At 33.9% G+C, this 72,089-nt stretch overlaps 3 protein-coding genes, 1 non-coding gene and 1 pseudogene across 4 annotated transcripts; 3 read left to right on the top strand and 2 right to left on the bottom strand.

Moving 5' to 3' along the window:
• Window positions 1-18,193: 18,193 nt before the first annotated feature.
• LOC123886046 (polypyrimidine tract-binding protein homolog 1-like) lies at window positions 18,194-23,857 on the bottom strand. Its single transcript, XM_045935382.1, has 8 exons — window positions 23,838-23,857; window positions 23,518-23,575; window positions 23,337-23,441; window positions 23,180-23,261; window positions 22,664-22,776; window positions 22,037-22,475; window positions 21,683-21,792; window positions 18,194-21,361 (listed from the first exon to the last, which is right to left on the bottom strand). The coding sequence occupies exons 1-6, from the start codon at window positions 23,855-23,857 to the stop codon at window positions 22,302-22,304; spliced, it is 552 nt and encodes a 183-aa protein (XP_045791338.1). The 3' UTR covers window positions 18,194-21,361; window positions 21,683-21,792; window positions 22,037-22,301.
• A 5,020-nt stretch (window positions 23,858-28,877) lies between these two features.
• Window positions 28,878-28,951, bottom strand: TRNAI-AAU. Its single transcript has one exon. It is a non-coding gene; the product is annotated as a tRNA-Ile (tRNA).
• A 2,639-nt stretch (window positions 28,952-31,590) lies between these two features.
• Window positions 31,591-32,195, top strand: LOC123884018. The gene is made up of 2 exons (XM_045933005.1): window positions 31,591-31,672; window positions 31,782-32,195. Exons 1-2 carry the CDS (start codon window positions 31,601-31,603, stop codon window positions 32,043-32,045), a joined length of 336 nt encoding a protein of 111 aa, XP_045788961.1. The 5' UTR covers window positions 31,591-31,600; the 3' UTR covers window positions 32,046-32,195.
• Window positions 32,196-34,529: 2,334 nt separating this feature from the next.
• LOC123886044 lies at window positions 34,530-39,410 on the top strand (annotated as a pseudogene).
• Window positions 39,411-66,548: 27,138 nt separating this feature from the next.
• On the top strand, window positions 66,549-67,400 carry LOC123886043. Its single transcript, XM_045935381.1, has one exon. The coding sequence runs from the start codon at window positions 66,549-66,551 to the stop codon at window positions 67,398-67,400; it is 852 nt and encodes a 283-aa protein (XP_045791337.1).
• Window positions 67,401-72,089: the final 4,689 nt, after the last annotated feature.

The raw sequence follows: 72,089 nt of genomic DNA, 5'->3' as shown, positions 1-72,089 counted from the left end.
CCCCTCCCCTTCCCTCCCCTCCCCTCTATAAAAATACCTCACCTCCCCTCCCCCTATTTTGAACCAAACAGACCCTAAAATAAACCTAGTATTACTATTCTTATTTTTATTGCAACATGACTTAGGACTAATCAATGCTTCGATAGGTTTAACCTTCGTTATCTCATATCATTACCTTTAACGGGTTCAGCCTCGTAGAGTACGTCATAACCTTTCGAAGTTCAGTATTTAACAAATTCTCTATGTCCGCTTGATTAACCTAATCATTGCAGAATTTAACTATGTGTGATTCTTAATCTCAAACTTACCTCAGATACTGAATTTAATGGTCTCATTTTTGGTAGGTTATAGTATCTTTTTGATTCAGTGGTCTTAGATGTGTCACGATATCCACTTCGACCCTAAAATAAACCTAGTATTACTATTCTTATTTTTATTGCAACATGACTTAGGACTAATCAATGCTTCGATAGGTTTAACCTTCGTTATCTCATATCATTACCTTTAACGGGTTCAGCCTCGTAGAGTACGTCATAACCTTTCGAAGTTCAGTATTTAACAAATTCTCTATGTCCGCTTGATTAACCTAATCATTGCAGAATTTAACTATGTGTGATTCTTAATCTCAAACTTACCTCAGATACTGAATTTAATGGTCTCATTTTTGGTAGGTTATAGTATCTTTTTGATTCAGTGGTCTTAGATGTGTCACGATATCCACTTCGACCCTAAGTACTAACAGAATATGCGCACGTTAATATATGCTAGTGTATAAATAAATAAATAAATAAATAGAGATAGTAACATGTAATAAATTAATAGCAATTGTAAATAGTTTTTCTCGAACCAAATTACATATCTCAAGCAGTCCTAAGGGAGTTTATCTACTTGACATAACCCTGATGTGTTTAGCTACTAAATACCATAACAAAACAATAAGGAAAAGAAAGCATAAAGATTACCCTTATGCCTCCGGAGCACATTGGCCCTCCTTGCCTCCTTCTTAGAGTTCTCCTAACTCTTGAGTGAATATTGAATAGCTCTCAATATTTTTGAATGAATAATTGTGAAGGATGAGAGCTCTATTTATAGTTTTTCAGCCAGATTTAGGCTTTTTCTACGCACCCATCGTAATTTTCTTCACTGCCTCCATCGTACCACGCTGGATCTCATCTTGGCTACGATGGTGCGTGCTGTTTTTGACGTTTTTGCCCTTTTTATGCTTTTTCCACTTTTATTGCTTCTGGGCCAAGTAACTTCATTTTTCCAAGTATTTGCTTGCATTTAATCTTCAATTGCTATTAAAACACTACCCTAAATTACTACTAAAAACATCATATAATTGACTGTCATCAGAATGCGTGAACATAGTTAGTCAACATCAATACTAAAACAAAACAACAACAACAATCAATATCAATGAACAACGGCTTAAGCAACATCATTGAACAATTAAATCAACAACTTAAACAACCTCGATCAAAAGCTTACATCAACATCAATATCAATGGCTTATATCAACACCATTACACAACAACTATTAGCAACTTCGATTATGACGACAATTAACTTTTTATAACTCAATTAGTCACACACACCTTTCAAAACAACAACTTATTGTTCATCTTTAACATTATCCCTAACTCAAATTAAATCGATTTAGTTTACTTGGGATTAAATTTAATTTTGGTCCCTATAAATATCTTAAATTTCGTTTTTAGTCTCTATAAAATTTTCAGCAATTTTTGCTCCATAAAGTATTTTCTTTCATGATTTTTGGTCCCTACTTTTAATTCAAATTGTGAATATCATTCGAAAATTTAAATTTTTCCTCGCCTTCATGTTTAGTACCTTATTATGTGAATCTCTCTTGCAAAAGTTTAAATTTTTTTAACAATAGATGAATTAAATATGACCTTTTAAATTTTTTTGCACATAAAAATTCATAAATAATAATTCATCTTATGTTTAAAAATTGAATAATTTTTATGGGAGATGTTTTTATAATATTATAAAAATGAATACAAAAAACTCATTCAAAATGTGAGAGTACACAAGAGTACTTTGATTAAAAGTAGGGACCAAAAGTTGTGATAGAAAATATTTGAGGATCAAAAGTTGTTAAAACAATTTATGGGGACTAAAAACAAAATTCGAGATATTTATAGGAACTAAAAACTATTTTTTTTTAAGCAAACAAACTTAATTCATATCACTAACTAATAAATGTTCAATACATAAAGGAATAATCTCAAATCTATGTAAATTAGCCCAAACTTTGGCCGCCCTAGCAAGAGTATGAGCAATCAAATTCGTTTGTCTTCTAACAAACATAACCTCAAAGTTTACATTAGAAGATGACATAAGAAAAATAATGTGTTGGAACAAAATTGATTTAAAAATGTTTGCCCCTAAATCTTTTAAGGTTTTGATGATAACAAAGTATTAATAAACAATTGAAAGGACTAAAAATTTAATTTAAGTGTGCAGGACTTAGATTCAATTAAACTCTGATTAAAGATCAGAAGATAAGGAGTTCAGAAGTTTGCAAGCGTTCAGAAGATCTTGTAACTCAGAAGTTGTAATCTTCAGACGATGAAGTCTTCAGAAATTCTTAAGGTCTTAGCTTCATCAAACTCTGATGATCTTCTTGAAGTTTGTAAAGATTCTCTTTTGCAAGTCAACTCTTCTACCAATGAAGAAAAGGACCTTTCAAGCCTGATCAGAACAGCTACTCTCTTTCTGTCTGTCCTCTTTTGAGAACGTGGATCATCAGTTGTGTTAGCTGAATAAGGAAAGTCTTCTCTGCAGTAGTCAAAGTACCTGAAACTCTTACTTAGTTTTAGATACAACCAAACTGCATCAAGACAGACTGCTTGAAGACAAAAGGTTATCTACTTCAACGGTCATCTTCACAACGACTCTTTTCTAGTTATTTATATACTAAAGGAATCAGTTGAAAATATAATCAAGGATTATTTACACGCTCGAACAAACTCTGAATTCCACATCCAAGCTCTGAACCTCTGAACTGTGTTGTTGCACTTTTAGTTCAAATATTTAGTATTTGTTCTTCTAGGTTCTGATTAAAGAGCTGTTGTATTCATTCTATTTTTCATTACATTTGTACTTGAGAAGTCTCTTGCTTATGTGCTTGAGCATTGTGGTGAAGTCTCTTGCTTGTGTGCTTGAGCAGTTGTAATCTTGTGTGATTATAGTGAAATCCCTTGGAAGTGCAAGGGGACTGGACTACTCTCGTTTTGTGAGAGGAACCAGTATAAAGTGCTTGTGTGATCTCTCTCTATCTCTTAACTTGTTTTATTGTGTTATTTATCCGCTGCTGTTGAAGTTAAGTTAAGAACTTGAAAAAGTTTTAAACCTGACTAAAACACAATTCAACCCCCCTTCTTGTGTTTTCACACCTTCAATTGGTATCTAGAGCTCTGGTCTGTTACTTTCACCTAACAGTGAGACAGTAAAGATCTTGTGAGAACACTATGTCTGGAGGAGACGATAGTAGCACTAGAACAACCGGTGAAGTCGGTGATGCCAGTGGTGCTGGTGGTGGTCCTAGAAATGCTTTTGGTTTTGACTACTTGAGTAATGAATCACATGAACATAGTGGCAATAGGAAAACCCCTATATTCAATGGTGATGCATCATTATTTGAGTGGTGGAAGGAAAGACTGTATAGCAATATTACTGCTATTGATCATGAGTTGTGGGATTTGGTTGAGCTGGGAGTAACTTTTGAAAACTTAAATGAACATGGAAGATTGTCCATTGAGCATAGAAAGTTACTCACACCAGCTAACTTAAAAACCTACACTAAGCATCATAGAGTAAAGGACATTGTTGTTGGTGCTATTAGACATGAAGATTATGTCAGAATAGAAAACAAGTCTACTGCTAAATCTATCTTTGATTCTATGTGTGCTACCTATGATGGTAATGAAAAGGTTCAAGAGGCTAAGGCTAGTCTCTTGATAAGGCAATATGAACTATTCACTATGCAACAAGATGAAAACATTGAGACTATGTTTACAAGGTTTCAAATCCTTGTATCTGGTCTTAAAGCTCTTAAGAGGAGTTATTCCACCTATGACCATGTTCAGAAGATTCTGAGAAGTCTTCCTATTGCTTGGAGACCTAAGGTCACTGCAATAGAAGAAGCTCAAAATCTCAAGACTCTGAGTCTTGAGGCTCTGATAAGCAATCTCAGAAGCCAAGAGATGGTTCTGAATTCTGATTCAGAAGCTAAGAAGAAGTCCAAGTCTGTGGCTTTACAGTCAACTAGGACTCCTTCTAAAGCTCTTAAGACTCAGCTTCTTGACTTTGAAGAGGAATCTTCTGCAGATGGCCAAGAGGAGGAAATGGGTGAAGATGAGTTTGCTTTATTCACCAAGTTTCAGCAATGGAACAGATTTAACAAAAGAAATTTCAGAGGTAACAGCACCAGAAATTTTGTCAGCAAAAAGGATGATCAGAAGAACTGCTTCAACTGTAAGAAGCCAGGACACTTTATTGCTGACTGTCCAGAAATGTCTGCTAAAGACAAAAGCAAAAGATACAGCTCAAAGAAGCAACAATTTAAGAGCAAATTGAAAAAGAGTCTGATGGCTACTTTTGAAGAGCTATCATCTGAGGAAGAAGTTGAGGAAGAGGAAGAGGCAAATCTAGCCCTGATGGCTTCAACTGACTCAGATGCAGACTCAGAGGATGAATCAGAATCAGATTCAGAAGTGACAGATGAGGTATTTTCTGACTGTTCTAAATCTCAACTTATAACTGCACTTAACAATGTCATTGAGAAACATCTCAGAGTGTTAAGTAAACAAAAAGTTTTTCAAGAAAAGCTTAACACTCTGACTGAACAGGCAGAACATTTTCAAGGTCTATATCAAGAAACTCTGAACAGAGTGAATGACTTTGAAAAGGGTTGTGCTGTTTGTCACAAACCTATTGATGAGCAGGAAATAGCTCTTCAACAGTTTGTGCATCTCAACCTTGGGAAGAGCAAAGCTGCTAATAGAATTTATAATGTTTTGAGACATAGAGGAGAAGGACTTGGCTATGAATATGGTAGAACATATTCAAAGCTGAAAACCTTTGCCAAAAAGGTTGGAAAATCTTGGGTTTATTATGTTGTTCCACCAAGTGAAGAAGGAAAGAATCCTGGTACTTTTGAAAATGAGGATGATGATCTGAGTGATTTAGAAGCTGACAGCTCAGAGGAACCAAGTTCCTCAGGATCTGGAAAGAAAAGTTCAGAAGATAGAAGTTGTTCAGAACCTGAGAACAATAGTTCAGAAGTTCTGAAAACTTCAAATTCTGGAACCAAAGGAACTTCAGTACCTGAGGCTAGTCAATCTAAAAGCTCAGAAGTTTTGAAAAGAAAAAATTCTAACTCCAAACCTCAGATGCAGTACAGGACTCAGATTATTTATGATTCTAAAGTCAGTAGATATAATCAATCAGAACATAGGATTGGTGATAAATACAAACCCTGGAATCATAAACAATCCAAATCCTGGAATAATAACAGATCTCAAACAAAGAAAAAATTTCAAAAAGGTTATTATTCCAAACCAAGATCTTTCTCTAACACTAAACAACATAGTAAGCATTTGTGGACTAACAAGCGTGGACCCAGAAGATGGGTACCAAAAGCTGAAATAATGTACCATTCAGATTTACCAACTAGGAAAGGATATGTCCTACCTAGAGCATGGAAACAAGTCATATGCAAAGGAAGAAGGGCTTATGTCCTAGACAAATGGCTGACAAGTTCTCAAGTTAACAATCAGAACTTGAGAAATGAAGAGGAAGAATATTGGGATGACTTTATCATTAACTGTGATAAAGAGTTCTACCGCAATGATTAAAGTTGTTTCTCATACAGCCTGCCACTCAAAGAAGTATCATGAATCACTCATGGTATCTGGATAGTGGATGTTCAAGGCATATGACTGGTGACAAACAACTATTTTCTAAGCTGACTATGAAAGAAGGAGGATCTGTTGGCTTTGGAGGTAATCAAAAAGGAAAGATAATAGGTACAAGTACAGTAGGTAATTCTTCCCTATCTATTAATGATGTTTGGTTAGTAGATGGACTCAAACATAACTTATTGAGCATAAGTCAATTTTGCGACAATGATTATGTAGTTGTCTTTAATAAGGAATCATGTACTGTGTCTAAACAATCTGATAACTCCATGGTATTCAAAGGTCTGAGAAAGAACAATGTTTATAAAATTAATCTTTCTGATTTGAATGAACAAAAAGTGATGTGTCTTTTGACCTTGAGTGAAGAAAAATGGATCTGGCATAAGAGGTTAGGCCATGCTAACTGGAGGTTAATCTCTAAGCTCAGCAAGCTTGACCTTGTCAGAGGTTTACCAAAAATCAAATATCACTCAAACACACTGTGTGGTTCTTGTCAAAAAGGAAAAATTACAAAATCTTCTTTTAAACCTAAGAGCATTGTTTCTACCTCAAGACCATTGGAACTTCTTCACATTGATCTGTTTGGGCCAGTTAACACTGCCTCAATCAATGGAAAGAAGTATGGATTAGTGATTGTTGATGACTACAGTAGATGGACTTGGGTAAAATTCCTAAGAACAAAAGATGAAGCATATGATGAGTTTAGTGTTTTCTGCAAACAAATTCAAAATGAAAAAGGCTACACTATTTTAAAAGTTAGAAGTGATCATGGTGGAGAATTTGAAAATGAACCTTTTGAAAACTTTTGTGAAAAATATGGCATCTTGCATGAATTCTCTGAAGAACCTCTGAACATGACAGTTCCTACAGACTCTGAACAACAAAGAACTGAAGCAACTGCTGAACCTGCTGATGATGAGTCTGAAGATGATGAGCCCCCAAGAAATACCTTCAAATACAAATCATCTCACCTAGAGGAACTGATTCTAGGCAACAAGGATAGTCCAAGAAAGACAAGATCTCAACTAAGAAATGAGGAATCCTTAGTTGGTCTTATCTCTATGATGGAACCTTCAAAGATTGATGAAGCTCTGAAAGATGATGCTTGGATAGTGGCAATGCAAGAAGAGCTGAATCAATTTCAAAGAAATGATGTATGGACTCTAGTGCCCAAACCTTCACACAAGAACATTATTGGAACAAAATGGGTATTCAGAAACAAGCTGAATGAACAAGGTGAAGTGGTAAGAAACAAGGCTAGATTGGTTGCACAAGGTTATAGTCAGCAAGAGGGGATTGACTATACTGAAACCTTTGCACCAGTTGCTAGACTTGAAGCAATCAGGTTACTTCTATCTTATGCTGTTAATCATGGAATAACCTTGTATCAGATGGATGTTAAAAGTGCTTTCTTAAATGGTTTTATTTCTGAAGAAGTGTATGTTAAGCAACCTCCTGGTTTTGAAGATGTCTCAAACCCAGAACATGTTTTCAAACTGAAGAAATCACTGTATGGTCTGAAACAAGCTCCAAGAGCTTGGTATGATAGACTCAGTAATTTCCTTCTTGAAAAGGGTTTTGAGAAAGGGAAGGTTGACTGCACACTCTTTAGAAAAACAACCAAAGAAGACATTTTAATCATTCAAATTTATGTTGATGATATTATTTTTGGTTCAACTAATGCTTCCTTGTGCAAGAATTTTTCTAAGATAATGCAGGATGAATTTGAAATGAGCATGATGGGAGAATTGAAGTTCTTTCTTGGAATCCAAATTAATCAGAAGAAGGAAGGAACTTATGTTCATCAATCAAAATATACCAAAGAACTTCTGAAGAAATTCAACCTAGATGATTGCAAGATAATGAACACTCCTATGCATTCAACTACCAACATGAGCAAGTCAGAAGATGAAGGAAAAGTAGACCAAAAGGTCTACAGAGGTATGATTGGTTCCTTACTCTATCTGACAGCCTCTAGGCCAGATATTTTATTCAGTGTTTGCTTATGTGCAAGATTCCAGTCAGATCCTAGAGAATCTCATCTTACTGCTGTAAAGAGAATCTTTAGGTATCTGAAAGGAACAACTAATCTTGGACTTCTCTATAAGAAATCCAATGATTATGTGCTAAATGGATTCTGTGATGCTGACTATGCTGAAGATAAAATTGAAAGAAAATCCACAAGTGGCAATTGTCAATTTGTTGGTGAAAACCTTATCTCCTGGGCTAGTAAGAGACAAACTACTATAGCTTTGTCTACAGCAGAAGCAGAATACATTTCAGCAGCTAAGTGTTGCACACAACTACTCTGGTTAAAATATCAGTTAGAAGATTATCAGGTAAGCAGTCACAATATCCCTTTATATTGCGATAACACTGCAGCCATTCATTTATCTAAAAATCCTATCCTACACTCTAGAGCCAAACATATTGAAATTAAACACCATTTTATCAGAGATTATGTTCAGAGAGGCATTATAGATATTAAGTTTGTTGATACTGAAAATCAATGGGCTGACATATTTACTAAAGCCTTACCTGTTGAAAGATTTGATTTTATAAAGAAACATCTGAACATGTTTTCAATCTCTGAATGAAAAATTTTATTTGGCAATTAAAGTGTAAGAGGTTATGTATATCAGAACTTATGATTCAGAACATCTGAAACACAAGCTCTGAAATACTTAACTCTGATAGATTTTTTTAAATACTCAGAGGCTCTGAACTATTTAAGTGGAAAACGTTTAGCATTCGCTGCTGAACAGTTGTCCATTAAAATAGCAGTTACCGAGTAAACTTCTGCACATGGTCTACGTGTGTCTGGTAGTGGGTGGTTAATGATGACTTTTAGTATTCATATATTTGTCAATAAGCATAACTTCCCAAATTTGCCATTTTTGTGTTAACTGTACGCTTTTAAATAAACTTACACATTACACTTGCACACTTTTCACCTTCACAACCTACACTTTCTTTTCTCTCTAAACCTTCAACAAAATTTTCTTTCTCTCTCATTAGTTCCTACCCTTACCTAAACTCCATCATGGCTGGTTCTTCGTCTTCTTCAACAACAAAGATTCCTCCGTTTATGTTTAGACATCTTCAGATTGTTGGGAACGAGATGGAATTCCCAGAATCTCAACTGACGTTACTACCTGAGAAGATGGTCGATTTTGAAAGTCTAAAGGAAAATGGGTATGATGTGAAGCCGTACTTCTCTGCTCAAGGATGGAATAAGTATTTCGATATGTTGAATGGTCCTATTTATCCAGATCTTTTGAAGAAATTCTGGATGAAAGCAAGAGTCTTTACAAAGTTTGAAGCTAAGCAAGAAGAACTTGCAGCAATCGAAAGAGATCCTAGTCTGAAAGGAAAAACTAGGAAGGAGATGGGTCTATTGGAGTTCACTGGTACACAGATTAGGTCTAACATCTGTGGTATCAATCTTACCTTCTCTCCAATTCACTTCAATGCTTTGTTGGGTTTGGACAACTCTGGTTTGGTGCTGGATGATTTTGAGAAGGATACAAGATTCAGAGATGAACTTCTGCACAGGATGTGCATTGATATGAAGTTGAAGGGAAAGGTTAAAGGATTGACAGATGAGTGCAGGGTTCTATTCAAGATTATTTTGTCAACTATCAGTCCAAGAGTTGGTGGTATTGATACTATTTCATGGCCTCATCGTCATCTGATTTACTTTCTTCTGACTGAAAGGAAAGTAAATCTGGGTAAATACTTCTTTGAGAGGATCTGTGAAGCCATCTTCTTAAGCAAGTCTCAGAGGAAAACAACCATTGTTTATCCTAGACTGCTTTCAGATCTTCTCTTCCAAGGTCACATTGTTCAGAATCTGAAGAAGTTCTATCCAGAACTTATGGCTCAGAAGCTTTCGCCAGAAGTTCTGAATGCAAGCTTCTTAACAAAGATGCACTTAATCGATACCAAGCTGGTTCAACCTAAACAAGAGTTTAGAGTTAGTCTAGAAGATCGCCTGTATGTGGATGGATATCCAGTAATCTCTGAAATGGATGATGAGCACATCATTCAAGATTATCTGAAAGTTCTTAAGGATGAAGGTTATACTGTTGATAGGAGTATGGTTCCAAAGGCTCCAATAAACATGTATAAGCCTAAGAGGAAACCTAAGAGGAAAGCTGATTCTCAGGATGAACAAGTTAAGCCAGATCTTCTCGCTCAGAAGAAGGTTAAGGTTGAGCAATCTATGGCTGAACAGAGAACCAAGAAGAAACATGAGGATGTTGCTAACAAGGCTGCTGAAGCATCATCTAAAAAGCCAATCATTATTGAGGAGGATAGCTCATCAGATGAGACTAATTCTGATGATGAAACTGAATCTGATGAAGAGACTCTTGGTGCCAAGCTTCGTAAAAGACAAGTTCCTGATCCTAAAGGTAAGTCTCCTAAGTACATTTTTAATGAAGCTGAGATTGGAATAGGGTTTACCAAACCGCTTAGAACCATTCTTCCCAAATCTACTAACATTTCAACTTCTGATAACTCCCTATCTGAACTTGAAAAACATCTTAGCCCTGACCCCCTAAATAATCAACCTTTTTCTCATGAATCCAACAAATCTTCATCACCTCCTAAATCCAAATCACCTCAACCTCAACCACACAAATCACCTGACATTCCATCATCTGAACCACAACCAGATAATCCTACCTCTGAACAAGCCTCTCCCACAAAACAACCCTCACCTGAAAAATCTCCTGAACCAACCTCTGAACAAAAATCTCCTGAACCATCATCTGAACACATATATCCTGAATCAACATCTGACCACACATCTTCTGAATCAACTCCTGAACCCAATCCTAATCCAAGTGCTGAGCATGCTTCTCCTGCACGTATTCACACTTGTGCCCCTAAACCTTCAGAGGCAGATGTTGTCATCATTGACAACCCTGCTAATGAATCAACAAAACTCTCTACCATTCCCAATATCTCACCCTCATCCTCTGACCCTTTTGGTAACCTCTCCAATCAGCTTTATGATGATTTACTTAGGTTATCACACATTCAGGACAGGTTCTTGGTGTGTCCCTCTGATGTGGATATGGAGGTGTCACTAATTAAGGCTAAAATCTGCAATGCTCTGGATGCAATGGGTGATGAGATCAAGACTGTTATTGGACAACAGGATTTGGAAGTGGTGCATCTGATGAAGGAAGGCTTAGCAAGGGCTAGCTTGAAAAGATTGACTATGTATAGCCATGAAGAGAATGAGCGTGCTAAGCTAGCTGCTATTTCTGCTACTGCAAGGCGTATGACTGCCTTTAAGGAGTGCTGGGTGGATTCCAAGCTTTTCAAGAGTCTTGAGGATCAAAGAATTGAGAATGAACGTCTGGCTGAAGCTGCTGCAAGACTTGCTGAAGAAATTCCTGAACTGAACCAAGAGGATGCTCCAGATGCTGATATTCTGATGATTGATTATCCAGAGGATGGTGAACCCTCCTCTGATAAAGGCAAGGCACCTTTGGTTGAAGATCAGCTGCAGATTCTTCAAGAAGCTCTGAGGGAACAACAAGAAGGTTTGGAAAGGCAAAGGACAGCTCAACTCAATTTGGAATCTAAGGTGGATGGTCTAGTTTCCAACGTGGGTTCTCTGAACGATAAATTTGACCAGCTCTTAGCCTTTCTCCAAAAACCTTAGGATTCTATGCACCTTATGTTATTAATGTTTTCTTTACTTTATTTTTTTGGTATTGTCTGAACAATTTTATTTTGGATTTTAACTTAGTTATGTGGTTTGTTATTTTTATGTGTTGATTTTTTTTTATAAACAAGACAATAAGAACACAAGCTGAATTTAAAAGAAAATTTTTATTGATGATCTAACTATGTTGAGTACATTGGTAAAAAGAAAAAGACGACCTAATCCTAGTCAGATGGATAATACTCAGAAGAAATCTCAGATTTCTCCTCAGCATCCTCTGATGAAATTTCTATGGGATTTGGGTTCTGCTCTTCTTCTTCTTCTTGTTCTTCTTCTGGAACATAGCCAGCCAAGAACTCAACATAGTCAGCGTCATCTTCATTTTCCTCAGCTTCAGAGTCTGATGAGATGATTATAATTTCAGTATCTTGTGGTTTCTTGTCGTCTTCTTTATTTTTCTCTTCTCTTTCGCGTTCTTCTTTTCTCTTGCGAAACTCTGCTATGCGTGTGCTGAATCTTTTCATTCTTCCCAACCTTCTCTTGATATAATGTTTTATATTCTTTTGGTGTGAAGAATGTTTGTCAATCAAGCTCTCTTTTATAGCGTTTTTGGCGCTTTGATTTTCGCTTTTTGAAATAAATTCACCTTTGTAACAACCAATTTCCTTCTTTGACTGTCTTGGTTATATAAATTTTTTTTACTTTTTGATAATGACAAAAGGGGGAGTAGGTTACGCATTAATTGATAAGTGATAAGTTTCAAAGCTGAAACCACGCTCACGCTTTTATCTGTTAAGTTAAAAGTTGTTTCTTTTAAGTTGTTTTACGTATTTCAATGTGGAGACTAAGTAAGTTGAAACTGAAATAAATTTCATAAGTAAGGATAAGTTAAGAGTGCAATTTTAACTTAGCCTTATGAGACTTAGGGGGAGAGCTTGCAAACCTCTCACTCTGAAGAAAGATATGAAATTTGTTTTATTCCAAATTATCTTAATCTTATACTAAATTAAAATATCATGGATAAAACTTAAAGCTTAGGCTTTATGGAGTATCAATCTTAGGGGGAGCTTGCAAACCTCATAAACCTAAGAGAAACATGATAAGTTAATTTAACAACAATTGTCAATTAATACTTATGTTTGTCATCATCAAAAAGGGGGAGATTGTTGGAACAAAATTGATTTAAAAATGTTTGCCCCTAAATCTTTTAAGGTTTTGATGATAACAAAGTATTAATAAACAATTGGAAGGACTAAAAATTTAATTTAAGTGTGCAGGACTTAGATTCAATTAAACTCTGATTAAAGATCAGAAGATAAGGAGTTCAGAAGTTTGCAAGCGTTCAGAAGATCTTGTAACTCAGAAGTTGTAATCTTCAGACGATGAAGTCTTCAGAACTTCTTAAGGTCTTAGCTTCATCAAACTCTGATGATCTTCTTGAAGTTTGTAAAGATTCTCTTTTGCAAGTCAACTCTTCTACCAATGAAGAAAAGGACCTTTCAAGCCTGATCAGAACAGCTACTCTCTTTCTGTCTGTCCTCTTTTGAGAACGTGGGTCATCAGTTGTGTTAGCTGAATAAGGAAAGTCTTCTCTGCAGTAGTCAAAGTACCTGAAACTCTTACTCAGTTTTAGATACAACCAAACTGCATCAAGACAGGCTGCTTGAAGACAAAAGGTTATCTACTTCAACGGTCATCTTCACAACGACTCTTTTCTAGTTATTTATATACTAAAGGAATCAGTTGAAAATATAATCAAGGATTATTTACACGCTCGAACAAACTCTGAATTCCACATCCAAGCTCTGAACCTCTGAACTGTGTTGTTGCACTTTTAGTTCAAATATTTAGTATTTGTTCTTCTAGGTTCTGATTAAAGAGCTGTTGTATTCATTCTATTTTTCATTACATTTGTACTTGAGAAGTCTCTTGCTTGTGTGCTTGAGCATTGTGGTGAAGTCTCTTGCTTGTGTGCTTGAGCAGTTGTAATCTTGTGTGATTATAGTGAAATCCCTTGGAAGTGCAAGGGGACTGGACTACTCTCGTTTTGTGAGAGGAACCAGTATAAAGTGCTTGTGTGATCTCTCTCTATCTCTTAACTTGTTTTATTGTGTTATTTATCCGCTACTGTTGAAGTTAAGTTAAGAACTTGAAAAAGTTTTAAACTTGACTAAAACACAATTCAACCCCCCCCTTCTTGTGTTTTCACACCTTCATAATGTCATTAATAATTGAATTAAACTCGGAATTGCCTAGTCTTCTCGAATGGATAGTGTCAACCAACAACATTGAATCGCTTTCAAAATGAACTTTCTCAAATTCACGATGAATAGCCTCTTTCATTGCATGTAATAGAGCCCATGCTTCACCTTCCACTACTGAGTAAACAGACTGCTGCCATTGAGTCAAACCAGCCACAAATTGTCCATTGGTATTGCGAAAACAAAGCCCCATAGAAGTCACACCGGATCCACCTACAAATGCTGCATCAACATTACATTTGATTCATCCCACTCTTGGTTTCTCCCATCGAACGGGCATAGGATCCCCGACAGGAACACTATGACACTGCAACTGGTGGACAGTAAACCACTCGTTCCAAAAGGCGAACGCCATTCTTCCAACTTGGCTCGGTGTCTGAATCTTGTCATTTCATTTCTTGTTGTTTTGATTATGTCAAATGCACCAAAATAACGATGCTACGCTCCCTACCGTCACACTGTCCTCGTTTATGCACATTTTAAATACCCTGTCTGCTACTGTCCCGTGCTGATACGCTGCATTCTGAAGAACCTGTGAAAGGCCTGTTGTCGACCAACATTCGCAGGTCTGTGACACTAAAAACTTATTTAACCCTAAAAAATAATCAAAAAGAAATAAAAATCAAGCTTGTCACATCAGCGTATTTTTACAGTAAGATGGCATGGCACGGTGTATCAGTATCACAAATGTTTAAATTACAAGTGTGGAACCACAGAAAAGAAATCTTTACATGAGTAAATTGGATTTCGCTAATATTATAGAGGAAAAAAGTGCTATCAACCCAAAAACATATTAAACTTTTGTAGTCTAAATTTGGAGTTCATAATTAATAGAAGGTCTCAACCAATTTGGAGCAGGCAATGCACAAACTGGAGAAGATGAAGGGACAAAGAAAACTGGAGACAATTCGCAAGTTGGACGAGAAGATGAAGAGGCAAAGAAGGTGCATGACTGTGTCCTGGCAACAGGCAGTGAGGATGCTAGGAACTTTTAAAGTATACCTATTCTTTAAAGTTTGGTACCCTATAAAGTGACTAAGTGTGAAACTTTTTTTTTTTTTTATATTTTTTTAACTGATAATGAGTGTGAGTGATATAATCGGACTATGAACAATATTATCAAATTAATAAATAAAAAATAACACTTCTATCCTCTAAATAATATGGCATTGGACGCATAAACCAAAGGTTAACCTGGGAAGAGATCCTCCTTATACCTTGTTTCCTTGGGTTTTTTATTTAGTTAAGGTCAAATTAGTGCTTTGTTTTTTGTTTTTACGCAAGTCAAATTAGTCCTTTTAAACATGTCAATATACAACTTTAACCACTAAGGGCTCTTTTGATGCACAAAATAAGATACAGGATAGGATAACTGTATCATATCATGTCTCAATCGAGTGTTTGACGAGACAACATGATATGATAAGTTAATCCTGAAGTTTAGTCTATCATGTCTCTCTATTTAAAATTTTTATCCTGTATTTTAGCTGGGTTACTAGCAAGATAGGATAAGAAAATAATTTACTGACTTATTCTATAAAATATATTTTAAAATAAAAAAAAAATAATTAATAAAATATAAATAATAAAATAATTAATTATATATAAAATAATGTGTGTGTGTGATTTTCTCACAAGGGTAATTTTGTAATTTACATAATCTAAAACATCAAAATTATACTATAATTACTAAAAAAATTATTAAAAATTTGCAAAATAGGGATATTAATTTAAATTTATAACAAATTAAATAGAATTTTTTTGCCATGTTAGTTTTATTATTAACGTATGATGTATATCGTATATTTATTTAGATCATCTAGCATGTATAATTGAGTTATTTATTTGATTATGATTCATATAAAAAATTAAACTTGATTATTTTCTCATGATTTTTATTTAAAATTATATAAAGTTATTTGATTACTTATTTATATTTTTTATTTATAAAATTCAAAGAATAATAAAATAATTTTTAAAAAATAACAATTGTTTTACAAGCATAATTTTGTCATTTAAATATGTTATATATCTTATCATATTATTATGAGCAAGTATTTGTTAAAAAAAAACATGATATAATAGTTATCATGTTTGTTATCTTGTGTGCCCCAAACACTTAATAGGATGATTGTTATCATGTTGATATTCTATCATATCCTTATCCTGTTCTATATCTATCATGTCACTATCTTATCTTGCGCACCAAACATATTCTAATATATTTAATTATCTATTATAAAAATTATAAAAAATATATATTTTGAAAATATTCATTAACATAAATTGAACGATATCTTATATATTAAAAAATTTACAGACAAAGTATGAATAATGCACATACATTATTACCAAAAAAAAATAATGCACATACATGGTCAAAATGCAACGCTTAAAAAGGAATGTAGAGCGTATGAGTTAAGAGTTAATGCTGTATGAGAGTTTTTATTTTTAACTTAAATGCTCTATGAGAGTTGACCACAAAATTAAGTTTAAAAGTCAAATATTGCTAAGCTATAAGTATCACATCAAAAGCATCCCAAGAATCATAGCTTAAAAAATAGAACAAAAAGAAAACTTTAGAAAAAATACAATTCTTCTATATACATGGCGAATCAAATCTCAATTTATTTTCTCTATATCATTCTCGTTTTAGTTGTTATAGGTAACTCTCTTACTCAACATTATGATATTTTATAAATGAAACATCAATGTTTGGCATATTTTATAAATGAAAAAGTAAATTTTAAAAATGTTTTTTCCTTATTCTCATAAAATTAAATGCAAATTAATTTTTTCTTTCTTCCAATTTCTCAATAAACAACAACCAATAAAAATTGTTTTTACATCTTCTTATACAACTTATTCCAAGAAAAATACACAAAAACATATTTCAAATTATCATATTTTACTTTTTCTTAATAAGTGTGATTTTTTTTATTTTCCCTTATAATTTGCGACGGAGGGAGTATTTTTTTTTTTAGTAAAGATCATAACATATACCCTTGTAGGCAAATATTTTCTTCAAAATAACATTAAATGATATTATTCCATCCTTTATTGAAATGGTGATTTATAATAGGCTTAATTAATAAAATGGTCCCTTAAAGACATTTTTGGTTTCATATTGGTCCCTTAAAGAAAAAAAGGTCTAAATAGGTCCCTTAAAGAAAAAAAAGTCCGAATAGGTCCCTTAAAGACATATCCGTTAATCAGTTTGGTCCTATTTAGACCTCTTTTTAGGGACCAAACTGATTAACGGAGATGTCTTTAAGGGACCTATTCGGACTTTTTTTTCTTTAAGGGACCTATTTGGACCTTTTTTTTTTTAAGGGACTAATCTGAAACCAAAAATGTCTTTAAGGGACCATTTTATTAATTAAGCCTTTATAATATATGGATGTGGATTATGGATTACAGGGCAAATGAAAGTGGAGGGAGATGTATGCTCAGAACCAATGGGAGCATGTGGTCCAATTGGAAGTTGTAACCAAAGATGTAAAGCCAAGTGGAGTGGTGGACAAGGGACTTGCAACTTGGGCCTTTGCACTTGTAATTACAGTTGTGCTCCAATTCCAGGCCCACCTGAAAGGAAATGCACGAGTAATCTTGGACCTTGTAATACTCAATGTGGCAATGCATGTTGCAATAGTAATTGTGCTTCAAGATTTGTTCAGGGCATAGGTGAATGTAGTAATATTATTGGTTCACCTTTAAGGTTGTGCACTTGTCATTATGCAGGAGTATGTCATTGATTAATTTCTCATAAGGTGAGGTGTATGTATCACGGTGACAAAATGGAAAATATTCAACTATTAGAAATAAAGATGACAAATATGCGTCATGAATTAATCTATTATTATAATTTCTTAAGAGCATAGGCGCAACCGGGGTGACCGGGGAGGGCTGTGGCCACCGCCGAAAAAAATGAGAAATTACATTCATGACCTTGAAATTTTATAAAATTAAAAATATATACTTTATATATATTAGTTCACGCGATATTTGTTCATGTTGGAACAATAGGCCGGATGGTATTGTTTGTCATGTAAATGGATGGTCCGGGTTCAACTCTTTGTAACTCGTTCCGCCACAAATTGTGATTGTGACCTTGATAGACTTTAGTAAACATAAGATAGATTCGATTAGTACGTATTTAACTATATTGGCACTCGACTATCCTTCTATCAATGGAGGGAAATTCGTCATTCTGTCGATTTTGGTTAATATACAATTTATTTTTAGGTGTAAATAAGAAGGAAAAATTAGAGAGGAAAAAAAGAGAAAAAAAAAAGACAATATGAAGATCAATTTGGAGATATATTCAATCCACTTAACATAAAGCTGGAAGAGATTAACTAACTACCTACTAATACTAGCAAAATATGTCAATTGCATAATGTCTCAAAACAACTAATTCTCCAACCTACAAAACCTGTCACAATTTATAACTCTTTGTCAACGCAAGTATTGCCTTGATTTGTTACAAGATATTGGTTTGCTTGGAGCTAAGCCTGCAAAGACACCTCTTGACCCTTCTGTCAAGTTACATCAAGATACATCTCCACTATTTGAAGATATTGCTAGCTATAGAAGATTGGTTGGAAAACTGTTGTATCTCACTACCACTAGGCCAGACATTGCCTTTGTCACTCAACAACTTAGTCAATTTCTGACCTCACCTACACAAGTTCACTATGATACTGCTTGTAGAGTCGTCAAATATCTCAAAGGTTCACCTGGTCGTGGATTGTTCTTTAGCAGGACTTCAAAATTGCAATTGCTTGGTTTTACTGATGCTAATTGGGCTGGTTGCCTTGATACACGACGCTCCACTTCAGGGTATTGCTTCTTCCTTGGCTCCTCTTTGATTTCATGGCGTGCCAAGAAACAACACACTATAGCTCGTAGTTCTTCAGAAGCAGAGTATCGTGTCTTATCTTTTGCTGCTTGTGAACTTCAATGGCTTGCTTATTTGCTCAAAGATTTAAGAGTGTCATGTGTCAAGCCTCATGTCTTATATTGTGACAACCAAAGCGCACTTCATATTGCTGCTAACCCTGTTTTCCATGAACGCACCAAGCATCTTAAGATTGATTGCCACTTTGTTAGAGAAAAATTGCAACATGATGTTTTCAAATTGCTTCTCATTCACACCAAATCTCAACTAGCGGATTTCTTCACCAAGCCTCTTCCTCCAAAATCCTTTCATTCCTTCATTTCCAAGCTCAACATGATTGACATTTACCATGTTTAGCTTGAGGGAGGGTATTACACTCTACAGTTGCTTGATATATAAGCTACCTCTCTTAGTGCTTGTGTATCTTTGCTTAGTGTACAGCTTATGTAGAGTAGCCTAGCTAGTACTTTGTTAGAAGTTTGTTATAACTTCCTTCACCTATATAAAGGTGCTTGTAACCGTTTTGTGAATCAATCAATGAAAATTAGTTTTTGAAGTTTTCAATATGCTTCTTCTTCTTCTTCTTCAATCTTTCACCGCATTTTTTCTTATCTTCAACAACTTCATGAGTAAACATAAGAAAGATTCGACAGCCCACCCTAAAAAATATTCCTAGTTCCGCCACAAATTGTGATTGTGACCTTGATAGACTTTAGTAAACATAAGAAAGATTCGACTAATACGCATTTAACTATATTGGCACTCGACTATCCTTCTATCAATGGAAGGAAATTCGCCATTCTGTCGATTTTGGTTAATATACAATTTATTTTTAGGTGTAAATAAGAAGGAAAAATTAGAGAGGAAAAAAAAGAGAAAAAAATTAAAAAGAGACAATATGAAGATCAATTTGGAGATATATTCGATTCACTTAACATAAAGCTGCAAGAGATTAACTAACTACCTACTAATACTAGCAAAATATGCCAATTGCATAATGTCTCAAAATAACTAATTCTCTAACCTACAATACCTGTCACAATTTCTAACAAAGTTAAAATTAAGGCTTAATTAGTATTGTGGATATTTTTGGTTTCATATTAGTCTCTTAAAGAAAAAAAAAAGTTTTATTTAAGTCCCTTAAAAATACATCCGTCAATCATAACGATTCTTTCCGTTAGTCATATCTTTAGGGGACCAAAATACTAATTAAGTCTAAAATTAAAGATATCAAAGTTTATATTTACCTTAATGAATTGTGTTGCAAACCTTGGTAACTTTTCAACAATTGTTAATAAAATGTACGAACTCTTTTTTTCCTAATATTTTCAGCCATTGCATAATGTCATAAAACAACTGATTCTCCAATCTACAATAACTGTCACAAATCACAATTGCTAACAAAACAACTTCAACCCCACCTTGAATATCGTGTCATTCATTATATATAACAAAGGTGAGTTCAATACTACCTTGCAACTTCCAAACACAATTGAAAGAATTCATTTATCCCCTTCAAAAGTCCAATAAGCAACTGCATACATATTTTTATGATTATGGTTGCAAGGCATGCAAGGATCGCATAATAGTTTTCGATGATTAGAGGTAGGCTTACAATTCCTATGATATATACGGTTTAACACACTTGTATGGTTCCTGTCAAACACAGGGCCGGCCATACCCTAAAGCTAACAAAGCTAGGGCTTTAGACCTCTAATTTTTAAGACCATTTTGGCTTAAACTTTGGCCACATATATTTATTTATAGGCAAATGCTAAATAGTGCCTCAGGGGCACTCTTTAAGCTCTTAAATAGTAAGTTCTTTTTATTGAATTTTGATAGAAATGCGTAAAGACAAGGCATTGGAAATTGGAGTGTTTAAGTTTTTAATAAAAAGTTTCTTTTAATAGAATGCTTAAAAAGTGCCTCGGAAACACTCGTTACCAAGACCCTTATTTATATTATATAATGAAGGCCCCAAAAATATTTGATGCATTCAATATAGCCTAGCGGTTGTAGTCTTTCTATTTTCATTCGATTAAGGGTCACAGTATCATCATCCTCCCATTTATCGAACCGTATAGGTTCAAATACTATATATTTTCCATCAGGGACATTCTATTTTTTCCATCGGTTCATTCTATTTTATAGAATTTAAAACAAAGTAGGCTTTCTTTTTTCATTCCTTTAAGGGTCACTGTATCATCATCCTCCCATTTATCGAACCGTATAGGTTCAAATACCATATATTTTCCATGAGGACATTCTATTTTTTCCATCAGGGTCATTCCATTTTTTACATCAGGTCCGTCTATTTCATAGAATTTAAAACAATGTAGGCTTTCTATTTTCATTTAAAAAAAAAAAATCATTTTCTATCAAATAGCATTTCTTGATATACATATATACAGCATGAGAAACAATGTAAAGTTAAATAAATAGTGCTAACTTAACATTCATACCTGGTATAGATACGTCTGCAATTGCATCGAGAGCCCTGCATACAGAAGTTGCAGTACCATCCTGGCATTAGGCATCATAGGCAGCAAAGAAGGAAGAGGCTGATTTTCTACATTTACATAAAGGTTCTCAATCAAAAAGTTTTACTATTATATTATATATTACTATATACAAAAAAAAAGCTGATCTCAAAGACCAGAAATCTCTAAGAACTTAATAAATAGAATACCAATCCATCAGATTTTAATCACATAATAATTACACATTTCATAAAACAATAGGTATTTAGTGTTTCTAAATCTAATGTAACACTAATCTAATGTATATCAAATTATTTGAAGATAGCAGTTGTAAAAGAAATGATATCATACGTGAGTCATTTATAGAAGTTGAATAATAAAGAACACCTATTTAAATACTAAGTGTTCACCTTGTTGAGAACAACCACACGTGATTTGTTGGTAATCGCCATTTTATGCAAAAAGAGATTATCACGAGTAGAATAGAACTTTGGCTTTCCATTGCCCAATTCAGTAACTGCTGTAGCCAGTAATGAGTAATGAAGAAGAGAGAAAGAGATTATAAGTATATGCAATTCCAAAGCTTGCAAATTAAATTTCATTATTAAAATTACTAATAAATATCGATGATGTCATGATGTACTTTCCAACTAAACAGCAGCTTAGTAATATTATCACTCTTCCATCATTGAAGCTATTCTGCTTTTTGATTGAATTGACGTTTAAAAGTAAAACTATAACTTTCTAACCATAATAATGCTGACCTGAAGGTGAATCACCACCAGGTCTTGCATTTGGCTGCACCCCAGGCCGAACCAATCCTTGAGCACCAAAGCTGGTTTGCATGTGAGGCGAGGAACCAGGACCGGAAGTTGAACCACCACTAGGCTGTAAATTTACATTGTGTGGAACCCCGGGATGGCTGCTTTGAGCAAGAGGCGAGGAAGCGGTAGGCATAGCTGCGGACGCGTAGGCGGACATAGTAGGATATGCACCATTTTGAACAGGATAAGCACCGGGAACAGGTACTTAACCCGGTCTAACTGCATGCTGAGTTAGATCCCATGATGGCCCTTGTCCTCCAGGAACTTGAGTCTGAAAACCAGGGGAACTGGTTGGGTACATAGGTGCAGCCTGAGGATTTTGCCAAGCTGTTACAGGAACTTGTGGTACTGTATAGTCTCTACTTTTGTCACTGAAAGCCTGAAACCAAAACATATTACAGTAAAATTAGACTCAGTTTCATTCAATTGTCATAAACAAATTACCATAAAAGCATACATCTAAGTATCAAATCTGTTTCCGATCAAGAAAGTGCCCACATTGCTTCTAAGAATATCTCTTAAATTTTTTTCCCTCATTAACATTAACCCAAAAACACATTTTTATACCTTTACATTGAGATCAGTATGACGAGAGTATGATAGATGAAGCTTACAATAGCCACCATCATATATGCAATGCCCCTCTAAAGCTTCTCTAGCAGCTGCTGCCGTCGTAACATCTGCAAAAACAAAAAACAAAAAACAAAAAAAATCTCAAAATCATAGAGAAGTACCATAATTATTTCTATCCATCCATTAGCAACAAAAAAAACATCCACGTTCAACACTAAAGCAGAAGGAAAGCATTTGGTTAATGAAATAATCAACAAAAAGGACAAAATATGGAATAGAACTGATATGAAATGGTCAAAACAACCGAAAACTAGACCATTGGTTATCAATCATTCAATCTAAACACTATTTTGCGAATACTAATTCTCGGCATTAAGCACACAAGGAACCACCAAATTGAAGGATAAGAAAATAGAGGAAAGAAAGTATGCATATATATACTAGAAATTGTATATAAAAATGGAACGTAGTGCACAAACTCAAGAACTAACAGACAAAAAGGATTGGTACCTGGGTACTGAATTAGTGCCTGAGTTTGACCATTCTTTTCGAACATGGCAATTTTCAGGACAGTACCAAATGCAGAAAAAACCTGTAAAGATAGACCAGCATTAGGGTATATTCACACACTAATTAGGAAGTTTTACTGAAATATATAAATTCTCACCGTGTTGATGACGTCAACAGTAACAGCATACTTCATATTTCCAATGGCAGCCAAAAGTACATTGCTCTCCGGTTCTCTCCTCTTTCCATCGGGACCAATAACAGGCTGAGGATTACAAATTGTTAACACATACTAAAATAGAAAAATCAAAAAGTTATTGAAGAATACAACAATAAAATACCTGTGCTGCCCCCTCAATAGCACTATGATTGACAGGAAGCGTAGGATTTGTATAGTCCCTAAAAAATCATGGAAAAATTCCGTATTATTAACCATTGACAAGCTAACATCTAAAAGAGAAAAATATAAATATAGCCATACACATTAAAGAAAAGACTATATTAAACATATATAGCTAAGGGATCGTTGGCCATTTGGCCTAACAAATAGATTTGTTACAATGTGACTTGACTATGAAGAAGTTGATGGTTCAAATTGTGGAATAAAACTATTGCAAATGCAAGATATGACTTTCTATGATAGATCCTAACTGAGTCTAACCCTTCCCTGTACTCTACCATCGTGGGAACTTATAGCACCACATTGCCCTTGCCCATTAAACATATAAGAAGATCTTGCTAGAGGATACAGCAATTGAACCAAAATTGTTGACACGGGTGAATAGACAACCCTGTTAACTTTATGTAATGTAATTTTCAAAATATAATGATAGAAGTGATGCCAGTTCACAATACAAGCTTATTCATACAATTATGGTTCACAAACAATTTGTTTGAGTTCGCCAAAACTGCATCAATTGAAGAAATGTTTTACAAGAGAGCAAGAGTGTTTATGTGAAACACACAAGTCAATAAAATCAAGTCCACCACTGAAACAATCCAATCAAAGTTCGTCTAACTAGTATGCAGTTAATCGCAACAACAACAAAAAACTAGTTACAAAATTGTATGCAAATACAACTACCATACCTCTAATGTAGCCAAACCTTTTAATACCAACTCAATCATCCTTGACCTTGTCTACAGGAACATAAAATACTGATAAGTAAAAGCTTCAAGAAGGTGTTGAAACAAACAATTATTAAATACACATATGTTTATTAGAAATGTTTCAAGAAACAAGAGATTTACAAAGAGTTAACCATCATCTATGTAAGCAGGTTATTCAAAAAACAGAAAAAACTCCCAATCTATTCTTAAGCTTCAACTTCAATCATCTTTAGATTTCAAGATATCATCAACAAGATTTAATTTTGCTAGATTATTATAACATGGCCATCTTATTTTCTCTTAATTTTTGGTTTTTTGAAACTACAAACAAAGCAAACAAATTTGTGCTCGTACGTACCCAAGAAACAAGATGAACTTTTGGAACTACAAACACCCAAAGTTGTTGCCAAAAACCTAACATTTGAACAAATACACAGCAAAAAAAAAAGGGTAAACATCCATGTTCGAAGAATTGATAATTGATTTTTCAAATTACCAAGAATTGATAGAAAAAGAAAAGGGGAAAAGGGATAATGACTTCACCAAAATTACCAAGGTGAGAGATTGAGCGATTTCTTTCGTGATTCGTGACGGTGGCAAGTTGATTCATTGAATCCTGTCCGTCACGGTGGATAGGAGCTGAGTGTGACGGTGGGGAGAGGAGCTTGAGAGAGGCGGTGAATTGGACTAGGGTTACATTGTGTTTCTCTCTCTTCTCTTCTCTTTACCGCCGGAGGTCATGATTATGTATGAGACATTTGTTTGTAGTGGGAGGAATAAGAGACTCAGGAAAGGTTTCTCCCTGGTCTGGTTGGCCTTTATGTGGGTGATTTGGAAGAGTAGGAATGAGAAGATTTTTAACAATGTTTTTGGGGTGGTTGAAGATGCTGTGGATTTAATCCAAAGATTGTCATGGCAATGGCACTTAAGTAAAAATGCAGAAGCACCATGCTTACTATATGAATGGGTTTGGAATCCTGGGGACTGTTTGCTTAGGTAATGTTTCTTTGAAGTGCTGGTTTTTTGCTGACAATGTGATGGTGTTCTTCTTGCTCCTGGCGTGTTTGTGTTGGTGGGGTTTCTTGCTATTGTTTTTCTGCTGTTGCTTAGCTTCTGCTTAGCTTGTCCCCTGTTTTCTTTGTGTTTAGTATTGTAAGGGGTTTTAATATATCCTTGACAGTGTCTATTGTATGCTCTTTTTTTTAGCTTCATAGTACTCCTTGTACTCTTTTTTTATAAAAGATTTTGGGATATTAGCGGGGATGAAATTTTTAGGACAGGGGTTATGTGGTTGGAGCAAGGTGCTTTTCCCTTGCAAGTTGTAGAAACAAACATTGTGCTTATTCCAAAGAAAGACAATCCTGTCACCATGAAGGATTTTAGGCCAATTTCTTTATGTAATGTTCTCTATAAAATTATTTCAAAGGTGTTGGTGAATAGATTGAAATTGTTATTACCAAAATGCATTTCTCAAGAACAATCGGCTTTTGTAGAAAATCGATCCATAATTGATAATGTGATGGTAGCTTCTGAAATTTTGCATCATATGAAGTGTAAAACGAGGGGACGAGTAGGAGAGGTGGCCTTGAAAATTGATATCAGTAAGGCTTATGATAGAGTCAATTGGGGATATGTGAAAAACATGATGAGGATGATGGGCTATCATGAGAAATGGGTCAATTGGATGGGATTGTGTATGGAAAGTGTGCAGTATCATGTGCAAGTTAATGGAGAGAGGGTTGGTTTGCAAACACCGGGTAGAGGACTCCGACAAGGGGATCCTCTATCTCCCTATCTTTTCATCATATGTGCAGAAGGTCTTTCGGTCCTACTAAAAAGACTAGAGTCTCGTGGAGAAATTCACGGGGTGAAAGTTTGTAGGGGATCACCAATACTAACTCATCTTTTATTTGTCGATGATTGTTTTTTATTCTGCAGGGCTGAAGAAAGAGAAGCTACCGTATTGGTAGAAGCTCTTAAAAAAAATGAGGAAGCATCAGGCCAGGCTATCAACATGCAAAAGTCAGAGATTTTTTTCAGCAAAAATACATCAGGTGAATTGAAGGAGAAAGTGCAAAATATTTTGCAGGTAATTGAAAGCACGGGGTCAAATAAATATCTTGGCCTACCATCTATGGTGGGTAGAAAAAAGAAGGCTATATTTAATTACATCAGGGATCGCATCTGGCAACGCATTCAGAATTGGTCAGGCAAACACTTGTCAAAGGCAGGAAGAGAAGTCTTAATCAAATCGGTGGCTCAATCTATACCAACATATTGCATGAGTGTTTTTCTTCTCCCCACAACTCTAGGTGAAGAGATTCAACGAATGCTAAACTCATTTTGGTGGGGATCAAATCGGAACAATGGAAGAGGCATCAATTGGTTGAGTTGGGACAAGTTAACAATGCGGAAGGAACATGGCGGCATGGGATTCCGACATCTATATGGATTCAACTTGGCTATGCTAGGGAAGCAAGGTTGGAAATTAGCAGCCAACCATGATACTATAGTGGCAAGAATTTTCAAAGCTAGATATTATCCAAGAGGGAATTTTTTGGGGGCCAATTTGGGCCATAATCCAAGTTTTATATGGCGTAGTATCCACACTTCACAGGTAATTGTCAAGGGAGGCATTAGATGGCGGTTGGGAGATGGAAAGAATATTAGAGTTTGGCGTGATGCTTGGTTAAGAGATGGAGCGGACTCTTATGTTACAACTCCCATGATATTAGGAAGGGAGGACATGCGTGTTAATGATTTGATAGAGGAGGGTGGTAGAGAGTGGAGAAGGAGCTTAATTATGGACTCTTTCAATGAGAGAGATGCTCAATGTATTTTAAGTACTCCTTTGTTTGGTGACATGCAAGAAGATGTGCCTAGTTGGAAGCATTCAAGAAATGGTGAGTATAGCGTCAAATCCGCTTATTATTACACGATGGAAAATCTTGTGGATAATACGGGTTTGAGAGTCGAAGGAAATTGGGGAAAAATTTGGGGATTAAAAATTCCACAAAAAATGAAGGTGTTTCTTTGCAGAGCGGCGAGAGGATGTCTACCGACAAGATATCGACTCCAACGGAAGGGTGTAAATTGTCCTCATACTTGTGCTTATTGTCAAAATAATTTTGAGAATGATTGGCATGTTTTCTTTGGTTGTGTGAAGGCACAAGAAATTTGGGAGGAAGCGGGGCTATGGTCTTTAATTGAAGGCATGTTTGAATCGGCTGAAGGTTTTGTTTCTTTATTTTTCTCTCTATTAGAACTGTTGTCACAACATAATATTATCTTGTTTGTTGCTGCCTTTTGGTGTATCTGGAAGAGAAGAAATCAAAAGATATGGGAGGATATTGAACTGCGTCCATCGGTCTCTTTACAACTAGCAACCGATATCATTTACCAATGGAAAACAGCTCAAATATCTCATCAAAAACAGCAGACCAGCGCTGCTATTTTGCCACATACAGTAGCAGCGAGAAATGTTCCAAGGGAGGAAAGCAGTGTCAGCGCTAGTGCATCAGCCGTACATGTAATATGGACACCTCCGGTGCAAGGTATTCTTAAATGTAATGTCGACGCGGCGATATTTAAGGAGCAAAACTGTTTCGGTGCGGGTATGTGTTTAAGAGATGACAAAGGAAATTTCATCCGTGCTAAAACAACATGGAGTTATGGCAATCCACTTCCATACGAAGCAGAGGCATGGGGATTGAAAGCAGCTATTTCTTGGTTACGAAATTTAGGCATTGCTAATGTTGTTATAGAACTAGATTGCAAACTAGTGGTAGATGGCATTAGCGGTAAACTAAATCTACGTACAGAATTTGGTGCTATGTTAGCCGTGTGCAAAACTTCTTTACGTTAATTACAAAACTTTAGGATAAGTTTTACCAGGAGACAAGCCAACAATGTTGCTCACTTGTTAGCAAGAGCGGCGTTGTCCTTTGCTAGTCGCCAAGACTTTGATTATATACCATCCTGTATTGAAACTATTTTGATTAATGAAATGAGTTAAGATTGTTACGGTAAAAAAAAAAATTTATTTGCCGATCAAAAAAAAAAAATCAACTCAATTTTGTTTATTAACCTCTAGTTTTTAAGGGAACAAGTCTAGTTAATCTAGAGTTCGACTACGTAGTAAGTAATGTCTGGTCAAAATTTGTTATCACCAGAAATTGAACTCGAATTCTCCCAAACAATTCTTCTTGGAATGAATCCGTTAATCACTTAAACTCAAAATTTCTTGATTTAATGAACTCAACTTTGAATAATACAACTAGTGGCTTTGGCTTGCCAATAGAGAAAAATGACTTATTTGATCATTTCACACACTTTAAGAAAAATGCATAAATAAAAGAGAGAAAGTTCCTTACATTTTTCATTACTAGTAATAATGATTAAATTGGTTGAGTATGCCACACATAAACAGGGGCCCACATAAAGGGTAAATTGGAAAAAAAAAATGACTTTGGAAGTTATATAGATAATTTATTTTGGGACAAAATCAAAGTCAAAAAAATGTCATTACAAATTCACGTAGGTATCGACATGTGACACACGTGTTTTTTTTATAATCAAAAATAATAATCATTGGCCCATGCAGGTCTCGAACCTGCGACCTTCGCGTTATTAGCACGACGCTCTAACCAACTGAGCTAATGGGCCACATATGTGTCTATATTACATTTAATTATTTTATGTTTCTAAATTATTATTAGTTTCGATGTATCGATGTATCGATGTCGTTGTCGTGATACTGAGATTACTAACTCTAATTGTTGAAAATTGTTATATTGGTTGCTGTCATATTCGTTGGAATGCAAATCAATATGCTCAATGATAGAATTTGGATGAAGGAAACTTCACATTATATATTATTTCACACATTGAATGAAAATATATGATTCTAGTAAAGAAAAAAAAAATTACTAACTTTGTTTCACACATTGAATTAAAACATATGATTCTAGTCAAGAAAAAGATTACTAACTTTGTTTCTTACATCAGAGATTAACAAATTGAATGAAAGCATGATTCTAGTAAAAAAAAATGATTACTAACTTTGTTTCTTACGTCAAGAGATTTACAAACTTACAATAACCGTCTCATCTGCTAACTAACCCTTCAACTGCTAACTAACACTTCAACACAACCCTTCATCATCATAGCTTGAATCTATATGATTCAACCATTTAATCAAAATCCATCTAATGAATCCAACATTATCTTGCAGCCTCCAAACAGAAATTTAAGAGTTCATTCAACCCTTTCACAAGTTCTGAAATCAACCACATACTCATTTTCATGATATATGGTACAGCAGATTTGTATAATTCCTGTAAACCATAATATGGTGATATATATATATATATATATACCATTGGTAATGGATCGTTATAATTGATGATAATTTGAGAAGAACAAAGCATAATCCATAAAATATGATGAGAGAATAATGGAAGGGTATCAAGAAATAAATTTAATTCAATATTTAATAAAAATATAACTTGAAAAGTTAATATATGAAAGAAGAAATTATATAGTGAAAACATTTTATTTATATTGGAAGATACTTACAAAGGATCTCGAGAATTCTTCAGATTGTTGTACTCAGAGAATTTTTCGATGATCCATAATGAAAACTAAACTTCCTTTTATAGAGAGGAAGGAAGAACCTATACTGACAACTGTCAGTTAAAACACAATAATTACATGAAAATTATTTCTAATACAAACAAATAACTTTTACAAAATAGTCAAAAGTAATAATAATGATGTCTGCCACGAATCTATCTTTTTGAAAAGCAAAGATTCCCTATAATTGTGTCGTCCATAATGACAATAATGCTGTTTGAACCAATAATACCTTTAATCTTGAAGATCTATAATCCCATAACAATCGTCTCCATTATCTCGGGTTAAGCTTTGAGACGAATCTCCCGAGTCCTCATCGTTGTTAATGTCTGACTCCGAAATTGCTGCTTGTAATTTCTTTAGTAATTCTTTTTTGCTGGTCGAAGAAGATAAATCGGCCAAAAATTTTGATTTTTCGGCTAAGAATTCTCCTTCCTTCTCTGTGGCTTCTTTGGTAACGAAACACTTGGGGTTTTTATTGAACCAATCTTGTAATACGTGTGATTTAATTAAGTCTGGGTTAAATTTGTTCCACCATTTAATCCTTATGCTCCGAACGATCCAGAAGATGTTAGCATTTGGAACTGATAATTCTTTTTTGAAAGTCCATGAAGTAATCCACGAAATTCCGAAAGTAGCATGAAAAGCTAATACCTTTAAATGATCTGACACATTAATTCTTGAGCTAAACAATTCAAAAGCTATAGCTGCATAATCTGGATAAATATTGATTTCTGGGCCCCATTCATGGAACCATTTAATAAACCATAATGAGAACTTAAGGGGGAAGTCTTTCTTAAACCAGATGAACCAAGAATGATCAAATGGTTGATAATATAACATATTGGACCAGGCTTCCATGTAGTCATAATATGAGTAATTCTGGGGAGTAAAGCGCCTAGTGAAACTTCTGGTATGAGAAGGATGAGCCTTCCAATCAGAAGGTGATAATATTTTTAAAATTTTAAATTTTGAGAAAATAATTTTATTTTTATCATTCTTATCAAAAGTATGAGTTATATCAATGGATTCAGTATCCACTAAAATAAACTCATAAAATAATCTGGACTTTTCTGGGTGAGAGGGTAAATAATGAAAACCTTGAGGGAAAAATTTGGAAGTAATTTGTAGTAATGATCCATCGGAATTAAATTCTGGTTCTAATAGAAAAAGAATCTTCTTGTAATCTTTTTCCATGAAAGGACAAGATAATGAATCTGGGGGGGTGTAGAAAGGTAATTTATCTGGGATTCTTGAAGGGGTATTTAATGAGGACGGAGTGTTTAAAGCAAAAGTTAATGGCGAAACTAATTTTGAATTTAATGATGGCCTAATACCTCTAGGCGATGAAGAGGGATAGTAGGCTGGTAAGGCTAAAGGGGTTAATGGGGTGAATTTATTTTGAGTTGATAATGAAGCAGAAGCAGATGAATTCTGTAATACTTGCTTTGCTGTAATAACCTTTTTGGACTCCTCAAGAGGAGGGCCTGTTGGAGTAAGCCCTAAAAGCCAATCTATTTTGATAGAATCGTCTTTTTTATGATGACTTTGATTTATATATTTAATATATATAATAAGGCATTTCTTTATTATGTTTGTTTCAAACTAATAAAGTCCTTAGAATAGCTAGTCTAATTAATGGAACATTAAGTGTGACTTATGTGCAGCGGTTCCATAAGAATGCAATTTCGATCCTCATTCAAGTGGGAGTTGGTCGTTACTTCCTCAATCTCTAGGGGTAGAAATGTCTTGGTATAGTTTAATTGATTTGTTTTCGATCTTTAGCTTATTACTTAATATCGATTTTTATGTGCGTTTGCTGGGATGTTCTAATATTGTGTTTTGTTATTTTTGCTTGTAGAATTTTCCCAGGGAATACACCAGAAATTGTTTAATGAACTCTGACAGGAAGATCTATCTTATTGATGTTGCATCTGGAAGAGTTTACAATTCAAAGATTTTCACTTCAGGTCAAAATAAAGAAAACAGATATGTTTACTCTTGTTGGAAGAAATTTGTGACTGAGAACAACTTGAAGTTCAGAGATAACGTTATCTTCAATGCCACCACTGGTGATAATGTTATCGAAGTCCAGATCCTGCGTCGTCGCCGTCGTTCACGTTAGTTAATTTGTTGATTTTCTTATGGGTGTATTGATTTTAGTGTTATTCGTTTTGATTTATTTCCTGGGCTCTTGTGGTTGTATTGTATCAGAGTTTTTAACTAATGGTGTTTTTATTTCTCTTGGACTATGATGAAAAATATAATTGTATTGATTTAGTTTGTGTGTTTTTAATTATGAATCTATGTCTTCCCAAAGGAGAGTATAGTTATTTAGTAGCTAAAATTATTCAGTGGTTTCTCTTCTGATTATCAACAGACAATTGATTAATGTGGTGTATTTTATCATATTATATGAGAATTAAAAAGGATAATTATTTGATGGCTAATTATTTAGTCTTCACCATCATAGATGAGTAATGTATCGAATAAGAATTTTATAAAATACATTATTTGGTTAAAAATTTATATTGTATAAATTATATTCATTAAAAATTTTTGAAAATTATTTGATGGGTTTTCAAGACTCATCGACGGTAGATTTTGTTTAATTTGTATTCGCTATAATTTTTTCATAACTGGTTTATCGTAAACTACTTGATGAAGTTCTCGATATTAAAATTTACCGATTAAAATGTATTTTGATTTTTTTTTCCTATGATGTCAAGTTGCCACTCTTTGTTTTGGTTAGTCATTCACTAGGTTACTATTCCATCTGTTATCTATATGTCATAGCTACAGCTAATATGCATTATTGAGTCACACTACATAGCTCTAGGAAAGATGCATTATTGAGTTAGTTTCAATTGATTAAGTAATCAGTTATTAAGAAGTGTCTTATTATAAGCAACCTTTCAAAAGACAAGATCGTAATTGTAATTCTCAAAAAATACACATCTATCATAATATTAACTTATTTTAGTTAAGTTGAAAAATTGCAAAAAAAATAAAAAATTAAGCGACCTATTGAGTATTTCTTTATATTTGTCTTCAACCATAGTTAAATTTAGCTTAAGGTAGGCTATTTTATATATTATTATTTATATTGATGTTAAATAATGTATTTTGTCTTATTCTGGTTCAATTATTGGATCTCTAAATTCCCAATTTGTCCTTTATGTTGTTTCATTCATCCTTTTTTTCTTATAAATACTTAATGGTGTTTGTCTCATTTCATTGTATTTTGAGAACATATGGATGTTTTTTGACATCTCTCAACTCTTTAGTTCATTTTAGTATTGCACAATTATTTTTCAAGTTTATTCATAATTTTGATAATGACGGTTGATTCAATAGGGCATTGTAATTTAAGCAGGTTGATGCGACGCATTCGTATAGAAAAAATGAAACTTAAACGTCTGCAAAGAACTCGAGTTATTAAAAAAATTAGTATTAGACGTGGATGTAAGTTTATTCTTTATAATTGTTTTAACTTTGCTTAGTAGTTTTGAGTTTAATTGTTGTGCACCGTCGGTGTAAATTATTTTTACACATACATCAAGTGACGTGTTGCCACGTCATTTAATGAATGTGACACATCATGTTTTTTAATGACCATACATATGTGTCAGTTTTTTATTGGACGCATGTGTAAAATAACTTTACACCGATGGTGCATATAAATTAAATTCAGTAGTTTTTTAATATGGTACGAAGGTTTTTTCTTTTTGTGTAACAATTTTCATATTATTTTTACCAGTGTATCGGTCAAAGGCTGGGATGCTTTTGTTGGAGCAACAAATTTCAAATTCATCTAACAATTCTTCTTCTTTATGTAATGATACTTCATATTACTTAGAGCACAACCAATTATATTTATTTGTTTATTCCAATTGTTTTAGCGTGCTTGATAAGCTCTTTCTGCGGATTTCTCTATCTAGGTTATGTAAAAAAAAAAATGTCTTGTGTTATTGTGGGTTTCTTATAGATATTTGATTTTCGTATAATTTTGATGACAAAAAAAAAAAATTTGCCCAAATTTTCATATCTTTTTATATACTATTATAGATTTTTTATTTTCATTTAAATTGTATGAGGACTAAAATATATCACATTATTTTATTTCCATTATTCATAAAGTAAGTTTCAGCAAGTCCTCTTTGTTAAAAAAAAAAACCTCACCAAGTCCTAAATATTGTAGTTTTAAAGCTATTATTGGGAATCCTTTTCACTATTTACACTTGGGCCTACTTAAAAAGTGATAAAAAAATTCAGAAAACTTGACCCATTATTTCTAAAATTGAGTTGGTTTTAATTAAAACTAAGAAATAAAAAAACAAATCACACACTTAAAAATTTATGAAAAAATAAAAAACAAAAAGGCAACCATAGTAATAAAAAAAATTCAAATCTAAATCAATACTAAAAACACAAAACAAAAAAGTCAAAAATTCCATCCCTTTTGAAAAACGAAACTAACTATCATCTTCCAGTCGAAAAAAAAAAAACCATAAGATTGTTCTTATTTATTGGTGTTGAAAATCTTAAATTTTTAATTTGGGCGAAATCCTTCTGGTTTTTACTGAGAAAAAAATATCATTATACCTTTATGGAGATCGGTTGGTTCTAATGCTTGATTAATACAAATCTACAAAGGGGAAAGAGAAGTCTGAATGTTGTTCATCCAATTTTTGGTTCGAATCGCACCTGGAGATTGTAATTCGTGTTTGGTATCGTCGGAATTTTTTGTAATTTCATTGAATTTTTTATCCAGCTCGTGCTGCTTGTTCATACGAGGATGAAAATGCTCTACAGGCTGATTTTACAAACAATAGGAAATTTCGATCAAGTGAAGTAGTAGGTACGATTACAAACTAATTAATAGATTCTTATTGTATATTTTGCAGTTAATTAATGGTTGTAATTTTAGTTATTTATAATGTAATTGTCAAATTACAGAGTATATGGATATTGGTGATATGGATATTGTGTGTCCGGATTGTGGCGCAATGATTTGGTATCACGAGAGAGCTAAAAAGGATCCTGGGAGCAATGCGGTTAGAGTTTCTTTCTGTTGTAAAAAGGGCAAGATCTTGATACCATATTTGGAGGAACCACCACCGCTAATAAGATCTCTTTTCAATGGATTTCACCCAAAAAGTTCTCATTTTTTTGGAAATATAAGATCTTACAATAATATGTTTTCTTTCACTTCACTCGGAGGAAGAGTTGATACTCCATCTAATGATGGACATGGTCCTCCTCATTTTGTTATTGTTGGGCAAAACTACCACCGAATTGGTAGCTTACTTCCTAAACATGGTGAATCTCCAAAATTTGCTCAGTTATATATATACGATACTCAAAATGAGGTTTCAAATCGATTATCCCATTTCAGGTAATTATATATTCGATTTAATATATTTCAATTATGTTATTGTTTTGCATTAATAAATTGTAATGTAGATAGTTTAATTTTGGTGACATATAACATGTGATTTTTGTTCTTTCGTAGTTCCCTGGATTCTAAAAAAGCACTTGATCCATTGTTGGTGGCAGAAATTTTGGCTGTCATGGATGAACACAATTTGTTGGTGAAATGTTTTCGTATGGTTAGGGATTACCTTGATGCTGATCAAAGTGTCTCTGTAAGTTTACGTTTATTTCGTGATCGACAAAGAGATCCCCGAGTTTATAATTTACCTAGGCTTGATGAAGTGGCTGCATTGGTTGTTGGTGATATTGGAGACGATGAGGATGGAAGAGATATCGTCGTACGCAAAAAAAATGGATATTTGAAGAGAATTCATGAAACTCATGCAAAGTATATTCCGTTGCAATACCCATTGTTGTTTCCTTTTGGTGAAGATCAGTACCAAGAGAAAATCCCTCTTAACCGTTTGACAGCCTCAACAAGCAAAAAAAAAAAGAACTCGTGTTCCAATGCGTGCGTTTATAGCATTTCGTCTTCAAGAGAGAATGAACGAAGATTCTATTATTCTTAGGAGTAGAAGATTATTCCAGCAGTTTGTAGTTGACCTTTATTCGATGATTGAATCTCAAAGGTTATCCTGGGTAAGGTCTAATCAAGAAGAAATTCGATCGGATTTTCTTGCGGGAATAGAAGAAGCTGTTAGTCGTGGTGATTTTGTTGCATCTTCCATTGGGTCTCGAATCGTTTTACCGTCTTCTTTTACTGGTGGGAGGCGCTACATGTTCAATAATTGTCAAGATGCAATGGCCATTTGCAAAAAATTCGGTTATCCTGATTTATTTCTTACTTTCACCTGCAACCCAAAATGGCCGGAAATACAACGCCACATGGCTAAATCTGGTAACTATTCAGTATATAGACCTGATATTACCTGTCGTGTATTTCAAATGAAATTAAATCTAATGATGGCAGATTTTCGAAAGGGTCAATTTTTCGGTAGGGTTGTTGCAAGTAAGTAATTTGCTATATTTTATTGTGAAATTATTTATTATGTTTTGCCTTAGTTTTTTTTATCTTTTTATTGTTCTATTGTTAAAACTTGCTTCTTAATATTGATTATTGATCAATTTTTACAAGGTATGTATACTATTGAATTTCAAAAGAGAGGATTGCCTCACGCACACATTTTATTGTGGTTAGATCCTCAAGATAAATTGACTACAGCGGCTGCAATTGACTCGGTGATTTGTGCTGAATTACCCGATAAAAAGTTGTTCCCTAAACTTTATTCAACTGTAACAAATTTCATGATTCATGGACCATGTGGGAATGGTTTCACCGAATCTCCTTGCATGAAAGATCATCGTTGTTCTAAATTTTATCCAAAAAAATTTGTGTCGCATACCTCTTTTGATCCAAGTGGATATCCTATTTATAGGCGCAGAGACTCTGGGCACACTGTGATTAAAAAGGAAGCAATTCTAGATAATCGAAGTGTTGTTCCGTACAATCCGAAACTGATGATGAAATATCAAGCGCATGTTAATATAGAATATTGTAACAAATCAAATTGCATTAAATATTTGTTTAAGTATATTAACAAAGGAGTTGATAGAGTGACTGCTACTTTATATAAAAGTGATGATGAATGTGTTGATGAGATACAGCAGTACTATGACTGCCGGTTTTTGTCTCCATCGGAATCTATTTGGAGGATCTTTGCTTATAAGATTCATTTTAGGTGGCCTCCAGTCACTAGATTAACTTTCCATACCCAAGGTAATCAGAGAGTGGTCTTCAATGATAGTTCTAATCTAGAGAAGGTTCTAAAGTCCAATAGTGAAAAGGGTACCATGTTTTTAGCTTGGATGGCTGCAAACAGGCAATATCCTCAAGGTCGTCACCTAACATATGCTCAATTTCCAACCTTATTCACTTATGATTCTGATGGTCGGTTTTGGAAACCGAGGAAAAGTGGTGGTTCGGTGGGTCGCTTGACCTACATTCCACACGGTTCCCGTGAGCTTTTTTATTTAAGATTGTTGTTGACTGCCCAAGTTGGATGCACCAGTTTTGAGGATCTTCGAACCGTAAATGGTCATGTCCATGATTCATTTAGGGAAGCTTGTGCTGATTTGAGGTTATTGGAAGATGATCGAGATTTTATCAATGCTATTGTTGAAGTTGCAAATATTGGATCTGGATACTCTATTCGAAAGATGTTTTCGTGTTTTTTGATGTCTAACTCAATGAGTGATCCTTTTAATGTTTGGGAACAGTTATGGGAAATTCTGGCTGATGGAATATTGTATCAAAAACGTCGTGAGTTGAATTTGCCAGGTGAACTTCTATCTATTAACAGTTTATTTATGTTTTTTTCATTTATATTTTATTTAATAGTTTTTTTCTTCAGATTTTGTTATGTCCCACGAGGATTTGAAAGAATCATGTCTCATTGAGATTGACAATTATTTGCGGGCAAATGGAAAATCTCTGGAGGACTATGAATGCATGCCGAAGTTAAAAGAACAAAATAATGGTATTTTCAATAACATTTTGCTCGAGAATGAATTTAATTATGACTATGATGATATGAGGATTCTTCACAATGAACATGTTGGTAACTTAAATTCAGAGCAATTGATTGCATATGAAGATATTTATAAGGCTGTTGATAATGGACTTGGATCTATGTTTTTTGTTGATGGATATGGCGGGACTGGGAAGACGTTCTTGTGGAAAACTCTTTCTTACAGACTTCGTTCGGAGGGAAAAATAGTAGTAAATGTTGCATCTAGTGGTATAGCTTCTATCCTACTTCCCGGTGGTAAAACTGCCCATTCACAGTTTGGAATTCCTTTAGTTCTTACCAAGGAATCCTGTTGCCAAATTGATAAAGGTAGTAAAAAGGCACAGTTGCTGATTATGACTAGCTTAATTATTTGGGATGAGGCTCCTATGATTAATAAGTGGGCTTTTGAAGCTTTTGAAAGAACTCTTCGGGATATAATGAGTGAAGTTGATGTTAAGAATAAATCTCTGCCATTCGGGGGGAAAACTGTTGTTTTTGGTGGAGACTTAAAAGGATCTCGCGCTGACGTTGTTCATGCAACAATTAATTCATCCTACCTTTGGCGCAGATGCAAAGTTTTGAGATTAACAAAAAATATGCGCTTACAATTTTCATCCAATTCAGTTGAAAATGAGCAATTACGAGAGTTTGCCAGCTGGATCCTTGATATTGGAGATGGTAAGATAGGTATTACCGAAGATGGTGAGTCAGTTGTTGAAATTCCTCGAGATATTTTAGTTTAGAGTTCTCTGAACCCGATAGGTGATATTGTTGAGGAAATTTATCCAAATTTGCTTGAAAATATACATGTTCCAGATTTCTTTCAAGATAGGGCTATTCTTGCTCCAACATTGGATGTTGTTGAAGAAATAAATGATTATGTACTTGCACTGATGCCCGGTGATGCGAAAGAGTATCTCAGTTGTGACTCAATCTCAAAAGGTGATGATGATGTTGGTGTGGATCTTAGATGGATTACAACTGAGTTTTTTAACGAAATCAAGTGTTCTGGAATGCCAAATCATAAACTTATTATCAAAGTTGGAACTGTGATTATGCTTTTAAGGAATATTGATGTTTCGTCTGGCCTATGTAACGGCACACGTCTTATTGTTTTCTACATGGGGAACATTGTTATTGGTGCTAAAATCGTAACAGGAACTAATACTGGTGATATTGTTTATATCTCCCGGATGAGTTTGGTACCATCAGATGCGAATGTTTCAATAAGTTTTAGACGGCGCCAATTCCCCTTCTGTGTTTGTTTTGCCATGACAATTAACAAGAGTCAAGGACAAACATTGTCTCACGTTGGTTTATATCTTCCGAGACCAGTTTTTACTCATGGTCAGTTATATGTTGCTGTTTCTCGTGTTAAAACTAGAGCAGGTTTGAAGATTCTCATAGTCGGTGATAATGGTCTAGCCAAAACAAGTACCATTAATGTTGTTTATCCTGAAGTTTTTCAAAGAATTTGTAGATGACCATCCAATTTCTAAGATTTTTATTATTGTATTTTTTTTTTTGTTGACAAATATTATTGTATTGTTAAAAATGCTTGCTTAATGGAAATTTTTAAAAAATAAAATAATTTTTTTTTTTTTTTTTTTAAAAAAACCGTGCATTGCACGGGTGAAAACACACTAGTTGTATTAGACATTAATTGAATGCAAAGCTTGTTTGTATATAAGGAGTACTCAAATTTCATTGTATATAAATTATTTGTCATTTAAAATATCAACACAACATTTTGGTTATTTTTTTTATCAACAATGGCCTCATTTAATAAGATAATCACCTAATTAATTATTCCACTAATACTACTTTAAAAAATTCTAATTAATACAGTATGTGTCAAAAAAACTCTAATCAATATGGAGTATTAATTAAATTCAACCTAACTAATAATTTTATGGAGAATGTTAACTTGTGCCCTTAAGGGCACAAGTTAAGGAAGTAAATATAGAAATTATTTTTGGGAATTTGTGCATTTTTACTTTTATGCATTAAATTTCTTACATTATTAAATGCAGTATTTCTATACAGTAGAAACTCTTTAAATTAATACTCGGTAAATTAATAAACACTCTAAAATAATAAATTTGTCCGGTCCCGACTTGGGCCAATGTAAACAATTGAAAAACTCGATAAAATAATAAGATAATAATTTTTTGGGAGATTCCTTTATAATTTTCGGTCCCAAGAAAATCATAAATTAATAATTCATAGAAACTGAAAAAAAAATATTGAACACATTTGTTCTTCTTGTTTACATTTACTGTACTTCAAAAGTCATTATTGATTTCCAATGCATATGAACGCAATAGTTACTAATTTACGTTGAGTCCCAAGGTTCGCTGCAACGTAATTCTAAGAGGCATAGACTAATTTGCCTTTTTATTTGGTATGTACAGTATAATTAGTTAAAAACTCTTTAAATTAATAATTATTAATTTATCGATAAATTAATAACTCTCTAAATTAATAAGTTTCTCCGGTCCTGACATTATTAATTTAAAGAGTTTCTACTGTATTAGGATACCTTATCATGTGCCCTTAGGGCACACTTTAACATAACCCTAATTTTATTAAGAATTGCACATGTTAATAGTATGATCTAGGGATTGGAAAATTAACTCTAACTAACAACTACCAAAAAGTAACAAACATTAACAGAATTTGATTTTCATAACTAAACATCAATGATCCATCAACAAAAACAAAGAATTTGATTAATCTTTGTTTAGAAATAGTATTAATTAAGGAACTCAATTGATGAGAATGAATCATCTTCCTTAAGTTTGCAAGATCTTCCTCTAAGCCACTTTTCATGGATTCAATAGCTATAGATTCTAGCATATATAATAAAATCAACAACACAAGAATTAATCAAAAAAGACACAACAAAAACAAAAGTGTTAACAAACAGATCGAAACAAACAATGAAGAACAAAACAAGAAAAGAAGAAAGAAAGTTTCCTAAATTTGAATTGAATCTTTCGAGATATGAAGAGAATTTGTTTTCTATGATCAGTGCAACTGGGATGAAGAGATTGACGAGAATGGAGAAGATCAAGAGTTCTTTTGTGTTAGCCATTGTGAAATTCGTTTCAAGAAAATGCACAAATTAAAGTCTCAAACTCCACTTATTCACCTTTAAGGTGCATTTAGCCACTAGGCTACTTGACCGCAAAAAAAAAATTATTTACTCCCTTACCAACAATGAATTGGTCGAAATGGTAAGGGTTTTGATCTTCAGCATGTGGTCAGACGTTTGATTCTTGGCTCATGCGTATGGAGAAAATTTGGTTAGGAGGAGATAACTCACCAAGTGTGACTCACAAGTTTTCGACGAAGATTAATCATCGATAACAATAGTGGAAAACTTCATACAAATATCATGGTAATAAAAAAAAATTGCTCCCTTTGATTTTACATATAAACAACGCTTTGTTTTTTAGTTCAATATGTCTAAAAGCCACTACTGATTGAATAATTATTTTGGTTCTAGTTTCAAAAGTTATGGTTAATAATCATTTGTTACTTAAGATCAATTAACAAATTCGTCAACTTATGAAAACATTAAACACATAGATAACTAAATAAATATTAAGAATTAAATTGCATCATATGATCCTCTATAAATTACATGGGTTCAAATAGATTCAGGAAAGTTCATCTACTAACAAAATATAAACAATTTAGCTACTTGACATCACGAAATAGTTTTGAGAGTTATACATGAATTATGATGAATAGCAATCTTAGCTCTTATTCCCAACGATGAAAGCTTGTTTTCCAGTCTCTAGAATGCTCTGGCTGCCTTTTCTCTTTAAAATTTGTCACTCCTAGTTCTGATATGAAGGTCTCCTTTTATCGACTTCAAAAATACAAAAAATCGCGCCGCGATTTCCTTCAGATCACGCCACGATTTGTAGTTTTTACACGTGACCTATGATTCCTACTAACGATCGCGCGCCACGATCCAACCTATTTGTGGCGTGATTTTAACATAACACGCCCTTCTTTTGCATCTTCAATTTTTTCCTAATGTTTCACTTTTTCTTTTTTTTTTTTTGTTTTCAAACTCTTTGTGATGTCTTTGCCTTACTAAAATCTTCTCTTTTACCATGTAATACTTCTAAGAACTTACCAAAACCCTAATATGACTGAATGTCATCAGTCCGTCTAAATATATCAACTTTCATCTTTACTATCTCTAAAAAAATTCTTCAAACTTTAGTTTTTATACAAAAGTTAATGTTAAAAGTATATGTAACTTGAATTTATAATTAAATAACTTTTTTACAAAAGTCCATGTAACATGTTCCATTCAATTTTAAAATGGAGACTATTCTGCGAGTATATATAACTGTTGTTGATGAAGTGAAATTGTGGACGTGGAAGTGGTGGCTGGGTCGGATGAAGCCGTGTTAGGTGTAATCTACCCTCTAAGAATCTAGTTTGGCTTGTAAGCGTTGGGCTTGCCTATGGGCTTGTGGCTTGTGCTAGTTAGCTTGCTTGGCCCATAAGCTAAGTGTTGTAACTCCTATATAAGGAGCTTCCCTTGTTGTGAATGAATAGAATGCACACTTATGATCTTAACAAGTGGTATCACAGGCCTGAAAGATCCTTTCTCATAACAAACTTAGTTTGTTAGTTGTGTGCATAAGAAAAGTTAGTTACAAAACCAGAAAACGGTTATCTTCATCTTCTTCCATTCTTTCTTGATCTTGATCCTGTAATTCTTTCTTCCTTTCTCACCATGACTGAGAAATATCGTCCTTCAGTTCCCAAATTCGAAGGATATTATGAGCATTGGGCCATGTTAATGGAGAATTTGCTTCGTTCCAAAGAAATTTGGAATCAGATTGAAGATGGAATCATAACAGCACCACCAAATGCGAATGAAGAATAACTCAAAGCAGCATCAAATAGCAGATTGAAAGATCTAAAGGTAAAGAATTACCTCTTTCAAGCTATTGACAGAGAGATTATTGAAACCATTCTTAATCGAGGATCTGCAAAAGAGATTTGGGATTCTATGAGAATGAAGTACCAAGGCTCAAGCAAGGTGAAACGAGCTCAGTTGCAAGCTCTGAGAAGAGATTTTGAGGTTCTTGGCATGACTGAAAGTGAGTCAGTCAATGACTACTTTGCAAGAACATTGGCGATTGCAAATCGCATGACAGCTCAAGGCCAAAGAATGGAAACTAGTACCATTGTTGAAAAGATTTTGCGATATTTAACTCCTAAGTTCAACTATGTTGTTTGCTCAATAGAAGAATCCAATGATGTTACAACAATGTCAATTGATGAGTTGCAGAGTTCTTTATTGGTTCAAGAACAAAGATTGAAATCTCAGGCTGAGAAGGTTGATGATCAAGTCCTCAAAGTAGCTGGTTCTGGGCGTGGTGGAAGCACACGTGGCAGAGGAAGAGGTGGCTACAGAGGCAGAGGGAGAGGAAGAACTGACAGAGAAAATGTTGAATGTTTCAAATGCCATAAGTTGGGTCATTATCAGAGTGATTGTCCAAGTTGGGAAGAAAAAGATGCAAAATATGCAGCCTTTGATGAAACTGGAGAAGTATTGCTCATGGCTCAACAAGATAAAGAATCAATCTTGAAAGATGAGGTATGGTTCCTTGATAGTGGTTGTAGCAATCATATGATTGGAAACAAAACCTGGTTGTTTGATTTTGATAGCAATATCAGAGAATCTGTGAAATTAGGTGATGATTCTAGAATGGAAGTCAAAGGAAAAGGGAATTTAAAATTGTGTATCAATGGAATCACCCAAATCATCACCAATGTGTATTACATTCCTGGTCTAAAGAACAATTTGTTAAGCATTGGTCAGCTTCAACAAAAGGGTCTTACAATCATCTTCAAGCATGATTACTGCAAGGTCTATCATGAGGAAAGAGGATTGATCATGTCCACAAAGATGACTGCAAATCGCATGTATGTTGTTCATGCAGCCATCACCATTCCAATGTGCTTGAAAACTTCAAAATTAGACAACAATGAACTTTGGCACTGCAGATATGGTCATTTGAGCTTCAAAGGGCTCAACACTCTAGTGAAAAAGCAAATGGTAGAAGGCCTTCCTCAATTGAAAGATGAACAAAGCACCTGCAAACATTGCTTGACTGGCAAGCAACACAGAGAACCAATACCAAAATCTGCAAATTGGAGAGCTACTAAGCAGCTTGAGCTGGTTCACTCTGACATTTGTGGACCTATAACTCCTCAGTCCAATGGTGGCAACAGGTACTTTATCACCTTTACAGATGATTTCAGTAGAAAAACTTGGACTTATGTGTTGAAAGATAAGAGCAGTGCATTTGATGAATTCAAGAAGTTCAAAATGCTAGTGGAAAAAGAGTCAAAATGTGAAATATTGTGCCTTAGAACTGATAGAGGTGGAGAATTTACTTCAACTGCTTTCAATGAATTTTGCAGTAACCATGGGATCAAGAGACAATTGACCACTGCTTACACTCCACAGCAAAATGGAGTCTCAGAGAGAAAGAATAGAACTCTCTTGAATATGATAAGAAGCATGCTCAGTGGTAAGAGTGTACCAAAAAGTTTCTGGCCTGAAGCACTCAATTGGGCCACATACATCCTCAATAGGAGTCCCACTCTATCTGTCAAAGACATGACACCTCAGGAGGCTTGGAGTGGAAAGAAACCAACTGTTCAACACTTCAGAGTGTTTGGATGTATGGCCTATATGCATATACCTGATAACCACAGAAAAAAACTTGATGACAAGAGCTTAAAATGCATATTACTTGGTCTAAGTGAAGAATCTAAGGCCTACAAGCTATATGATCCAATAAATAAAAGGGTTATGGTCAGTAGAGATGTAGTCTTTGAGGAAGATAAAGCATGGAATTGGAATAATGATACACATCATGAGTCCAATGATATGATAAGTGTTGATGGCAGCACTAGTGAGTCAAATGACAATAAAGAACACAGTGAAAATGAAGAAAATTCTGAGGATGAAGACATCATTGAAGGTAGCAATGCTCAAGGACATGATCAAGCAGAATCAAGCAGTGACATGAACACAGAAAGTGATGAACTAAGTCCAAGAGAAGTAAGAAGACCAGGTTACTTGAATGACTATGTTACAGGTGATGAAATTGATGAGCAATTGCAGAATATGATGATCCAAGCAATGTTTAGCACCAGCAATGATCCCAATGATTATGATGAAGCAGTGAAACATGATGTGTGGAGAGAGGCTATGAATCAAGAAATTCAAGCCATAGAAAGGAATGATACCTGGGAGCTAGCAACTCTTCCAGAAGGGGCTAAAAAGATTGGAGTGAAATGGATCTATAAAACAAAGTACAATGAGAAGGGTGAGATTGAAAAGCACAAAGCTAGGCTTGTTGCTAAAGGCTACTCTCAGCAACATGGAATTGATTACAATGAAGTGTTTGCTCCTGTAGCTAGATGGGATACCATAAGAACTATTCTTGCAGTTGCAGCCAGTGAGAATTGGACAATATACCAGTTGGATGTAAAAAGTGCATTTTTACATGGAGAATTGACAGAGAATGTGTATGTGGAACAACCTAAAGGTTATCAGAAGAAAGGAGACAAAGTATATAAGCTGAAGAAGGCATTGTATGGACTGAAACAAGCCCCTAGAGCTTGGTACAGCAAAATTGAAGCTTACTTTGGACAAGAGAAATTTGAGAAATGTCCTGATGAACATACTTTATTTGTAAAACAAGATGAAGGAAGGATTCTCATTGTAAGTCTTTATGTTGATGACCTGATATACACTGGAAACAACTCAGAAATGTTTGAAGATTTCAAGCACTCCATGAAAAAGAGATTTGCTATGACAGATTTAGGCCAGATGAGATACTTCCTTGGAGTAGAAGTAACACAAGATATGTATGGAATTTTCATAAATCAACAAAAGTATGCTAAAGAAATATTGTCAAGATTTGAGATGGGAATGTGTAACATTGTAAGCAGCCCTATTGTACCAGGATGCAAGCTAAGCAAGGATGAAGATGGAAAGCAGGTTGATGCTACCAAGTATAAGCAGATTGTGGGATGCTTGATGTATCTACTTGCTTCTAGGCCTGACTTGGCTTTCTCTGTTTGTCTAATTGCTAGATACATGGACAAACCTACAGATATGCATCTCACTGCAGCAAAAAGGATTCTGAGGTATCTTAAAGGTACAATGAGTCTAGGCATATTGTACAAGAGAGGCAGTGAATTACAACTTCAAGGGTGGACAGATTCAGATTAAGCTGGTGACATTGATGACAGAAGAAGTACCTCAGGATATGTATTCAAACTTGGCTCAAGTGCTATTTCATGGTCCTCCAAGAAGCAGCCTATAGTGACACTCTCCACAACAGAAGCTGAATTTGTTGCAGCAGCTTCATGTGCCTGCCAAGCAGTGTGGCTGAAGAAAATTCTGCATCAGCTAAGGAAGGATCAGAACAAGAGCACTGTTATCTTCTGTGATAACAGCTCCTCAATAAAAGTGTCAAAGAATCCCATAATGCATGGAAGAATGAAGCACATTGATGTGAGGTACTATTTTCTAAGAGACCTTGTCAAAGATGGAACTCTTGAGCTGAAGCACTGCAGCACAAGTGATCAAATTGCAGATGCCATGACCAAGCCTCTAAAGCTAGAATCATTCATCAAATTCAGAGAGATGCTAGGTGTTTGCAAACTGAGTGATTGAGCAGCTGTATTGTTGATTGATTGAACTGTATTTTTTGATTGTTTTTGTGTAGATTAAGGGTGGATATGTTAGGTGTAATCTACCCTCTAAGAATCTAGTTTGGCTTGTAAGCGTTGGGCTTGCCTATGGGCTTGTGGCTTGTGCTAGTTAGCTTGCTTGGCCCATAAGCTAAGTGTTGTAACTCCTATATAAGGAGCTTCCCTTGTTGTGAATGAATAGAATGCACACTTATGATCTTAACAAGCCGTCTGTCTGCTATCTTTTTTATGAATGGTTAGTAGAACCTTTGATTTGCCTAGAGAGTTGATTAAGTGTATTCTGTTACTGTTGTTGTGCTTGTATTGTTTTTTCTTTTGGTATCCCACTTTATTCTTGTTTTTTCGGTTCCCTTGGTTTAAGTCTTGGGAATTTGTTATTTTTCTGTTTCAGTGTTTCCCCTATGTATCTGTGGGTGAATGCTAGAGTGAAGGAGCAAATAGGTCCCTCACCGGTGAGGGACTAAGAAAAACTATTTTCAACCATTCAAATCAAATCAACGGTTTAGATTAAAAAAGAGAACATGTACGTTTGTCTACACATAATCCAGCCACCTTATTAATCTTCTTCATCGTCTTTGTATCTTCATCTCCATCATCATCTTCCTTAAATCAAAATTAATTTTCACTTAGTTTTTCCTCAAATACATCTCGGAATAGCAAATCTTTACTTCATGGTCTTAATCTCTTTCTACAATCAAAAATCAAAATCTATAAATTTTCAATAAACCTTAAAAAAAAAATGACAACAAAATGAATGAAAACGGTGAGAGGAGTCCAAATCTTTGAATAATCGTATCATATCAAATATATATATAAAAATAAAGGAAAACAAATTCAAAGTAGAAAAAGGAACCATTCTCTCATTCTCTTCTGATTAATTTTGCAGACAAGCAAATTGACTATAGCAAGGAATACACGATTAACCAAAAAGGTAGTAAGCACAGAATCAAATTCAATAAAGATATCATCAACAACTTATGCGAAATTTGTTTGCAAAGAATAATATAGAAATAAAATTCCTAAGAAATTTAGATTCCGAAAAATCTAAACACGAATTTATCGGTGGTGACGAAAAGAAAGGGTTGTGCTGCCTCTTCTCACTCTCAACATCATAAATAATTTTTTTAGGGTTTACTGAAAATTTGGGGATTTTAATTTTTAAGTTTAGAAAGAGATTGAGAATTAATTTTGATTTAAGGAATAAGATGATAATGAATTTGAAGATATGAATATGGTCATGAACTTCATACATTTTTCCAGATTTTTAACGGAAGAGGAGAAGGAAGAACTTTGTGCTTATTTGTTTATATTATTATTATCGTAAATTATTATCGTAAATCTTTGAGGAGGCTAAAAATGAAGAGTGATATCAAGCAGAAGAGAGAAACGGGGAGACTCGAATCCAATGTGACAATGAGTTTTAAAATCACGTAGACTATTTTAATCTGACGGTCAAAGTAAATGGTACACCGGTGAGGGACTTAATAGAACCCTCACCTTAGAATTCACCGTATCTGTGGCTTTAATCACTTGCACGCCTTGTGCTTGGATTATTGGCCTTTTTCTATATATAATAATAATTTTGCTGATTCAAAAAAAAAAAATACACTTAAATTTAATTTTAAACTATTAATTTTTTTATGAAATTACAAGAAGTATAAATGAAGAGCATTTAAACTATTGATTTTAGTTGGATTGACCCTGTTTAAAAAACACATTACAAATATTTTAAAATATAATAATTTTTGTACAATTTTAAAAAGGCTTTTAAACAATACACGACTGTACAAGGCCAATATAATACCCCTAATTTGTAGTTGATTAGATGAACCAAATATCTGGCTGTGTATATATGTACATGGCCAATATATACAGCCTTTTTTATGGCAATTTCTTTCGATCCTTCACAATTCCAAAAATAACAAATGATAAGAAAATATAATTGTAAAAGGAAAGTCCAAAATTTTCCTAACAAATAGTAGACCAAAATAAAAAATTAATCATTTTTCTTTTTAGAATTCAAATACTATCCGCCCAAGAACGGATATACTATCCGCCTATTCCACACGTAAAGGTCTTAAGAGTCTCATATGAAAGGAAGAAAGCCAAATATAGCCGAAGAATAACCTGCCAGAAATACCCAACAAATTAAGCTAGTTAGCTAAATTAGTGACAAAGTATGCCGGCAAGTCATCCTTGGCTCAATTTCACTTTCAACCTCTCCAAAAAAGACCGTTAGACCAAAAATGCATCGATGAAGCCAAACATGCTTTATTTAAGCTTTCGAATTGTCAAAATCAATTTTGACCACATCTTCTATTATATCATATGGTCAAAATCGATTTTGACTAATTTTAAATGAGATTTGTAACTTCATACCCTTACTCTATTTTGCCTCATGTTGCTACCATTTTATAGGTAAAGAGTTACATGTTAATTAATGGTATATGGTGATGCAACTAGCATTTTAGTGCATTCTCCAATTAATATTTTATTTGGACTTTTTATTCACAATTCTTTAAAGTTAAGATAGATGTTACCTAAAAGGAAATCCCACATTCTATCCTTATGATTAAAGCATCCGTTTTAGGCCGTATTCTCTTTTCTTAAAGCTTCATTCAACATTTTGTATTGCAACTTTTAGCCAGCATATCACACGGACTCTAGTCAATTGTCCTAATTATTTGTGGGAATAGAATCTTTTTCAAAAATTGGGGCATGAGATGAGTATTTGTGCTTTGGTATGGGTATTAGCATGTCTATTTTTGTGTCTCGTTGTATGGTTCAATTTTTTTTAGGAGAAAAGGGCAGGGGAGTGGAGAAAATATATTGAACAATTTTTCTTTCTCTATTGTAACCAAAAAATATTGAACAATTTTTGGTTCCCCCAAATTGGGGAATTTGGAGGGAAGAAGGTGAAGGATGTTAAAATGTAATTATTATATTGATAAAATTATCCTCAATTATTTTGTTAAAATCTTAAATAATTTTATTAAAAAATAAAAAGTTTAGGTTTTCTGTTCATTACTCCTGCTGCATTTTTTTTCTTCTCATCCTCTATTCATTTTTCTTGCTTTCTTCTTGTTTGTACATCTTTCTTCTAGTAATATTGTTATACCCCCCACGGCGAAGCAGGCGCAAGGAAAGAGTAATAGACCAGACCAAACTACAAAAACAAAATACTCCCTCTATAACCACTCTTGTTTCTCTATTGCCTTCGACTTTATTATGTTAAAACTCTTGGCTACATTTATGTTTTTATCCATTTTCCTTTAGTTCCTTACTTATTCTTCTTCATGTTTTTTTATGTTCCATTTGAATTTGAGTTTGCTCCATTTACTATTACAACTCTATTTGTTGTCAATTTAGGAGAAATGTAGACAAAAGTGAACATTAGTGAAACCCATTAAAAATGGGCCCCAATGATCCAGAGTTCGACCACAAAGTTAGAAAAGTTTGACCAAGAATTATTCTTAACTCGGGTTTTTCCGAATGGTCCGTCTTAGGGGAACTCATTAACAATTTGATCTCAATGTCTTAGTTAAGTGTTGTGGTAAGGTCTTAAGGGTAACAAGGTAAATCAGATTTAAAATCCTCCCCTCCTCTTCCTCTGGGTCTGTTTGATTCAAAATAGGGAGATGAGAGGTGAGGTATTTTTATAGAGGGGAGGGGAGGGAAGGGGAGGGGAGGAATTTTTTTTTTTAATTACATATGTGTTTGGTTCAGAAGAGGGGAGGTGAAATATTTTAATTAAATATATGTTTGGTTCACAAAGGGAGGGGAGGTATTTTAAAAACAATTTACTTTTTTACCCTTAAAATCTTATAACACTCATATTTTTAAAACTAATATCTCTTTATTATTACATCAAAACAAATAATACATACTTTTCAAAGAAAAAAAAATATCACATACACGAAATTCACTACCACACCAAGAAATTCACTACATAGACATTAAAACCAAAACTTTAATTCAATAAAACACGGAAGAAAATATTCAAACAAAGTATATCGTACAACCTCCAAAATATTCGTAAATGTTCAAACAAGTGTTCCAAATATTAAAAAACATATTAAAATGCAAATAAAGTATTGATAAACATCATAGCACCGTTATAGGATGATTAATCAGATGAACCAAAGACCAGTTGCATTATCACAGCTTTGCGTGCTTCAAGTGGACATTATATCTCAGGCAATGACGCTGCCTCACACCCGCAACCCTATATTAAATTCCATGTTTCTTCACCAGAAATTGGAGGCAGATCATATTTTTGATGTTCTCTCATTATTTCATTTCCTTCTCGTAGTGCCTCAGCAACCCTATTCATTGACTCATTCGTTTCAATCATTTCATTGTTTGACTCTTTATTCTTAGTCACTTTCAATTTCTTCTTTTTACTACCACTTGCTATAGGAGAAGGGTCTGATGATTGTGTTTCAGGTACAGTAAAATCAAAATGAGGAGCATCAAAACCCTCCAAATTCACCTCATTTCGAGCAACATGGCCATCAATGTCTTGAACAGTTTCAACAAAGTCTTCATCGATGACCGACGAACTTTGTTTTCTTGTCTCCTTTAAAGTCTCAGATTCATCGCCATCAGCTCGGTTGAGTCCATAAAGTGTCACCATCTTCTCATAATTTAGACGTGGGACATTTCTCCAATATGCCGCTTTTGGTTTTGACTGAAAAATAAGTTTCACAATAGTTATACAACTATTAATTAATAAAAATATTGCAAAATACAAGATTATCAAAACTTACCGCAATTAGAGCATCCCAAACTTCTGGCTCAGCATCCCATAATTGTGTAGGATTCATAGAAAATTCACTCATACCACCTTTAAAAATGTCGTAATATTCGGTGAAGTTTTTTTTTCCAAAGTTTTCCAACGGTTTTTTTTATCTTCACCTTGTCAATTTTCCCCCCAAATAATACACTGATTTCAGTTGTAATATGGTCATACGCTATTGATGTGAAGGTACCATTAACTTTGTTACCATTTTCAAATTCATGCATGAAAGCATTAACAAGAGCATCGTCCATGGCTCTAGTCCAACTCAAAGTCCTAGAGTTACCGTTGTTGGTTGATAATTGCTTTTTCGATGCCATAAGCTATAAAAATGATCAATCATAATAACATAACAAAATTAAAATATATCTTAACATGAAGTCTCAATATCATTCGCTAAACATCATAATAAATTCAAGTACTAATTTGACAAAGAACATCAAACATCATAATAATAATAAAACATACAAGATAAACTATTTAGGCAAAAACATTATTTTCATAATTTAACCACATCTCATGTGCTACACTATTTTTTCTAACCCCACCAAAAGTAACTTCGTCCCTATCACTTGTTGAAGCTTGATGATTTTCTTGAGATACATTTTGATTTGCAAGTTCAGCATCTACTTCAGCTATAAGGTCTTCATCTAGGTCTGCGCTCATTAGATAATTATGAAGAATACAACATGCAAAAATGATTAATTTTTGAGCTTTGACTCCATAATTGGGCTCTGTTGAATTAGATATAATCTCAAATCTTTTTTTCAATACACCAAAGGCTCTTTCAATTGCATTGTGTAAAGATACATGTCGGAGATTAAACAATTCTTTGTAATTTTGGAGTGAATTTTTTGCCGGATATTCTTTCAAGTGATACCTGATTACGGCCAGTCATTTGTTAACTTTATTTGCAATTTCATAGTAGTTTAATAAGTTTTTAGAAAAAACACATGGTCAAAGAGAAGAATTTATAAAAAAATTGACATATTAAAGAGTTTGAAGATAAAAGACCCCAAGAAAAAAAAATACTTAAAAAAATATTGGAAGTATTGAAACATTTTTTGCCCACAGCCACTGGATTTCTCGCGTCCACATCCAGCTGCCTTCGTGGCACGATCTAGTGTTTAGGAAACAGAGCATGACATCAGCAAAGCAATGAATTGTGGCGTGATAGACCAATAGGGACATGACCTCTTCTTTAGTGGGGCTATTTGTTGCTTTTTGGAAGCATATAAATAGAGGAGCTTTCTTTTAACCTAGGGGATTCAGACCCGGAAAAAGAGGATTACGGCTTTCACCAAAGGAGAGAAGAATTTCTAGTGTTATTTGAAGGTGCTTCATCATAGATTTATTATTACTTAATTGTTACGTGAATTATTATTATGAATAACTAATCTCATCATATTAAGGATTTTAGATGATTTTTTTGTAGAACTATTTGAACCATGTAACTACGTGTTCCTTATTTATGCAATCAAAACTAATAGTTATTCAGTTAATTTCGTGTTTAATGTTTTTCTTTATTTGGCCAATATCAAATTGATTTCAAGAAATAATTCACTAGTGGCCCTAGGTTTTATTACTAGAACTAAATTAACTATTTGTCAATCGTAATTGCTTTAGGAATAAAGAATTAGTTGGTATGATTCAGAATTTAACGTTCAATAACGCTTTTGATAATATTAGTTTCGCCTAAGGAATTAGGGTACTTTATTAGATAAAAGGGATCATGAGCCAAGGAATTGGACTTAATCTATTTTGTTAAATTATCGTAACTATTAGAGTTTGCTTGTTGAGAATTAGAACCTAGAGTACCAAATAGGGATACAGAGAGGATTCGAAACAATCCTTAATCGCTTCGCTCCATTAAAAAGTCTTCGTCAATTTATTGCAATTTTTATTTTAATTGTCTTATAAACCAAATATATGCCAAGCATACCCCCTTATATTTACGACCTAAATACGATTCAATTGTTTTGTCGAGATTGAAACAATCCCTGCGAATACAAACTTTATAAATTTTATTACTTAACGATAAGTTAGTACACTTGCTAATTTTGTCATCAATACCGAACTCCTCTATAAGGTGTAATAAGTCCACTTGTCAGCATGAAGCCAACATCAACAAGATAATATTTTCCTATAGTAAAGGTAAATATTAAATGTGATAGTTTGAAATATATCATATAAATAATTATAGGTGTATGGTGATTCTTATATTACCTTGAGAAATTTTAAGTTTATCTTCTCGTGTTAGTGCATTCTTTATTATTCTCGAGTCAGAGGCAGAACCTTCCCATCCCGCGAGAACATAAGTGAACTTAAAATCAAAAGTAAACGCTGCTAAAACATTTTGTGTTGGATAATCTTTCCTACCACGATATCGAGGGGCATCTTTTGCAGATATTTTGACTCGTATATGTGTTCCATCTATATCTCCAACACAATCCTGACACAATATCATTTTTTTATCAATATATATATATATATATATATATATATATATATATATATATATATATATATATATATATATATATATATATATATAATTTATTCAAGTTTTGTTTATATTTTATTGTAGATAACTTATTAATAAAAAGGGTTACCTTAAAATATGGGTAGAATCTAGAGCTACTAGAAATTTTCAGAGGGACCGTTGAGCCATCAGGTTGTACAATAAATTTTTCTTCCAATTCAAGAATAGCTTTTAAAACTTGATGGAAATGACGACTAATTGTCTCGCTCGAACGCCAAAACCAAAATTTGACTTCACGATTTTTTACATTGTGGGTTAATATGTAAATTGTTTTTGCAACTTGTTCTTCCACGCTTGACCATCGTGTAGCCTGTAAACCCCCTCTCTTTCTAACATATCACACAGCCTTAAAAAAGTTTGAGGGCTCATTCTCAATAGATTTCTACTAGTTTCACAGTTACTAATTCGATACATTATTTCTTCACGCACCCTTTCTCTCTCAGAGCTCATACTATAACTTAATTTTCTCTTACGAGACATCCGAACATAACAATAAACAATTGCACACATAAGTTGAGCTACAGCTCTTCGGCGCAAATCAAACCATCTATTAATAACAATTTCTCGTTCTTGATGATCCATCTAATTCAATAAAATATTTTTTAAAAAATAAATTTCACATATAATAGTTTAACAAACTATCAATACTCCTATAAAAAAATTAACATTTAAAGTACATATAAAAGTTCATATACACAAATCGACATATGTATATATCTTTTTCTCAAAAAAGAGCAATCCAATACACACACACACATATATATATATATATATATATAAAGTAACGTGATATATATGTATGTACAGGAAAACATCATATATATGTATGTATGCACACGAAAAGCAATAACACAGAAAAATATCTTATATATATATGTGCAGGAAAACATGATACATATATACATATATATATATATATATATATATATATATATATATATATATATATATATATATATATATATATAAACACAAGTAATCATAAAAAACAAACAGATACATACTTGATGAGCAGCAACGGCACCACAAGAACAAATAGAGGTAGACAAGGAGTATAAGCAATACAGAGTACAAACAACAAAGACCTAATAATAAAAATGGTAATAAGGATAATATTGGAATTCTAAAATATATTGAGGATAATTTTGTCAGTTTAATAAACTTTAAAAAAGCTTCCCTCCCCTCCAAATCCCTCCAATTTGGGGGGAAGCAAAAATTGAGTTTAGGAGGGATTCTGCTCACCTCCCCTCCCCTCATATCACCTCCTAAAAATTGAACCAAACACAAAAAAATTATAATATTACCTCCTCTCACCTCCCCTCCAAAACCCCCGAACCAAACGGACCTGAACTTAATTAACATAAATTTAATTAAAATCTCTCACCTCTTCCCCCCCCCCCCCCCCCCCCCCCCCCCCCCCCCCCCTTCTCCCTTTTGAATCAAACATATAATTAATTAAAATAACTCACATTCCATCCCATTCTTTCCCTTCCCTTTCATTAAAATCTCTCCTCTCCATCTCTTCCGTTGAATCAAACATGCACAATAGAAATAATTTATTTTCCAAGATACATGCTAAAAAAATGTGAACCTGAATTCTCCACGAAATTTTATTTACGGACCCGAAACTATTATTATGCTAATATATATATATATATATATATATATATATATATATATATATATAGGGGAACTTTCAAGTAAGAGGACATTTATGCGTGTGGATTTCCTGCTATCAATATTAACGCAGTTTTCACACGGTAATCATTTATGACCGTTCGATCTGACATGTACGACTGTGATTGTTTTCACTGATTTTATTACTTTATCAATTTAAACTGTTTGATCAACAATCAACAGCTGAGATAAAAAATCGCGTGAAAACCGCGTGCTTTTCAACTGTAGCCAATCTCAATCCGGCATTTATTATGAGAGATGAGAGGGTTAAATTATAACCCTTGGATTAAATCAAATGATATTTCAATTTTACACCTGCACACAGACAATTAAGCTCTTCGGTGTCTTCATCCCTCGCTGTCGCCTCTCCCCTTTTACTGCTTCTTTCCTTAACCGACTTTCTCCACTTCTTGCAATTATTCAACATACTTTTAAACAGTTCATCTTTTAACTATGGGTTTCATCGTTAAAAACTATGAAATTCAACCTACTTCTTGCAACCGTGAACATTCAAAATAATCAGAACCGGACCGGTCATCGAACCGATGAGCTTACCGATTTAAGGTTTAATTGGTCGGATTGAGGTTCAACCGGGTCGGACCGTTTTTAATTAATTATATATTTTGTATTATATACACAAATAATACATACAAAATTATTTATTATTTTTTCCTCCTAAAATTTATTATAATTTTTTTACGTAAAACAATAGTATCATAATTTTTTTTTGTTACCATATATGTCAAAAGAAAAACCTTTACATACATTATAATAGTATTAGTATTATTTTCATGATAAAGTTAAAATGAATAACAAAAATGTAAAAGAAATATGTTAGATTTAATCTTTATGTGAGTTTTTTCATGTGTGTGTTTTCCTAATATCATTTTTGGTCCAAGCCCACTTGTCCTCCTAATCCAATCCTAAATGCTAGTAATAAATAGAAATGAGAAACAAATCTTTCTCAAAACAATAGCAGCAGCCAAACAGCCACACTCCTCCATATTCTCTCAAATCTCATATTCAATTTCTTTCTATATTCTCTTAATACTCATCTCTAATTTCTTTGATTGATAAAGTGTGTCCTTCTCTGTTTGTTTATTCTTCTTCTTCTTTTTGGTATTATGCTTGGGTACATAACAAAACTCCATCTAGTATAAATATTCACTCACCATGGTTAATAGTCTCAAACTTCCCAATTCAACAAAAAGTTCAACAAAATTGATATTTCATCCATCTAATCCATACTCTTGCTATAAGTTAATTGCAAATCAATCATGAAGATAAAGCCTTTATCAATTATTAAATAAATCATGTGTATAAAAAATAAAACATTGTTTCTGTTTTCCTTTTCCTCATGTGTTTGTTGCGTCAATGGTGTTTTTCATTTTAAAAAATCAACTAAAAATGCTGCGTTTTGAAAAAAAATAAAACCAGAACCGCCTCGGCCGGTTCACCGGTTCCGAGCCGGTTAGAATGGTTTTTACCGGTTCTTTTACTGTCCATTTTTCAGGCTCAACTGGACCACTTCACCCTTCGGTTCACGGTCCGACCGGCTGATCCGGTCCGGTTTTGACAACCTTGATATAAACCAACATAAAAATTATTACTTTACTTGAATTGAAGAAAAAAAAATTATAGGGTTGAATGAAACACCCTCAGAATCTAATACAAAAAGAGTAAAGTGCACTTTAAATGCTGAAATTTAATTAGGACCCTTTGTTTTGATCAAATGGTCAATAATTATTCCTCTCATCCCTCACATTAAACACTCCTCTCACTTGAAAGTTCTATATATATATATATATATATATATATAGGGATCAAATTACACCGGTGTAACATTTGAGTAATATTACACCGCTCAATAACGCTTCAACGAATACAAATTTTACAAAATCCACCGTTGGATTGAAAGTTTATATCATATAGATCCTTCATGTTCAATTCTATAAAAATCTAAAATCGTTTGATATGTTATTGAGATTGATCAAGCTTAACGGTATTCAATAAAAACACATAAAGCGTTAATCTTGATCGGTCTCAATAACATATCAAACGATTTTAGATTTTTGTAAAATTGAACATGGATGATCTAGATGATATAAACTTTCAATCCGGTGAATTTTGTAAAATTTGTATTCATTGAAGCGTTATTGAGCGGTGTAACATTACTCAAATGTTACACCGATGTAATTTGATCCCTCCTCATATATAATAAGTGGTTTACCTTAAAATAATGTTTAAAAATTTTAATGTAAACCATTTTTTTTATGAAAGGTCAAAAACCTAAAATTTTCTTATAATTCAAACCGACATTCTTTGGTGGGTCAAAAACCTACCGACCTGGTTGTGACCGCACAATAAGATTGAGATGCTCTAATACAATAAATTCTGCGAACGATCAATTGTTGCAAAAGTTAAACAGGAATTAATAAAGGAAAATAATCAAACTAACCTATTCACCCGATCATATTGAAAAGTACTGTACTTGGAAGACTTTTTTTTGTCAATAATGGTCAAAAGTGTTGAGTGACTTTGACAACTAAATATTACTAATGATTCTGATTTGAAATATAGTGCATGGATTGCATTTTTGGTTTAAACCTAACATCCATATCCATTACTCTGCCTATATTTTGCACTCTTCGAAAATTCTTTATGCTGAAATTAACTGCTCTCTTTCACCAACTGATGCAGTACGGAAGCGTGAAGGAAAAGTAAGCGTTATCCTATAATAAAACGCAGGTTCGCAAGCGACAAACCTGTCAGATAAGGTTCTGGAATCCACCAGATTTCCGTAATCCACCTGAAAGAGTAACTAATCTAGAATCCACTAGACTTCCGGAATTCACCAGAAGGAGTAATTTGGAATCCACCAAACTTGAGAAAAATCTCTGTATTTTTATTGAATCAAAAAGTTGCCTTCAAGGCTACAATAATTTAGCTTAAATATGAGTGAAAAATAAAATTAACAAATCTCCTAAAGATTGTAAAAATAAAAACAACAAACGTAGCTAAATAAAAATTACAAATTTACCTAAATTATAAAAATAACTAACCTATGTGAAATATAAAAATAAGAAATCAACCTAAAATATAATAAAACTAAATCTAACTAAAACAATAAAATACAGAAGAAATCCTCCTACATCACCATGTCATTATTTGTTTTTAATTCAATAAAACTTATTTTATAAAATATTTTAATTATTAAAATTATAGTATTTTTTAAAAAGAAATCAATCAAAAAATAATTCAAAAACATCAAAAATCACACCAAACAATCCATAGCTCTCATTATCATCATCCACTTATCCAGTTATCCTTACTCTTCTTACCAACCCAGAAAACAAAATAATCACGTTTCATCATCATATCATCACCGTAAACTCGTTAAAATAAAAAATTTCAAAATTCACAACCTCTAATTTATTAAACCTAAGAAAAAACAAACAATCACAACATGGACATGGTCCCTCTTTAATTCAAATCAAACAATTGCATATTGAAAGCAAGTTTTGTGTTTCAAGAACCTCCAACTATCATCATCATCCAACTTTATATAAAACCAATCTAGAATTCAACTTCAAACTTAAAACAATTTCTGGGTTTTCATTCAAACCCATCCAAAGTCATAGATATTTTAAAGAGTATGAGTAATTTCTATTAAAACACAAAATCATCTTTAATTTCTTTTCGTTTTTAAAAATCCAGAAATTGTTGAGTTTGAACGGAAACCGTATGATTGATGAAATTCATAAGGAAGAATTCTCTCTGACGGTGAATAAAATTCAAGTAGTTGAAGGTTTGATAATTAGAATTTCAAATTTCATATTTTATAAGATTTAACAATTATTATTTCAGTAGAATATATAATTCTAATAATGAAAATATTTTATAAATAAAGTTTTATTGAATTTAAAATATATAATAATGACATGGATATTAAATTTGTCCACATGAATGTTGCCACATCATTAGTTACAAGGCCACATCAACAAAATTAACCCCAAAATAGGATGGGGGATCAAAACTCAAAAAAAATGAAAATAGGGGGACTAAAAAACTGATTTTTAAAATTGAGGAACCAAAACTTCATTTTTTTGAAAATAGGGGGACCAAAAGTGCATTTAAGCCTATTATTTAATAGTGAGTCTTTTCTTTTCATTCCTTTCCCTCCAAATTCTTTCAAAAAGTGGGTGTAGGAGAGAGATCTTGCTCGCTTCCTCTCCCCACCCCTACCTTTCATCTATCCCGAACCAAACATTAGGAGTAATCTTTTCCTCTATAAACTCACTAATATTCTTAATCTTCTATAACTTTTTAAATTTTTTTAATCTTTTCCTCTTATTTTTTTTTTAATTTCCTCTACAAATTTTACAAACTCAGACCTTATTGTTATTATACTCTATTCATAATTTATTTTTAAAAAACAAATTAATGGATTTATAAGGAAAAAATTGTGTGGACCAATCAAAAATAAATTGGGGACATAGAAATTTTCTATAATATATGTTGTATGAATATCTATTAATATAATTGATTTTGATCCCACTTATTAGAATTTCTAAATCAGTACCTTTTTAGAACATATATACATGTTTGTCACAAAACAAAGAACTAACATGTAAATATACAAGATGATAAATGATCAATATAGGTTAAATAACATCATAAATCCTAACAATTACAAATAGTTTAAGACAATTAGAACATATATACATGTTTGCACATTTTGTATGTACCAATTTTTGTTGTTGCACGTTTGTCTACATGATTCAAACCATATGTATCCAAGTACTTATTGAAAAGTATTAGTATTTTGTCAATAAGCCTGTATGAGAAGGTCGTAAGAGTCTTACATGAGAGGAAGAAAGCCAAATATAGCCGAAGGATGACCTGCCGGAAAAAGAAACTAAATGTACACATGTTTATATTGGCGGATAGATTGTGAAAATCACGATACAACCAGCCGCCATGATTTGACAAAAGTTTCACTTTGTGGTTTCAACAAAATCACCATATATATGTTAACGTGATTTTGTTAAACTCACTATCCACTGAAAGATACACTATATGGCTATCTAGTTTTGTCGCAAATTATTATTTTACCGGCAAGTCATCCTTGGCTTCATCTCACTTTCAACCTCTCCATGAAAGACTCTTTGACCATAAATTAACTTATACATTAATACCAACATATGCTCTATATTGCTATATGTTGCACATTGCATGCCACCATTTTATAGCTAGAAATTGGTCTAGTGGAAACATATGATGCTTGCCCTCATCAATCACTAATATTTTAAATTTGACTTACTATTCACTATCCTTTGATAGTTATTCCTTTCTGAAAGGGCAACCCCTATTCTAAAAGCAACCATTCTGTGAATATTTTCTTTATTAGCTTTTATTCAACATTTATTTTTTCCAATTAAGTTTCCTTCAACATTTGGGTCGGCCACTTTAGCATAGATTAAATTTCTTGGTCTCCATATTATCAAAAATAAAAATAAAATAAAAATTGTTGGTCTCCATTCTTCATTCTTGTCAATTAATTGGCCTCAATGCTAATTAAATTCCCTTTTGTGGGAATATAATCTTTCAATCAAGAGCAGGGAATATTGAGGAATTTGTGCTTTGATTGCCATACTTTTTTTTTTGGTTATGGGGATATCAATGGCTATGAGGATTTGGGTTATGGCTTAGTTTGAATGTGGGCTGGAAAGTGCAATGATCTTTTCCAGCTATGAGTTTTTATTTTTCTTTATAATAATTTTAAAAAATTATCTATTGTCACTTTAAAATTGCAATGGCTATGGTTTAATTTCGAATAGCTAAGCATGATTATGTCTTTTAGTAAATCAATGTGCATGGTGCTAAGGAACAATACAATTCACATTCATATAGTTTGTAATTAAAATATTATTAATTTAATGTTTATGATGTTATAAGAACTTCTTCAATAAGAGTATCAAAGAGAGTTTTATAGGTTAATGATCTGTATCTTATTTTTTTATCATCGGAATTTCGACATAGAGGGTATTAAAATTGATTATACGATACCTTATTTAAGGTATCATATCATCAATTTAAATTAAAAAAATAAATATAAAAATGACAACTTTGTTAATAATGTATGATACCCAAAGTGGTATCATCATTAGAACAAAATATGTATGAGTTGCATAAGTATTAAATGACATATTGTAGGGTCCACTTTGTTAATTATATTTTTTTTATGCGAAGTCTATTAATTATATATTCATGCCACAAAATCATCGATTAATTGATTTTTGATAAAAAAAAAATAAAATCTAGAGGACTATCAATACTACGATTATGATTTATGGATGTTATTTTTTCGATATGAAATACTCCATCCGTCTCAAATTATAAGAAAAAAACCATTTTCAAGAATATTTTTTCGTCACTCTCATTAAATTAAATGCAAATTGCATTTAATTTTCTCTTCCATTTTCTCAATAAAGAACAATCAATAAAAATTATTTTTACATCTTTTCATGCAACTTATTCCAAGGAAAACCAACAAAAACATATTTCAAATTATCATGTTTTACTTTTTCTTAATAAGTGTGATTTTTTTTTTTATTTTCCCTTATAATTTGGGACGGAGGGAGTATATGCTAACATGTGGTTTCAGAGGGAACTGGACTCTCTGCATTCAGAAACGGTGTGCGCATACATTCAGTAAATTCAGACCGTCCAATCAAGATCGGATGGTCCAGATATCATCTCAGAATTTTATATTAAACAAAAATAAGTGTTTTATTTCCAGAGAGACGGAGACTTGTTTTTATTTATTTCAGGCATACTAATTAACAAGAAAATTGTTTCAAAAAAAAAATTGTAAAATTTTCGTACAAATTTTTCGAGGAATCAAAGTTCTCGTAAACTTCTTATGGTCCTACGGAAGAAATTTCCTTAGAACACCCAAAGTCGTTGGATAGTTACGGCTTTCACATTTTCAAGGATATTTTAGAGAAAATGTTCCTCAAAAAACCTTATTTTCTGAACCGTTGCAGTTAAGACTGACAATGAACTGAGCCAATTTAAATAGATTGAGTTCGAGACTTGATTCAACAATTGATTCGTTGAACTTGGTTCATGCATGAACTAATTAAATGAGCTGAGCTTGAGCTGAAAATTAAGTTCGTTAAATTTAATGAGCTGAAATTGAACTATATATAGTTCGATTCATTTGCCTAACAAGCTTACTCGATTATTTATAACACTTCAAAAATATTTTAAAATTTATATATTTGATAGCATGTGACATAACAAAAAATTATGCATCCTCAATTTAATAGAAACTAGAAGATGAAAATAGAAGAAAAAATCATAAAAAATTACTAAACAAAAAGCAAGGTTGTCAGGCTCGCAAATCATCTTAGACTAGTAAAGGGTCCACTTATATCAAACTTGCTAACAAATAAAAAAACAAACAAAATAGCAAATTATAAAGATAAGCTACAACTTTATGCATAATATATAGCATAGTTATGAGATGTACTTTGCATAGAAAACTTAATATTCATGTTAATATTACCACTTTATGTATAGAGTAGCATAGTTGAATTTATTCTCTGTAATAGTTGGGCTAGTTTGCTAGAAACTCACCTGGATCTTTTGGATCGGTTGTACTTATTATTTTACAAATAAGAAAGTAAGGCTTTGATTAAAAAAAAAAAAAGTACAACTGTACAAGTTAATTAATTGCTACCATGAAGCAAAAAACATTATTATATACTAATACTAATAGCTTCAAACATATGCAAAACTCCGGTGAAATCTTGTCGATCATCAAAATCACCACCACCATGTACCGCCATCATCATCATCACCATCTTCGTTGGTATCTTAACCATCATGGTCAAACTTTGCCCTAGATGAAACACCTTCTTCTTCGTCATTAACTAAAGTTGGAAACCCACTTGAGGTTGGTCGAGTGGTGTTGGCTTGGGCCCTTGGAGTATGCTTCTCTCAAGGTCTCAGGTTCGATTCCCACTGGTGCCAATTTCAGTGGACTAAGTCCATACAGAGCAAAAAAACTCTGGCTTTAAATGGGGCCCCCGCAAGTAGGCGGTGAGAATGGTCCCCTTAGATTAGTCGGTCCTAAGGCCGAATACCAAGTTTTCAAAAAAAAACTAAAGTTGGATTTTTTGAACTTCCACCTAATTCAATATTGCCGCCACACCACCACTTTGCACTACATTAGTAACAATAACTTCAGTTTCCACAACATTTCTAATTCTTAAAATGTACCATCGTACACAGTAGCATTTAGGGTATACACAAAATGACACAATAGAAAAATGATTACCGCTTTTCAATTTGTTGAGTATGTGGACTTTGGGCCGTCTTTGAGAGTTTTTTTTTTCAAAAATATTGGAATATTTGTATAATCGTTATAGATTCATTAGTTTATATGAGTCTACATGAGTGATGAGTCTATCCAAAAATATTTCTATGCGCAATTGAACTCATTTTTGCCAACTGAATTCGTAAATTCCTACTAGTCTACCGCAAGTATGACAGACATAATTATAGATGTTTTCAAATTAAAGTATATAGAGTTATGTTTTCCTATAGAGGTATTGATCCAATTAATTATTCGAGGCAACATTGGAAAGATTAAAACTCAAAAAAATTTCCAAGGGTTGAACCTACTCTTGTACTCAATTTTATTTATTATTTATTTTTTGTTAAGTAGTCTAATGACTAAAAATTCACCTCTTGAAGTGAATAAGTGACAGATTCGAAATTTGAATCCAGACCCTACATATAAAATACGATATCCATACTAATTTAGTTATACTCACGGAACAATACTCAATCTTAGATACTCGAATGTTGATAATAAAATTAAAATTTAAGAAGCAACAAAGAAAAATGCTATATTTTAACTGGGCACATTGGAAACCAATCCTTAATTTTGAAGCTCTTTTATAAGTCTCATATGAGAGGAAAGAGAACAAAAGTGAGCCAAGACTCCTCGCCGACAACACGCAAATGAGATGGGACTCTACATTTGTGCATGATGCCGCCGGCAAGTCATCCTTGGCTCAAATGCACTCTCTTTGCCTCTTCATGCAAGACATTTGAAGAAATCAACAACATCTAGAAACTTAGCACATAATCTTCTAAACACAAATATATGTCACACCCTTCATTAGACCATCTATTTATAGGCACAAAATAAATGTCAAAAGAATTAATATATTTTTTCCATTTCCCCAAAGGAATTATTCCATATTAAACATTGGCATTTGACCCCTCTCACAAATGAGTCATTACTTGATTCTTCTTATCCAAAATCGTTGTACATATAGAATCAATTTTGATTTTGTTATAGGAAAAAAAACAATGGTTGACAATTGGCTCATTTTCTTAAAGTTTTTTGTTGATTGATTAATAATAGCTGCTCTTGTTATTATGGGAATAGAATATAACAAGGGGAATTAAAGCAGCTAGAATGGGCTTCGGCCCTCTTTCTCTATAAAACAAAAAAAAGCTAGAAATTCATAGTAGTGGTTACCCATATGTTTTTGTTATGGCATTGTTGATGACTTGATGTGAATTTGTTCTCACAAAATATAGCTGATCAGAAAATCGTATATGATCAGATTTGGACTTAATTAATTGGTTCAATAAGAATATGGGTTAAAACACTAAAAGAAAGCTGGTGGTTAGCCACGGTTATATCCGTAGATAAAACTCTTATAATCGTGACTAATAACGTTAGAGATGACAATGAGTAGGGTGCTATGGTACTCATCCTCATACCTTCAGTTTGAAAAAAATAACCGTATCCACCTCAATACTCGCGTGAGTAACTAAGTACTCATAACTGTACCCGTTATCCGCACTTTTGTCAAAAATAAATCGATCAATTATAAAATATATTTTCATTTTAATAAAATTAAATAAATTTCAAAGATTTAAATATGGACTCATGAAAATTATAAACAAAATTATTACTTACCACATGCTAAAATTCATATCTTTGTTGACATTGTGCACATTGTGTTTGCATTATGTTATAAATAAACAATTTTATTAAAAGATTTTTTTAACATGTGCAACATTGCACAGGATAAGGAACAATAAATTCACCATTTTATATGATTTTTCTAAATTTTATTAATGTACCACAATTCTCTCTCTTCACTTCAACAACTCTATTTTTTCTCTCACTTTCTCACTGAGATCTGGGTCTGCATCTCTCTCTCTCTCTCTCTCTCTCTCTCTCTCTCTCTCTCTCTCTCTCTCTCCTTTTCTCTGTCCTTCTATGTTACGGTCTTCCTCCTCTTCTCTATTTCTAAAGAACACCGCCGCAGTGCCGCCATGACGGAACACTATTATGTCGTCGCGGTGCTTCATCTGTGCCAACATTTTTGCAATTTTCCACTTTTATGTTTTACCGCGAAATAAAATTGAACATGGATTGGTTGAGCTTATGAGGGATGTTAGGTGTGTATTGATCAAATGTAAGCTAGTTAGATGCAATGCTCATGAGCAAGCTTGCCAAGCCTATGAGCCAGGCCTGCTGTCAAGGCACGCGCGTGTTGCAGCTGAAGCTTAAGGCGCAAGTTAGCTTAGTTTGAGTTTGTTAAGTTTGTTAAGTTTGTTGTAACTAACTTGTATCTTGTACATTGGCTATATAAGGTCTTGCTATGATCAATGAAAGTCAAGAAGTACCATTTGCCTTATCAATTGGTATCAGTTTACCTTCTAAAGATCCAGTCTTTGCAATAACCGTAGTTAGTTACAAAGTTCTTCATCGCGTTCTTGCTTGAAGATTCCATGGCGGATTCAAGCAACTACCTGCAACCATCAATTCCCAAGTTTGATGGACACTATGATCACTGGTCAATGTTAATGGAGAATCTCTTGAGATCCAAAGAGTATTGGAGTCTCATCGAGGATGGAGTAATTGAGGCTCCTGCAGGAGCAACTCAAGATCAAATTCAAGCTGCAAGAGAGAGCAAGTTGAAAGATTTAAAAGCAAAGAATTTTTTGTTTCAAGCAATAGAAAGATCCATTCTTGAAACAATCCTCACTCGAGGCACTGCAAAAGAGATATGGGATTCAATGCGCCAGAAGTATTGTGGATCCACCAAGGTCAAGAGAGCTCACCTGCAAGCTCTGAGGAAAGAATTTGAGATGCTGAACATGCGAATTGGTGAGTCTATTGATGAATATTTTTCAAGAACACTGAGTATTGCAAACAAGATGACAAGCCATGGTGACACCATCACTCAGAGCACAATAGTTGAAAAGATCTTGAGATCTTTAACCTCAAGGTTCAATTATGTGGTGTGCTCAATTGAAGAGTCTAATGATACCACCACAATGACTGTGGATCAGCTGCAAAGCAGCCTGCTGGTTCAAGAACAAAGAATGAAGCATCAGAAAGATGAACAAGAGCAAATTCTGAAGGTTTCTAATGGTGGAAGAGGCTCAGGAGGTAGAGGAGATAACTCTAATGCAAGGGGTCGTGGTAGAGGCCGTGGTAGAGGAGGAAGAGGAGCAAAATTCAACAAAGAACTGGTTGAATGCTATAAATATCATAAGTTAGGTCATTTTCAGTCAGAGTGTCCTAATTGGGAGGAAGACAATGCAAACTATGCTGAGTATGCTGAGTTTGATGATTGATTGTTCATCATTTTTATTTAATTTTTCAATCAGTTTTAGACTTTATTTTAATTAATTTTCTTAGTTTATTCCAATTTTAATCACTTTTGTGTGGAAATTTAGTTCATCCAATAACTAGAGAAAATAGTTTGATTTGTGTTGATTTTTCCCTAACCAAACAATTCTTGGAGTATTATTATATTTTTGTGTGTTATCAGGTGCACTCTTAGTATTTGAAGTGAAATAGTGTCCAAGGAGTTTCGGGAAGTCAACTATGAGAGTTAGTGATTCAAGCAAGAAGTTTGGAAAAAGTAATCAAATCAGCCACTGACTTGTCACGCCCAGGCGCCACTCTGCCACGCCTAGGCGCAGTTCTGCTCACTTCAACATGGTTCAACACTGGCTTGTCACGCCCAGGCGCCACTCTGCCACGCCTAGGCGCAGTTCTGCTCACTTCAACATGGTTCAACACTGGCTTGTCACGCCCAGGCGCCACTCTGCCACGCCCAGGCGTAGCTCTGACTTTCACTTGCCACGTCAGCCACGCCCAGGCGCAACTCTGCTACGCCCAGGCGCAGATCCTGCGTTTTTGAAGTCTATATAAGCCCAAAAGTCATATTTTATTAGGGTTCAGAGATTTTTACATAGAATTGAGAGAAACACTTTGCTAGGGTTTGAGAGGAGCGCCGTTCAACAACAATCATTGGAGTTGAAGCTTCTCAACATCAATCTTATGTGTAATTCTTTCACTTTTCTTGATTCTTTGTAATTCTTCATGAGTAACTAAATCCTCTATTGTTAGGGATGAGTTGAATTTGGATGAAAACTCTATGTTATGATTTGATACTATCTATTTGAATGAATTTAAGTATGTTGTTTATGTAATCTCCGTTCTTAATGCTTTTTATTACTTGATCACTTTTAAATTGATTTACGATTCACGATTTGAAACGAGAGTGGAATTTGTGAATGCTTGAGATTACATATTCTTGCCTTTGTAGTCTAGAGATGGATGCAAACCCTTGAAATCATTATAATTTCTGATATTCATATGCTTATTCTTAATTTTAAATTCACTAAGAGATTAGGGGTTATTTTAAGAATAAAGGTTTAATCACTAAGAGATTAGGATTAAATAATCTAGGAAATTGGTAACAACATCTTGAATGAATTCAATATTAGGATCAAATTAATAATATAGAGTTAGAACCCAAAGGATACTCATCCCTGACATTTTTATTATTATCAAATACAAAGTAATTTTCGTTGTTATTATTATTATTGCCATTGCAACCAATCAAACTGAAACTTTTTGTTCAATCGAGTAAAAATCACAATTCAACAGTATAACGCGATCCTTGAGTTCGACACTCGGTCTTACCGTTTTAAATATATTACTTGCACGATTTCGTACACTTGCGAAAATCGCCATCAAGTTTTTGGCGCCGTTGCCGGGGATTGCCAAATCATTGTTGAATTTTTATTTTTGCTTAATTGAAATTTTTGCTCTGCAACAAAATTTTTGCTTTTATTTTATTTTAATTATTATTCAATTCTCTATTACTCACTATTTGTCTAATCTTGTATGCGAGGCCAGGCCTCAGCTGAACTTCTCTTTGACGCAGAAATCGAAAAGACCGCTCGAGCAAATCGAAAAGAAGCTCGATTGAGGAAACTCAAAGAGAAGGAGGAAAGTAGTGAAGTAAACTTTGACACAGACGAACAGGTACACGAGGAAGTTAACGAGATGGCAGATGATAATCCGCCACCACCACCAGTGGAGAGACTTCTCGGAGACTATGGTGCCCGTGACAGAAACCGAAACAGATTGACCATTACTAATCAGCCTGTGACGGTAAACAAGTTTGAAATCAATCCAGGATTGCTGCGTGAGCTGAAGGAGAAACAGTTTGCAGGAAAGTACAATGAAGATGCCAATAAGCACCTGAAGAATTTCTTTGTGATTTGTGAGACAACAAAGGTGGATGGTAATTCTGAAGAAGCCAAACGGCTGAGACTATTTCCATTCTCACTAACTGATGATGCCAAAGAATGGTTCGACTCCTTACCAGCTGGTAGCATAACAACTTGGAATGAAATGGAAGACAAGTTCTTGGAGCAGTTTTTTCCTACAGCTTTGTTTGTGAGAAGGCGACAAGACATTTCCAACTTCCAACAAAAAGATGGAGAATCACTTGGAGAAGCTTACAAGAGGTATAAGAAGTTACTAGCCGCATGTCCAGAGCACAATTATGATGGTACTGTTCAAATGCAAATTTTCTGCAATGGTCTACTCCTTGCTACTAGACAAGTTTTAGACACAGCTTCTGGTGGTTCCATAAATTTTAAAACCGCTACGCAAATCATAAAAGTCATTGAAGCTGTTGCACTAAATGAACAAATGGAGATGTATGACAGAACTGGTGGTACAAGAAGTGGGCTTATAGACTTGAATCAACTTGAACACAAAAATGCTCAGAATATACTCACCAATAAGCAGATTCAAGAGGCAGTGTCAGCTGAAGTAACAAAGAGAATGGCAGCTCTTAATTTAAGCCAACCTCTAGTTGCTCCGGTTAACCAGATGAACACTGTGAGATGTGACTGGTGTGCTGGCCCTCATTTCACAATGCATTGCGATGTACCTATGGATGCATCACAAGTTGAAGCAGTGAATTTTCTCAGCAACCAAGGGAATCGCCAACAAAATAATCCTTACTCAAACACATTCAATCCAGGCTGGAGGAATCATCCAAACTTCTCATGGAAGAACCAGCAAGGTGGCTCTTCAAATCAAGCACCAGTTCCACCGAAGAAAGCAGATTGGGAATTAGCTATTGAAGCAATGGCCACAAACATGAACTCTTTCACTCAAGAGACAAGAGCTGCACAAAAGAACACAACAGCTTCAATAAAAAATCTTGAAATCCAAGTTGGTCAAATTGCTCAACAGCTCTCTCAACGAGCACCAGGAAATCTTCCAAGCAACACTGTCATTAATCCAAAGGAGCATGAAAATGTAAGTATGGTCACTACTAGAAGCAAAAAGTTGGAGGAGTCACAATCACCCAAAGTTAAACATGGTGGATGTGACTCATCTCCTGAACTTGTTGAAGTAGAGGTTGACGTTCAAGGTACCATTCAGAGTCATGTTGTTGAAGAACCAGAGAAGAAAAAGAAAGAGGAGTTGCCAAAGCCACAAATTAAATTACCTTTTCCCCAAAGGTTGAAGAAAGAAAAAGATGAGAAAAGCTTTGGTAAATTTCTTGAGATGTTCAAAAAGTTACAAATTAACATCCCATTTGCTGAAGCTCTTGAACAAATGCCGACCTATGCCAAGTTCATGAAAGACATTATTTCAAGGAAAAGAGCAATTGGTGATGAGGATGTGATGCTCACTGAGCAGTGTAGTGCGGTCTTACAAAGAAAAATTCCAAAAAAGCTCAAAGATCCTGGAAGTGTTACTATTCCTTGTACCATTGGGGATAGGACTTTCAAGAAAGCTTTGATTGATCTTGGAGCTAGTGTAAGTTTGATGCCATTATCCATTTACAAGAAACTAGGCATCGGAAGAGTAAGGGACACAATGATGACATTGCAGTTCGCAGATAAGTCATTCAAATACCCATACGGCATTGTTGAAGATGTGCTTGTGAAGGTAGACAAATTCATCTTTCCGGTAGATTTTGTTGTTCTTGAGATGGAAGAAGACGATGATATTCCACTGATCTTAGGACGACCATTCTTACAAACTGGAAGATGCATGATTGATTTGGAAGATGGCACGTTGACTTTGAAAGTTGACGATGAAGTTGTCAAGCTAAATGTCCTCAAAGCTATGAAACATCCGAAAGAAAAGGAAGAATGTTACAGGGTAGATATGCTTCACTCTATTGTGAAAGAAAAATTAAAAACAGAAGTGCCAGTTTTACCGCTTGAAAGAGTTTTGAGCTTGTCACCAGAATTTGTTCAAGAAAATAAAGACCCTAGAGAATGTGATGTTCTAGCTATGTTGGAGGCTTTTCCACCCTACAACCGTCGCACCCCTACTCAGTGGGAAGAGTTATATCCCAAAGAAGAAGTTGTCGTGGAAAAATCAAAGAAAACACCGGTAGTTGAACTTAAGCAATTACCCTCTCATTTAAAGTATGTGTTCCTTGGTGAGAAGGAAGAGTACCCAGCCATTATAAGTGCAAGCTTGAGCAAACTAGAAGAGGAGAAACTAGTGAGGGTTCTAAGAATGTACAAGGGTGCCATTGGGTGGTCTATTGATGATTTGAAGGGCATAAGCCCTACTTTTTGCATGCATAAGATTTTGATGGAAGACAATCATAAACCGGTGGTGCAACCTCAACGGAGACTCAATCCAGCTATGAAAGAGGTAATCAGAAAAGAGGTGGTGAAGCTACTTGAAGCAGGTCTTATTTATCCTATCTCCGACAGTTCGTGGGTTAGTCCTGTCCAAGTTGTTCCTAAAAAGGGTGGTACTACGGTGGTAATGAATGAAAAGAATGAGTTAATCCCAACTCGCACAGTCACTGGGTGGAGAGTTTGCATTGATTATAGGAGGCTAAACACCGCAACAAGGAAAGACCACTTTCCACTACCCTTCATTGATCAGATGCTTGAGAGGTTGGCAGGTCATGATTACTATTGCTTTTTGGATGGATACTCCGGCTATAATCAAATTGCCGTGGCACCGGAGGACCA

This window comes from Trifolium pratense, linkage group LG5, assembly GCF_020283565.1.
Source record: "Trifolium pratense cultivar HEN17-A07 linkage group LG5, ARS_RC_1.1, whole genome shotgun sequence".
Lineage (NCBI taxonomy): Eukaryota > Viridiplantae > Streptophyta > Magnoliopsida > Fabales > Fabaceae > Trifolium > Trifolium pratense.
Note: the sequence above shows the minus strand (reverse complement) of the source record. Positions and strands in the feature narration are given on the sequence as shown.

Coding starts and splice junctions, on each gene's coding strand:
- LOC123886046 (XM_045935382.1), bottom strand. CDS start 23,857: ATGGTAGAGTACAGGGAAGG. Junction 23,442..23,517: donor CTATTGAGGGGGCAGCACAG/GTATTTTATTGT, acceptor TGTAATCCTCAG/CCTGTTATTGGTCCCGATGG. Junction 22,476..22,663: donor ATACTGATCTCAATGTAAAG/GTATAAAAATGT, acceptor TTTTGGTTTCAG/GCTTTCAGTGACAAAAGTAG.
- LOC123886043 (XM_045935381.1), top strand. CDS start 66,549: ATGGCGGATTCAAGCAACTACCTGCAACCATCAATTCCCAAGTTTGAT.
- LOC123884018 (XM_045933005.1), top strand. CDS start 31,601: ATGCAATTTCGATCCTCATTCAAGTGGGAGTTGGTCGTTACTTCCTCA. Junction 31,673..31,781: donor CTAGGGGTAGAAATGTCTTG/GTATAGTTTAAT, acceptor TTTTGCTTGTAG/AATTTTCCCAGGGAATACAC.